The 62,204-nt window shown below is 43.4% G+C and overlaps 4 protein-coding genes across 4 annotated transcripts; all 4 read left to right on the top strand.

Annotated features, from left to right (window-relative positions):
- Positions 1 to 1,054: 1,054 nt before the first annotated feature.
- Positions 1,055 to 8,203, top strand: LOC118475007 (uncharacterized). Its single transcript, XM_035963804.1, has 2 exons — positions 1,055 to 5,496; positions 6,290 to 8,203. Exons 1-2 carry the CDS (start codon positions 4,032 to 4,034, stop codon positions 6,682 to 6,684), a joined length of 1,860 nt encoding a protein of 619 aa, XP_035819697.1. The 5' UTR covers positions 1,055 to 4,031; the 3' UTR covers positions 6,685 to 8,203.
- A 5,190-nt stretch (positions 8,204 to 13,393) lies between these two features.
- On the top strand, positions 13,394 to 55,477 carry LOC118475009 (ATP synthase subunit a-like). The gene has a single exon (XM_035963806.1). It carries the CDS (start codon positions 25,874 to 25,876, stop codon positions 27,104 to 27,106), a length of 1,233 nt encoding a protein of 410 aa, XP_035819699.1. The 5' UTR covers positions 13,394 to 25,873; the 3' UTR covers positions 27,107 to 55,477.
- LOC118475010 (NADH-ubiquinone oxidoreductase chain 6) lies at positions 28,123 to 55,477 on the top strand. Its single transcript, XM_035963807.1, has one exon. The coding sequence runs from the start codon at positions 28,151 to 28,153 to the stop codon at positions 28,811 to 28,813; it is 663 nt and encodes a 220-aa protein (XP_035819700.1). The 5' UTR covers positions 28,123 to 28,150; the 3' UTR covers positions 28,814 to 55,477.
- Positions 39,711 to 41,072, top strand: LOC118475008 (uncharacterized). Its single transcript, XM_035963805.1, has one exon. The coding sequence runs from the start codon at positions 39,729 to 39,731 to the stop codon at positions 41,061 to 41,063; it is 1,335 nt and encodes a 444-aa protein (XP_035819698.1). The 5' UTR covers positions 39,711 to 39,728; the 3' UTR covers positions 41,064 to 41,072.
- Positions 55,478 to 62,204: the final 6,727 nt, after the last annotated feature.

The raw sequence follows: 62,204 nt of genomic DNA, 5'->3' as shown, positions 1-62,204 counted from the left end.
CCTTCCCTGAACGATCCATTACAGGCTACCACTACTGGCTACCTTTACTTTAAAGCACTGTACTAGACTAGAGTAGACTTCCAAAACAGTTCCTACTGATCCGTATACCAATACCTTACTTTTAAGAAACGAAAGTGCAACGGCTTTCGAGTAATAAAGAACCTACTTTGCCAGCCTTGAGAAGGGAATGACCCTAGAGCCCAAGCAAACCATCTACGCAAGGCCGAAAACCCGCCAATCAAACCGCTAAAGCAAATGGGCAAGAAGGTTGAGCTGATGTAAATAGTAAAGGTCGGAAGCTCTAGCTTATGAAGACTCATGTTTTGTCTTGCCTGTGTCAGCTTCCATCTCCCGATGTTGCTACTCGTATCCATTCCTCCGTCTATAAACGACGTAAAAAAGAAGTACCATTCTTTCTCAATACTAGATTCCCTTATCCAGTGCAAGATGAAGGGATTTAGTGCTCGGAGGGCAGAACCTGTCTGTCAATTGGGCCCGATCTAGCTAATAAGAAGCATCAATAGAATGGAGTGGAGAACGCATAGACTCACATCCCCAGCCTTACAGTAGACAAGGTTGTCGGATCCACGGCTCTGCTATTGGAAGCACTACAACGGATATCATACTTCATGGGCGAGGGGAGGATGAGTATGACAGGCCGATACCAACTAGAATTCAAATCTGTATGCCAAGAGTTTGATCAACTTATTCAGGTGGCCAGATAGAAGTTTTTAGAGAAAATGGAGCCGGGTTTCCCTTTTTCCCAAGGGGAGACTGTGCCTATGGCCTCTCTTTCTTAACGCTTACCAGGGTCTTGACTATCTCATCGAAGAGTGGTCTAGTCATGCCTCGGATTCTTGCTTCAGCAGGAAAGAGTGGCAGAACTGACTCACAAGCAGGCGGACAAGCGTCGTTCTGAAAACACCATTCTCGAATCCATCCTTGCAATACTCAAGCCAAGCTAACAACCCTGCCGCAAGAAATTCCTAAAGAGGATCTTTGTTACTTATGGATGCAAGAGAAATGGAACCAATTTCCTCCTAGAAACCAAACTACTTACTAACCGCCAATACGGACAGCTAAGAACTATGGTGATACGTCCACAACATCTCGATAAGTGCCAGGTCATCTTCTGTGGGGAACTGCCCACAATGAAGTTCCCGCAGCAAGTGCCGGATTTGTTTAAAGGATTTTGGAACCCTCTTTTTCCTAACATAAGAAACCCAGCATAGTCCCACTAGAAAGGATTATTATTGATTCCACTTACGGGTCTTTACCAGGGCAGCACATAAGAAGCAAGATCCGTCTGTATCTTTTTCCTTGGTTGGATCGATTTCTGGAACATGGTCAACTGACATGCGCAGCCAAGAATCTCTTTTCTATCCACCCACGAGCCAATCAAAGCGAGAAACGAGGGAAAACACCTTTCCTCTGCTCATTCGAAATTGGATTCTCGATTTATCTGCCACTCCTTTCGCCCGGATGTGGCGGGAGTTTGAAATTGACCAATTTAGATCTCCTTTTTCTCTGTACTTTACAATGATTTGTGTAACAAGTCGCTGAATCCGCTCTTTAATACTGGGTTATCACCGACCTCACCACTGGGTGTGCAATAGATTTATTGGAGTGGAATCAATAGGAAGACAAGGCTTTCAAATATGGAAGAAGTGGGCTGGGCGGTAGAACACCATCTGAACTAATTGGCATACCTTGCTTCTGAAGAGCTAACCAAGGTTTATGGCATCGTGAACGATAAGCGAGGATCTAGGAAGCTTATCCAGGGGTTCCTTAGACGGAGGCAACTTAAGTCTCTGATCATTTAGGCGTAGATATTTCACAATTCGCTTTTGACAATGGATTGTGGATTACCGGGAAAACTAAGACATTTACATCATCTCCCTTAACAGAAGAAATAGAAGCTCGAGGTATCGACAGAGCTGAGCAAAAGCACCAGTGCGTATGGTCCACGTGACTGATGGATGTGCAAAGCTCCGGAATCTCCTACGGGGATGATGATCTCGTACTAGGATGATGCGCTTTGTTTGCATTCCCTTCGACAGAAAGAGATAGCAACAATTCGGGCTAACAAAGGGACTAGAACCGACTTCTTCTTCTTTGATCTTACCTATGATAAATGAGAATCCGCTGTCTTGTTTGGTTGAGGATGAAGCAGATCGGAAATAATAGTATTTCAATGGAAATCCTGTTACTACTTTACTTTCACTTCACTTTTCATGGCGAGATAGACTTGACTCTCCATCTTCAAGTGGTCTTGGCCGATAGGCGTTGTTGTGGCGAAACGGCATATATCTCCTTCGGTTAGCTAGCTACCTGACGTGATAAGGCTACTAGTTCCCTTCACTCGTGCCTACGGCGCACTTACCCATAGCTATTGCATGCAAGCTCAATCTTCTATCTCGCATTGCTACACGCTCGAAACCGCCAATTCGCTCGTATTGCTAACGCAACCTATAGAGTTTGGGGAGTGCGGCGCGGGGAGTATGATGGACGAAGGAGTGAGAACGACTGACGATAGAGCAGGGGGGCTAGCCTGAATTCCTTCTCCTTTCAGGAGAGCATACCTTTATTTTATTCTATTCCTTCGACGAACAATGTACTGAAATGCCTTTTTTCCCCATCCCGCAAAACCGCTTCTTCTGGCAAAAGCCACTTTGGGCACGTCCCACCGGAATTGCATTGCCTGGACTTAGGCTGCTTTCAGCCAGACTGGCTAAAAAGTGCCATAGCTCCAGTGATCCCTCTCCTGTGCTAAGTCTTTGTCTCAATGACTGCGAGATTGCTAAACAATGACTCAATAGAATGCTAATTGATGAGGCCTATCCTTCCCCTATTTCTATTCTGGTAACCCTTCTTTAGAGCGGAGCAAACTCCACGGAAATCCGCTTACCGAGGAAAGAGAAGTAGCGGGAAGGGTGCCCAGCAGTCACTCATATCATGGGATGCACTGGCCACTCCACCTCATTGGCAAGGATGGTTCAACCAGCCATCAAGCAATCGTTTCTATTCTCGATCCAATAAACGGCAGTAAGATGAATGAAACCTTTGTCACTCACAAACCAGAGACCTTTCCAGCTTTCCTAACAGAGGGGAGCACCGGCCCGGTGGAAAAGCAAGAGAAAAATCGACTTCTTCAAAAGGAGACCACTATCTTCGGCAAATCAAATATAGATCGAGTCATGAAGCAGGCTCACTACCTGGAAAGCGTAGATCGGCACCGGCAACTCAAATGAATATCCCCTCCCCTGTGGGATCGAGTTTCTAGGGCTTGCTTGACTTGAGGAAACCACTATCTATGACGACTCAACCGACAAGCTCACTTGCTTTCGATCGAGATGGATTTCCAGGGCAGGGCCTATTCCCTTAACTTACAAGAAAATGCGTATTACAATGATGTGATGATTTAGGTTCTCTGGCGTATTGTGCATGCCATGATTGAGGAATCAACGATCCATCGAGGCGAGGCTATCTATATAGTACTGGAATAGGGGCAAGCCCGGCACACTTAAAGCCATTCCAACAATCTTATTCGTCGTAAGCCCTTCTAGCAGGAGCTGAGTAAAGGTCCGCTCAAGGCCATGGAAAGGCAGATAGTACTTGATACAGGACGAGCCCAGTCTCTATCTAGTACGATATTCTGGTATGTTTCACTGAATTGGCATTTCTAGATACCAAACAAGTAAAAAACAGCAAGTTAGTTAGCTCAGTTGGCATAGGCGAAAAAAAGAAAAGGAATCAACGATAAATCGGGGAAAGAGCCGCAAGCGCGATATCATCTCTATATAGGAAAAATGGATTTTTCTTATTTTATAAAGTTATGGGACCCTGGCTTTAAAATCTTTCTTTTTTCTCGGCTCGAAAGAGAAAAATCAAAGTCAGGTAGCCGACGAAAACCGAAATAGCACAGATACAAAGTAAAGAAAGTATACACGCGATAATAGATAGATATATATTATATATAATGTTAGAAGGAGCTAAATCAATAGGTGCCGGAGCTGAACTCGTATTCAGAGATGGAGGAAATCAAGTCTCATGTTGCTCCTCAGAAAATGCGTATAGTATATAGTAATAGTAATAGTAATAGTAATAGTAATAGTAATCTCATTGGCCCACTAGATAAGGATGGGACAAACGCTCTAGTGTATGCGAAACGAGCATTGCGTTTTGTCCGAGAAGTTCGTGAAAGAGTGCTCGTTACATCAAAAGAGATGGCGATGATCTGTCAAATCGACATTGTGTCGGTGTTCAGTCTCCCGCTCCTGTTCTCAACTATACTATGGCTTTCGTTACTATACTATGGCTTTCGTTGGGTAGAGCACGGGAGAATAAAGTCTATAGTGTATGCGTTACTGTACTGGGAAGCTAGCATTTTTGCTTGTCATGGAATCAAGTCTATTTGTTCGAATGTTCTTTTTTTCGTTTCGTTGGAAAAACCAACGCCGACGTCAAGAATGGATCAGTCTAGTCTCCTTTCTCTTTTGGGAGCAGAGCTGAAAAAGATGGAATTGTCAAGTACGATGATATTTTTATTAACGGATAGAAAAATGCTATTATCAAGTAGTAAACCCATTATGATTGCAACTCGTGGGATGCCTGGAATCCCACTAAATCGAGAATCGGAATCGGTGGAGGATGTGCATAGGGTACTCCGAGCCCTCCCCTTATTTAGAGAAATGGAAGGTATCTTGCGTGAGAGGAACCTGAATCTCCCGTCAGTACAGGAAATAAGCGCTTTCCGTGTGAATCTATTCTCTGGTATCCGGCGTGAGAGTGCGATTGCGGACTACGACGCTTTTTGGCGCTCCTTACTCGAGGAGATTCACACACCTCAGGGACGTAGTTGTTTTGGTCAGAGAATACAAGATCTGCACGCCCGAATGTCTGCCGAGGGCAACTGGGACTACTTGATTGCCCAACAAGGCAGAGGGTATTTTGGTAACCTACCTAATCTCAACAGCCCGTTGGATCAATATCAATTTGGAATTCACCCAATTCTGGATCTGAATATTGGTGAGTACTATGTCTCATTCACAAATCTATCCTTGTCTATGCTACTCACTCTCGGTTTGGTCCTACTTCTGGTGCTGCCAATGATTCTTCGTTCATTAGAATGTCGATTCCTCACAATCGCTCTTTGTGATGCTGCGGAACCATGGCAATTAGGATCTCAAGACGCAGCAACACCTATGATGCAAGGAATCATTGACTTACATCACGATATCTTTTTCTTCCTCATTCTGATTTTGGTTTTCGTATCACGGATGTTGGTTCGCGCTTTATGGCATTTCAACGAGCAAACTAATCCAATCCCGCAAAGGATTGTTCATGGAACTACTATCGAAATTATTCGGACCATTTTTCCTAGTGTCATTCCATTGTTCATTGCTATACCATCGTTTGCTCTGTTATACTCAATGGACGGGGTATTAGTAGATCCAGCCATTACTATCAAAGCTATTGGACATCAATGGTATCGGAGTGCGCCTCTTAACGAGGGTGATTTAAGTGCAACGAAATGTACCGGTGGTTCGCGAAGCATCTGGCTTACCGGTCATCTCCCATTCCCGTCGTCGAGAGACTAAAAGAACTATAGCATGCCAGAAACGGGGAGTTGAGGTGGTTAGACCTATACCCCGAAATGCTCCCAGCATAGGAGCCTATGGTTCCATTCTTGTTATTGCTGGAGGTACACATACCTCTTCTCGGTGTGGTGGAGCGATATACGAAAAATAGATGCTAAGCCCGCAATGTCCGATAACGGGGCTTCAGTAGTGAATCTATCGGCACCACAGCAGTGGCATACAACTTTGGACCTAAGGGCCGGCCCCGTTACCTTTCGGAATGGGGGATCCCCGTTGGCAACAACCACGGTAGTAGTTGCGGAACTACTGGGCCAAGAGAGGACAACCTGTTGTTCCTGCTCCTCCTTCTTCGCTTCGGGGACGGAGGTCCTACGGTAGGTAAGAGCACGCACAAGCACTTGGCCGAAGGGGACCAGCGCTTCTACTCCTCCACCGAGGAGCCGTTCTTGCGAGAAGCAAGGGATGTCGTGAACGGTGGGAGGTCAAAGAAAGAGAATTGACCTCTGAATACAGTGATCCTATGATCTAGATAGACTCCGTCCTTTTTTTTTAGATAAGGGTGACTCAAGGGGGGGAGAACTACCTAACTAAAGAAGAATAGCGCTCTTTAAAAATAAGAGTAGGCGTGGAGAGCTTTTTGCGGGGAAACTTGCAAGTCAAGTTTGGGGGGAGGCGGGCGTCGACCCAACCTTATGAGTATTCGGACTATAACAGTTCCGATGAACAGTCACTCACTTTTGACAGTTATACGATTCCAGAAGATGATCCAGAATTGGGTCAATCACGTTTATTAGAAGTTGACAATAGAGTGGTTGTACCAGCCAAAACTCATCTACGTATGATTGTAACACCCGCTGATGTACCTCATAGTTGGGCTGTACCTTCCTCAGGTGTCAAATGTGATGCTGTACCTGGTCGTTCAAATCTTACCTCCATCTCGGTACAACGAGAAGGAGTTTACTATGGTCAGTGCAGTGAGATTTGTGGAACTAATCATGCCTTTACGCCTATCGTCGTAGAAGCAGTGACTTTGAAAGATTATGCGGATTGGGTATCCAATCAATTAATCCTCCAAACCAACTAAACCGGGGAAGCTGAAGCGGAAATGCAATTCTCGGGTGAGGGAAGGCTTCGCTCGCTCGCTCAAAAAGCTCTAACGCTCGTTTACGAGTGGAGTGCATAAGCCCTTATTGAAGTAGGGCGAGGCCTTACTACACGAGCTCGTAAGTAAAGCACGGAACGAGCCTTGTCTACGAAGCTTCGCTTCATCATCTTGCTTGCTTCTGCCGAAGCTTAACGCACTATAACATAGGCATGCATGATGGTATGGTAGGAAGACTCCTTTTAAGGCCGACCACTACATAGGAGCGATAGGAAGCCAAGCCGTCAAAAGGAAAGGCGAGCAGCCCTTATTGCAATAGCAAACGGCCTACTTATAGCCCTATTTATACCCTTTATCGGGGACGGGCCTTACAAGCTCAATAAATTGCAATTCTTCACCTTTTCCTCAGACAGTGGGAATGAATTTTCTTACTTGATTGACATTGACAGATATGTGTACCACACCGAACAAGCAATATGTCATATGCTTGATGTACCAGCCAAGCCAGCTCTTTTTTTCTCCGTTCCCTTATCCTTAGCGCTAAAGTCAAAATAAAATGCAAGAGAGTTTGTATTTGCAAATGAAAATGAATATGGATCTAAAAAAAATTATATAATCAATCAATAAATAATAATTGGAATAATATAAAAAATATCCTTCGCGTATTCGTTTAGAATCTTGTTGACCCTACTCGCTTACTCCTATTTTCCTGCTTTCTTTTTCGACAGAATTCATTCTATTCTAACTTTCTTGAAAGAATGGGGTTCTGGGCTCACCCTCTCTTCCTTTTTGAGAAAGATGGGCTGCCCTGGGAGTCTCGCCTTGGTGATTCTTTCTCTCTTGGGGGTCTTCTTCGGTAGCGAATCCGCTCTCATAAATTGGATGAATTCTTCTGGGTCGGCTTCGGGATCCGCCTCTGAGAGTTGGCAAAAGTACCTCAACTTATCGGAGTCGGAGGAAAATGCCGCGTCCGAACCATCCACAAGCCACACCCCGCCGAACCCTGAACCTGAAGCACCATCCATTTCGTTCTTGCGAGAACGAATCAAAAATGTTATTCGCTCATGCCAGCGTATACGAAAATAAAAAATCCTAAAAAGGATTAACGAAGATCTTCACCTTGAAACGGCGAGCGCCGAGAAGCGGGTAAAAATCGCCCAGGTCCTCGATAACATGAACTGGAAAAGGGTTTTCTTTTATACCTATACGGGGGAACCTAAGATAAAGCCCATATCGACTTAACGGTCCACGATTGGGATCGCGCACGAAAAGGCTAAACACAGCCTTTTTCTTGTCCTCGGGACAGCGGGCTAGTCCCGTGCCTGTTTTTTTGAGTTGGGGTACACAATCTTCCTTGTGACTGCCAAACCAGATTTCCGTTTTTAGGGAGAAGGTGTAGTCTTTTTGAACGGTGGTATCGTCAAGAAGAACGAGGCCCGCCCCATTTCTGGGGCGGGGGGAAGGAGAAGTGGGACTGTGGGTCTCCTTTCATTTCATACAACCTGATGGATTCGATGCTTCTTTTTGGCTACCTTTTATATGACTCTGACTATTGCTGTTAATAGATACCTGCTTGCTTCTTGCTTACTGGCAACCTTTATAAGATCTCCACCTTCAAGCTTGAGTACAAGCAGCTCTTTAAAAAAGGGGAATTCCGGTCCCTCCCTATCCTTCATGTGCTCTTTCAAGATCACCCTCGACAGCGCAGTTAGGTCTTAGAGAAGGAACTGATTTACCTAAGTCTAAGTAAGTAGCCAACTTCCGATAATCATTCCTAGCTTTGCGCTAGATTCAGTATGGTGATACACATTTTAGAAATAACAAGGGATAATAGCTCTTCTTAAGAGAATGGCTGCTTTGGGGGAGTTCTCTTTCCCTCTAACCTCTAACTCGAAATTGAATAAGAGAAGACAAAGCTACGCATTCACTCGTAGCACTCGTTAGGCCCCCCATGAATATGCATGGAGCCATGCGCATGATTCCAAGAGCGAGGCGAAACTAAATAAGAATAACCAGTAATGTCACGAATGAATGAAGCAAGCACTTTTAGATGGTATCGATCAGAGCCAATCCACCCTGTTCTTTCCTGATTATCGTCACTTAAATGAAATCCCACTAGCTGAAATAGAATCCGTCAAGTAAGAGATAAGCCAGAGATCCAGATCATTAGAATACGTTACCGGTCCAAGATGGGCCTCATCGCGAAAAAGAGTATGTTATTCCTATCACTAGGAGTAGTAGCGCTAGCGGCGCAGAAGGAGAAAGTAGCTAAGCGCTAAGAAGCTATCTAGAGAGTTTCCAGCTGAGGTTTCCTATTGGTATCGGCGGAGAACGGATCTGAGAACAGCTTCTGATTTTGTTTTGCAATCAAGTGCAGGATGAAATGGAAGATAATCAATGGAATCCAAGTATCTTTGCCTTCCTTCTTCGCTTATTATCTTTGGCCAATGTCCCAAGAATAGGTTGAGAGAGAATATCCCCTAGCTTGACTTCCAACTCTTCACAGAGCAGTCGATTCGGTCATCACATGTTACTGGTTGGATGACGATCGGAAAACTCTTAGTAGGTTGGGATCAAGAAGAAGGATTGGTGCCGGACAAGAGATAAGAATAGAGAGAGAGTGTAATCAAAGCAAGGGATAACGGTCAAGTGCACATTTCATTCATGTCAAGGCTATCTGAAAAGCAAGGGAAATCATGATTCATTGGATTGGCAAATCAGACAGATTTAAGAGCTATACTTGGCTAAAGCATAAGACAATACTGCGGTGAAAGCCTTAAGCCAGGAAAATAAAAAAATGTTAATGAATTATTGACCCTAGTCTAAAGGTACCAGTATCTTTCCCAAGCACCAACTCGCTTTCGATTTTTTATGTGGGCTCCCTTTTCCTTGTGTTAAAAGTGCCAACTTCTTAGTTTTCGTACTTGAATTCGGAATTGGCAAAACTTGATCCTATTTGACCTACTGTATAGATAGCCCTATTTAATAAGTTGCTCCTATTTTGGTATTTCGTGCATCCGTTTCCACCATCCATTTCTGCCTCCTGGCAGAAATGCAGGGAATGTGTATCGTTCTAGTCTCTTCGAATCAATCAATATGACTATCGGAAGAAGAATAACTACCTTCTCGAATCGAAATCAAGACTCTTCTCTTGCGGGAAGCGTAAGTAGTGGAATGAGGCTGGAACCCATCAATATCGCTAAACCTGGAGAGTTGCTTGTGTTGGGTTCAAAGTTTCGCTCTACCAAGGCAAGGCAAGATATAATATAATACGCATCCAGCTTTAGCTGAATATAGTGAGTGTTAAGCAAAGTACAGTACGCCTTTAGTTAAGATTTATCCCAGTTTAGTTCCTTTTTAGTTTAGTTAAGCCATTTAGTTTAGTTACGTGAAGTCGGCCCTCGAGTCTTAGTAGAGTAGCCTAAAGCAGTGGAAACTTGCCATGCATTCTACTCAATAGGGAAGTTAAGTTATAGAAGTCTTTCTTCCTCTTCTGGTGAAGCTAGCTACTGTCGTTTCTATTGGTTTCTCAAGAGGCTCAAGGTCTTGCTCTACCTAATCCGATCTAGTTCCGGTCTGTAATGATGGATAGGAAGGGTTGAGAGAACTACGTATCTCGCCTAGCATTTGTGTGTGCGCACCTGCTTTTGGGCGGTTAGCGAAACGAAAGTAAAGACAGCTATGTGTGATGAAGTAAGCCCTACGATGCTCGGTTAAGTAAAGACTGCTGTTATCTCATACAAAACAAGGACTCGGGAGAAGAACTAGTTATCCCCAGAGGGGGAACTATGATTCTCTCAGATGTGTCTATCGATATAGATCAAGTTGAGTGTTCAGCGAAGTATGCTAGCCATTGGCCTTACGTTCAGGATACTCCTTCCTGTCCTTGCGATGTTTGGTTAAGTGTTATCAATCAGCTTTCCTCTTCTTCCAGCATTCTTCTAATCATTGGTTTGCCTCTAACGATGGTTGAATAGCTCCTGTTGTTTGTCTCCACCTTCCTTCTCCCTGTAAGTTGTCCTCATACTCCCAGTTCTTTCTCTTCTTTCTTTTCTTCCTCTACGACTTTACTATACTATATTATTCTTGAATAAGCTAGTGATTATCTGAGGCTTACAGTATGGTATACCGAGGGCTAACTCCACTACTTCAGATTGTTGAATCGAATATACCTTCTATATACCTAGCTTAGAGTATTTGAACCTGTTACGTCGATTGCTGAACCACTTTGACGCGTTGGCTTTGGCTCTGGCTTTTCCTATATCTGAATGTTTCGGAAGAGTCCGTGGCTATCCTGCGCGAAAGAGGAAGAACTCAACTCTTTGCAAAAAAAGGAGCATCGCTCTAATCACTTATGGTTGTTCCTTTCCAGGATGGATGGCTACTGCATATTATCATATAGAAATCAAATGAAAACCCTACTGAATTAGGCAAGCGATTATTCGCATCGTTGCTTAGGTGCTCTAACAAGCCGCAATTGGTTAGAGATTGGATCAAGTTCCAGGCTTTTTAAAAAGTGCCTTCCAGCTTACTTAATTGACTCGCATGGGCTTTCTCGCTATAAACGAACTAAACGAAGCGCCTAAAGAGAGAGATCCGCGGGACACCAGTCAATAAAGTAAAAAGAGAGTATTCTCTTATGTAGTCTTATTCCTTCCCACCCCCTTGTGGGTGCTGCTCAAGCAGCTCAGGAGGCGCCAACCCCACAACCACAGGTAGAAGGAGTTCCAGGTGCGGCGTCCAGATCAGGGACTAGTGGCCCGTCCTGTTCGGATGTAAAGGAAAGATGAAAAACTTTTCTCAAACAGTGGGGAAAGGGCCCCATACGTCAAAGCCAGATAAAGAATCTCCAACAAGATTCGAAATTGGATCGTTCAAGTCCAAAGGATAGAGAAGAAATCCTCATGGTCACCAGAAGATTTTTCATCGAGACAAAACGCTGCTAACGCTGTAGTATTGGAATATTGGGACTACTATACTACTGCGAGCGGGAAAAAAAGAAAAACCTTCTGTCGACTAGAGTTTGATGTCGATTTATCCACACTTCCATGACTTCTAGAGGAAAGCTAACTGCTTGCTGGCTGGGAGCTGTATGAGCGGTAACGTCCACGTACGGCTCCGTGAGAAGGTGGACGGAAATTTGTTGTACCTCACTCCCGTCTTCAATGGGGTCTGCTCTTTTTTTTTTGGGAGAGTATGCCAATATGATCTTAATGAGGTGCGGGGCTTTGCATCTGACATTCGTTGGGCTTTCCTCTGCGTCCCGGCCTTTTTGTGCAATAAACCCCTCCGGCCGAAGACTAGTGATAGGTGGTCCCGCGGAGCTTTCGGAGAAGGGTAGCCTAGTGTGTAAGCACAGCAATGAACCGCGGCGAACCCTCAGACGACCCTTCTAAGATAAGGGGGGAGACCCTCAGTAGTGGTGACCCTTTGACTCTTCCACTGACTTATATATGTACCGAATGCTCATACGGGAAAGTGAACTCCTGGGTCTGGGGGTTGCTCCGAGAAAAAATCCTTTCTTTCTCGTCCACTCCAGGGGGTGCGGACACACCTGCGCGGATTACAGGTGACGGTTACAAGAATGGCGGGGAAGTGAAGAGTACCCGACGACATTCAGGGATGAATGTAGACCCATCGGGCAGGGATAATCATTCCGGTCCTGGGAGAGGTGGCGACACCAGTCTGAGCTGAGGGAAGCCAGCCAATTGAGTCACTGAAACGACCGCAGGAGGCGCACCCTAAGCCCAGCTTCTCGGAGCTGCTATTGCGAAATACGGCTTCCTTAATATACAAATTTCCACAAGGGGGCTGGGCTGCTCGCCTTCATAGAAAGGCGACCGGGCCTAGATTAGATGTTCGCCTTTTTATAGAATAGAAAGAGAAGGTAAAGGGGGGCTTTATTGGTAATGGCTGAGGTCCATGAAAGAATCGCTGGAGCACATCAAGCGGGCAGAAGAATGAGATGGCTGATACACAGATATGGGTTTTATTGGCCAAACATGGAAAAAGATTGCAATAAATACGCCCGAGGATGTCCAAAGATACAGACCGATTAAAAACCTGTAAGCGGAAGAATTACATGAAATCATTAAACCTTGGCCATTCCGAGGTTGGGCAATTGAAACAATTGGAAAAATATATCCTCCTTCCAGCACCTTTTAACAATCTTCTTCTGTGTTGAAGCGTAATAGGAAGAAGCCAAAACATTCTTTCAAGAATCTCCAAATCCCCCATCCACATAACCCCTTATTTTCTCTCCAATGGTAGATTCGAAGAAATTCGCATGCTCATATCGTGCTCTCATCCCAACCCCAAGAAAATAGAACTCAAAGAGGAGCCATATGCTTCATATATTGATGGTTTCTTGGAGGGATGGATCCTAATGCAAGCAAGCCGGAACTCTTCCACATAATTTTCAAGGCGACGCTTGGGGCCTTCCATGTTATAGTCAGCCAACTCTATTTTCTCAGGTACCTGAGAAAGAGTAAGAACACCTGCGTTCCAGTATACCATCCTTCCATGCAGTAGTAATCCCCCCCTCTAAAAAAGTAAGTTGAGATTCAAAGCATTCCCGTAAGCTAGTAAGTCAATCAAAGCTATAACTCTATTTGTTAGTTTCAGGAAACTGGTACATATTTATAATAATAATAATATATATTATATCTTTATATTATTATTATTTGGTATTTACCAATTTTAGACTAAGCATAAATTCATTTTGAAAGAAAAGGCAAATCCCCAGAAATAAAGGATTTTTACTACGTTACCCTCAACTCAAAAAGTACTCCGGCAGCGTGAGTGAGTACAGGCTCATATTCCTATTTATTTTCTGACAAGGGAGGGATGCGTAGGATTTCTTACAAGAGAGATCGAAGATAGGGAGGTACTCAATATAATGTGTACTCTTTCAACTGAAGATGACGATTGAACTTTGGTACCGCAGCAAATGATCAAATGGACCGTGGGTACTAAACTAAACTAAGAGTAGTAACAACTATTCCTTCGCAACTTCGCCCTTCGCACTTACCTTTCGTCCGGTACGTTGTTCAAATGTTTTTCTGGGATTATGTTGGTGATCTTGAAGGGTTGTGGGAGTATGCATGGGGGCAGTCTGTTGGTGACAACCTGTTGAACTCAGTTTATGCTATGGGTAAGTGTGTGCAAGACTTTATGGCGGATGAGAAGATTCACAAGCCTACGCTGCTTGGGCCGCATTTTGCTTTGCTGGTAAGAAAATGCAGTAAGTTTGTTTTTTTCCGTCCTGTATTGTTGGTGGGTGATTACAGTATGGCTTTAACTACTAATGTTTGCAATCAAAAGGTTTGGCTGTATGAGCATACTCAAGTGGTAAGTCTACGACTTGGTTGGTATCTGTTTCCTCGATTTAGAAACAGGAAGCTTGAGAACCAGGAGTGAGTTCGTCCCAAGGGTGGGTTCGTGAGATGGATAATGATAGGTTTATCATGCAGCCTTTGTATACGCTGCTGACAGACAGACGAAGAAGCTTTTTTGATGTATAGCAACGTGCGTGAGCCGTGCTAAGCAATCATATTAATATCCTTCGCTACTTATTTTGGATGCTGGTGGCTTGGCTTATTAACTGCTCTAAACCTTGCAATGATCATGGAGGGCGCGTTTGCACTCGTATATTTTATCGGGTCTGGCACTCGTATATTTGCATATTCCCGTTCTCGTCCTATAGCCTATAGCGGATCACCTTACCTCAAATAAGAAAGAACTAACTGGCTAACCCTCGCACTCCAATAGCCTGCCTCCAAAGCAAGAAACCCATCTATAAGTCTATAAGAGAGCCCTGGCACTATAGACCCGCAAAAGGGTTGATCGATCAACATGCCAAGAAACTAGATCTGCTGTTCCACACTTTGTCTTTTATTTGACGTATTCGACCTGGCGCCCCAAACAGAAGGCAGATACTGGCAGATCTACTCCTTTCCTATACTATACTATACCGCCCCGATACCCAGTTTCCTTGGGTAAGAACAGAGATGAAGTCCGTCCCTTAGCCTAGTCTATATCCACTAATGTTGTTGTTTTATAGAGGAAGACTGTCTTCTCGGGGAAGACAGGCTTTCGAGGACAAAAGGAAAGATACATGAAAAAATCCCAACTTAAAGTAGTGGAATTGCCAAGCCTATCGGGTAAGCGAACTGTCTAAGACTGGCGAAGGGAAAGGACTGGTAGGAAACCCAAACTCGGATAGTTGGGGAAAGGAATGCAAGTATGCCAATGATAAAGAGTAACCATCACGCACTTTTCCAGTAGGAATACAGGCATTTCGACCTATCTTTTTTTACTTTGTTAGGGACTCATTCTTTCTAGCGTACAGTGGCACTTGTCACCAGCTCTGCAACTCGTACAGCTATTTCTTCCTCCTTTTAACCTACAACAGCGCTATACCTACTATTCTCTGGCCTTATCTTTCAAGAATGTGCTTGCGCCAGTTGATCTTTCGGGTATGAAGCCTAGACAAGTAGAAGGGGAGAGAGTAGCGAGTTGACGAGCGAGTGCTCTGCTCTATCATTTATTACAAGAAAAGTCAAGCTTGAAAACTGCTTCTTCTCAACCAGGATACGAGCCAATCCCTAGCCTAGAAGCGAGGAGAGAGGGTATTTCAAATTCACAAAGCCAAACTGACAAGCGAGAGCCGGTGAGTAAGGTGGAGGCAGAAAGGAAGTTGTATGAATCTCTTTTTCCCGGAAAAGTATACTTGTGAGGAAATCAAAACCAAGAGGGCGGCATCGCTTCGCGCCTTGTTTTTCTGGTAAGGAAAGTCCTATCCTAGCAATAAGTGATGAAAGTAGTACCCAAGCCATTCGTTGGTCTTTGACCCCTGTAATAATGGTTGTCCCGAGCTGTATGAAAAAAATCGCTATCCTTCCGCCAACCTAAATGAATGGAAAACTTACTATCTCTATCTATATCTCTTTATTCAAGTACCGATCTTATTTCCCGGCTCCAAAGAGCATATTTTAATATTCAAAATAGAAGAGAGAGAAAACAAAAAAAAACAGGAATTGCGCTATCGAGTTCACTGCTTTAGAGAGGGTGCGCAGGGTATCGTCCCTATCTCCTCGTGCCCTAGGCTTATGTATGTGAAAAAGCAAACAATGCAATTTTGTGGAAATTGGATTCTCATCCGTGAGGCCCCAAGTGCTACTTCTCAGGGTAAAGGCAAGACAGCTTGAAAGGTGGAAGCTCTCTATAGTGTCAGTGCGAGTGGAATAGGTTCGATCGATATTACTTCGGCGTCGGCGGGTACGGTAGTATTGTTTGATCCGTTGAGGAGGATTTTCTTTTCGCTAACTCAAAAGTCTTTTTCTTCTATCAAGCAATGTCTCAGTTCCTTTGATTGAACACGTGGATGGAGTAGTTCACTCTGGTTTGAGAAATAGTGTTAGGGCATTTAATTTAGTACCAGAACTTCAGAACTGGGGGAAGACCTTATATTAATATTAGTAGTAAGGACTATCAACGCGAGTACATGCACATTAATAACATAGGTTAACATTCAATTCAAGAAAGTGAGATGAGTTACTTTATGTTGGAAAGGAGTAAAAGTAAGAGAAACATGCATACATTAGTAAGAAAAAAAGGACATCGATATATGGGTAACATAGGCCTCCTCCCGTTCATTAGTCTTGGGTGGGATGCTAGTGGGGGCTGAGCATAAAGCCAGGCTCTTTGTCTTCACTTCCTATCCGTTTTATACTGTACGAGCCGAGCTTTACGTCCTACTAATTTAGTCTTTTCCGATCAGATGCTATTCCGACTTCCCATTTTTCTACTTTTCTGTTGCTATATGCGTAATTCAGGCTCTCTTTATGCCCATGCATGCATACACAAAGCAAAGATGACTTGAAGATGCCTTACCAAGAAACTGGAATCTCTAATCCCTCTTTGGAATACTCATACTTCCTTCTACAAGGAAGAAACTGAGCAGCAGAGATTTTGGCAATAGCAAATCAAATGTCATTTATCCTGCTAAGGTACTTTACTTTCCCTTGACTTTGATTGACTTTCCTTTCCAAAGCTATGATCAAGGAAGCAGGCCAGGAATGCTCTTATGAGAAATGGAGAAGCAGGAATGGTATTCCCAAGCAAAGATAGAAAGAAGCCTTGCCTTCCCTTAGACCTGGAGACATATCCACCAAGAAACCAGAGAAAGCTATGAATGAAACTTCACTTAACTTATAGTGCTTCGTACGCGTTCATTACATGAGATCTGTTTGCCTGTAGTGTAGTACATCCCTCCAGTATTCGAATGAGCTTGATTTCTCGAATTGGTACAATGCTCTTCTTGTCTCTTCTTCTAAAGAGTGAGAGTGCTGGAGTGGCGTGTCTCTCTAGTAAGGTACAACTATACCGGAGCTGATATCTCTTCCGCGGGTGATTCTCCGGTAGAGAAGGCAGTGCTTAATACCGGTAGTTCGACCTTTCCCAACGGATGCGATCCAGACCCTTTCTTGGAAAACCACGGCCTGTTGCTAAGAAGGAAAACGAGTCCTCTCCTGTTGCTCAAGCCCAAGAAGTATCTGACCCTTGGGAGGCAAAGCACTAGAGAACAGAGATCATAGGGGAGGAGCTATCCCCGAGCTCCGGACCAGAACCAGTTTCTCCAACCTGGCCTGCTTCCTTTCCTTTAGCCTTGCTTTTCTTCTGATTCAGTCCAAAGATAGAGACAAAAGAAAGGTAATTATTGAATCGGACTTGGCTTCTTTTTCGGCATGGGCAAAGGTTTGGCAATTCCACCATTAGCAAAGGTTTAATCGGTTGACGGTATCCTTGGGGAAAGGCACCTGCTTTTAGCAATGGTTGTTATTGGCAAAAGGAACACTTTACTCGGCTTGTAGAAAACTCTGGACTAGGCTGAAGCAATTAGTCTCCCGTGTCAACTACTCATTTCTGTTTATCGATTTTCTATGCTTTCGTTCCTCTCTTCCCCGAAGAAAGTATTCCTCGCCTCGCATAGAAGTCAGTGAATTGATGCTCCAATACGGATAGAAGTTAGTTCTTCCTCAGGTAAGAGATCTGAATCATGCCAAAATGATGGTGCAGTTCATTCCAATCCCAATGCGTCTGTTCGCCTAGCCTACTACCCCTAGCCTTTATCCTACTATCCTCGTAACTAACTGTAGTTCATCCATCGATATCCATTCCTCGGCATCCGTTAAAGGGTACCTTTATCCCGTTAAAAGGTTTCGGCTCGGCTTTAGGGTGGGTTTCTCTTTTAAACCAGCCTAATCGAATCCAGGAGTAAGGAATATACAATTGGATGCTTTCCCCCTCCATACCGGGTAATGATTGGTATGGCAAGGCTATCCCCATGATCAGTTATCCCAACCGAATCATCCCCTAGCGCGATTCCTATCCTAAGCATTCGTTCCTACGAGCCAGAGCAGCATCCTTTCCTTGAATTGACGTATATGAGCGTTGTTATCAGGTACGCCAATATGAGATTTTCCGGACTGACTCTTTCCTTTGTTCATAGATCGATCTAATTACGTATATACAGGCTCCGCACCTAGAGGCTCACCTTCTTTCGCCAATAATAACGCTAGAGAACGTAGTGAGCGCTAGAGTAGAGATATTCCTTTTCATCTGAGGTTTATTCCTTCCTATTCCTTTTACGAGCGCAATACTAATCGAATCCAGTCCCATGTCTCCGGTTCTGCTCCTATCCCTCTAACAAAGGCAAAGGGGCACGGTACCAATGCTAGGCTCTCCTTTTAACAAAGTTAGGATCATTCTCATATATGGGCAAAAGTAGTAAACCCGATTTCCCTTCGGAAAGTAGATGATGGATTTTAAAAAGTTGATCTCATATAGCGGGGAAATCAATGAATAGCATTTTCACTAAGCTTTGGAAAAGGAAGTGGGTCACCCATTGCAAAAAAGTTAGGAACACATATAGGCGAAAGTACTACTTTTTAATTCAACTATAACTGAGCGGAACCTTCCTTTTGGGGCAAGGCACGGCAACAACGGAAAGGTTAACCAGGATAAAACAAACCTAGTACTACGCCCTCCAAACAGATCGTATCCTCGGCTATTTCATTAGAAATATAAAAAGCATATTTCCCTGGCGTCAACCCCGGAGGGTGTAGAAACCATTTCTTTTCCTTTGCTACTAGATACGATGCTTTTCGTGTAGGCTACGCTTTTCGCAAGTATTGTTTATTTGTTCCGAATAGAGTATGCCTTGGTTTAAGAGAGGAGGCATCTGGATAGCTAGGGATATTGACACGGATAAGCTCTTAGGCAAAGCAAGGCATCTGCCAACTTGTATGCATCACCCTGTGCTTTTGCACATCAATGGAAAAGATAGGAACAGCGAATCCTTGTAGGAGACGGGTTGGTTTACCGGTGCAGTTCATATGCTTCCTTGCGCTAGAAACCAATACGCACGTACGAGGCCTACGATTCTCTAGTTGTATTGGCAAGGGAAAGAAGATGCTATGGGAATGTTTGGAATGAAATAGCTTAGGAAAGGCAGGATCTGCTGATGAAAGTGGGCCGGAGCCAGAACTAGGATAGGGATCAGATTGGGAGCAGGTTAGATGCAACCGCCGGGAGGACAATCCGACTTCGAAGTACGAGCAGGGATATTCGATAAAAGGAATTCCAATCGGAATAAAGGGTGAATTCGATTAGTTGAACAGGCAGCAGATGAAGTGATGGGAGCTAGCTCACTTCCTTCAATGAACGGATTTGCCTTGATTTGAGATTTCTAATTGAATCAAACTCTCGCCCTTTTGAGATTGAGTTACTTCCTTGCCTGGGCTAGTCGTAATCCCTTCTTCTGTACAAGATGGTTAGAGCTAACCCCAGTACTACTCCTTTGGCTGCAGAGTACCACCTCTTCCTCAACTGGATCTGGTATTCTTCCTCGAACCAGTGCTTCCTCGGAGGATGGTTCTACTTACTGTCCCCTCTACTTTAGGTTTGGAGTTCAGCTACACCTTTTGGCTTTGCATGAATGCCATTTTCCTCTGTGTCTCTTTCCTGCGGGTGCTTGGTCTTTTGCTAAACTTGTTATTTGGCTCTCTTCTTTGTCCCTAGTTCCTGTTTCATGCCGAGTTTCTATAACAGTACCTGCATCCTGCCTTTTAGCTTATCCGTGGACCAGTGCTCTTTCTTTCCGCTTTGAACGGACGCCTACAACTAGATAATTTGTCGGATGACAATACAATACTACAAGCAGGAGGGGACACAAATCCTTTAGATTTCGCTAGTGCAACGCTCGTATTGACCTTTAGCTCGTGGGAATCAATCGTAGTTTTGATTTCATATCCTACGTAGTATTTGCGTGGGCCTCGCTCGTATGCAAGGAATAGGTTTAGGAACAGGGCTAGCGAAGGAAGGGACCAAGGAAGGAATTCGTAGCCCAGAACCTTAAGCAGGAGCTCATAACTACTACGAATGGAAAGATTCCAGCTATTGAAGCTTAAAATAAAAGAACAGAAGAAAAAGATAGAGAGGTTCAAGTTGATGGAATCCAAATCTTATGCTGATTCCAGTGATGATGACATATTTGCACATATATCATATTCCACTTGATCGATATACCAATTCCTGAAAAAAGAAGAAGATAGTGTTGTGTTAACCAGTTGGAATGTCATGAAAGCACTTACTTCCGAGACAGCCTGTCCTCGGCTATTTCATTATCAAAAGGAAGTATTGGCAAGGCTGTAACATTACATGCAGGTCCTAGCCTACGTTCGTTGGTTCAGATCTACTCCTAGCAGTGAGAGCCGGATATGAATACTAATTTGTAGGCTACTTCGCAATGAACACCAGAGCTATATGTTTGTTTATTCACCTAGTTCCTATGTCCGCCTTTTCCGCGCCCGCTCTATCTCTAGATATATCTCTTTATAATCCATCTCAGATAAGTAATGGTAGTCTTGATCATCCCTATCATCTTCCTCTTCCCAGCCGTCTACGCGAAAACCAAAGAGAATCAGAGAGCCGAAGGACCTCAAACAAATAGCTGGTTGCGTTAAAGAGGCGTGGATACTTGCAGGAGATTGGAACACGTATGCCGATCCGACCGAGGCAGTCCAGGCAAATGCATGAAGTTGAAAAACAGGATCGACGAATGTAAGCTTCTCGACACACCACCCAGCCTATGAAATCCCTACCTACCATTCCAAGACCCAAGTCTGTAATTCCTACTGCCGTGCTCCATTCGGAAAACAGGCCTTAGAACGCTAGTTACTCGACTGTGCCTTCAAGGAAGGTCTGGAACCTGAGAGGTGAGTTCTGAGAAGCCAACCGCATTCATTGGTTTTGAAAAAGAAGAAAGAAAGTAAAAAAGGCTTAATTACTAAATATGGCTATCTTTAACTACACCACTTTTTCCAACGTTGCTTTCCCTAGGACTTCGTTATTCGCAATTAGGAAGGGTGTAGATGTACGCAGCTTCTCCTCATGTTGTTGGCCGGAGTAAGGAAGAAAGCGTAGTAGTACAATGCTGAACATTCCGGAGCAATGGAAGTTTATCTTGCCGCTGTGTAAAGTGTCGCATTCCCCTATTCTTCGTCCGATGCCGAAGCATCTCCCTCTTATTAGGGTAGGACCCCTGAAGAAATTTCCAGAGATATACGAGAAGGCGCGAAGCGTGGATGGAGTTTGCTTAGGGGAAAAGCAGTCCAACTATGGGCTCATACTAGTTTGGCATTAACATGCTTGGTATTGGCATCCCCCTGAAAGAAGGCTAGGCTTATTCACCTACCTCTTCTTGCTGGAACGTGAGCTATTGCTTTGGTCAACAACCAACGCTTGGAAAGTAATAGTTCTAAGAAAGAGCAAACTGCTAAGCCTGAGAAGAAGAATCATAAAAAATCATAGAATGCTAACAACCAGCTTCTTCCAGCTTTGTACATCATTTATTGTATCGTTTATGGGTGCTTGTACATCATAATATCCTCTTCATATCTTTCCTTTCTCGAGTGAGTGGTGGGATGGATGTCCTACCACGAACGGAAGCTGACAGAGCAATATCTATTCATATGCTTCGTAATCCTTGATTTCCCAAAGATAAGATTCCTTGCCAAGCCAAGACTCTTGAGTGGGATATTTCAACTACTTTAAAGCGAGGAGGTGAATGAGCAAGCAAAAGGTAGGCTAGGCGGTCTCGCCCATCCCATGATTGGTGGACTTCCTGCTATTTCAGAGTAAGCATCAGCATCTCTTCCATCTTGTTCTGGGCCAAGCAAACCAACTATTTAGTCCAGGCACTCGTATTGAAATGGAAAACATGCTTCTTTCTGCTATCGACCAATCCGGATCCGAGAATGATCTGCCCCATCGTTATTAGTAAATGTGGGGTGTAGTGCTGGAACCTTTAGTTCTGTGGGCGTACAAAGCATGTGGCTTGTTTGACTTGACCTATGGGATGGGGGTACCAATCTTCGTTGCATTCAGGATTGACCTGAGGAATGGGCCGGAGTATCAGAATAGATGTGCTTCGTGCGACTCGTTTCGACTAGCATGAAATCCGGAATAACAAGAAACCCTTGTGCAAGTCGATGATTGATTGCTTGAGAAACAGAAGTATGACATCTCTTTTTTCTCGTATTACAACAACTAGGCTATTCGGATTGCTTTGCATGCTATTCTTCGAGTCGAAGCTTGTCCCACCTAAGTGCCGTGCTTCATTCTCTGCGGCAAACCTCAAATCACTCAAATAAAAATCATAATAACCGAGGCCCGAGGCTAGTCTTCATTCTCGTATCCCGAGGCGGCTTTCTCTATCTTTAACCCGAGGCTAGTCTTCCTGGGGAGGAGTTTCTTGCCCGGTTCCTAGCTTTGGCTGGCAGGTTGAAAGTTGCGTATTCATTCAATAGAAGCAGATCCCTAATCTCGATTAGTAACCTTTGTAGGTCATTGTTCTGTCAGGGTTTCGAGGGATAGGGGCTGGCCGACCACCGGATCAAGAGAAGCATTAAGGAGAAGCAACTTAGATTGAAGCTTTTCAGGTCGATGACTTTATATCAAAATTTAATATAACTTTTTATGTTCGTCACATTAGTAGTGACTCACTCCCTTACCCAAGTAAAGTCATGAAATACTTCTCTTTACTAGATCCTGGATCCTGGCTACTCTACTTACTAGAGCTAGAGCTCTACTCACTTCAGTAAGAACCTTCCTTCCGGTTGTCACATTTCTAGCTAGTGATAAAGATCTCTTTCGAGTTCGGAGCAGGGAGGATAGCGAAGCGATTCATACATAGCCTTTCAAGGTAGTGGAACTGGCAAGTGTCTGGATTGGATGGACTTCCATGCTTTGGCGGAACACTTCACTTAATGAGTGATGCCCATTATACTACAAACCTTTTTGAGAGAGGACTTTGCCAACTAGGAAGTCTGCTATCCCAACCAATCGACCAGGATCGAGTGCACGAATCGCTTGACCTAGTATGATATAAAGTGCCTCCTTCGAGTGCATCTATAGAGCATCCTTTCTGCATCCTGCATCTGCTTCAGGAATGGATCAAACTAGGTTGTCGGCGGAAGTAGTGGTAGTGGCAAGGTATCCATGGTTTTCGGTGGAAGTAGAGTATCCACTTAATCGTCTCCTGTATCATTCCTTTAGCTTGCGGAGGCCAGGTTGTAAAAACCAATTAATTGCTTTAGCAAAGAGTCTGGCTCGACTTCTTACCTTGAAATCTGGAAACTTCCATCTAGATCGTCGTGGCAACTCCACTTCCCCACTCTTTCCGCTTTGAAGCGTTTCTCTTAAAGACAAATGGGTTCTCTTTCTGTCTTCGTATCCAGAAGCTAGAGATAGGTTCGGTAGTAGGGCATGGTTAAGTCCGTGTCAGAATGAAGTCAGGGTTTCCGGGTGCCTTGTTGGAATCTTACTCGTAAAAACGAGTGCCTTGTTGGAATCTTGCTCGTCAAACTAGTAATATATCGTATTTAAACGTATGCGAGGATTGCTTTCTTCTTTCGTTCTCAAACTGATCGAATCAATGGCCAGGATAGGAATGTTCCCTGAGAAGAGGGCAGGGCAGAGAAGAAGGCCGAGTAGAAATACCTCCGATCTCGATTCCTTTCATGTTTTGGTGCCGCTAGCCATCATTCCTCGTTTCTCGAGAATCTCCGTTGATGTCGTTTCCAGAGAATGGCTTAAGTGTTGAACTTCTAAAAACCATGGCCTTATCCAAATAAACTGGTGAAAGCACCATCCTTATCTAGAGAAAATAAGTGACTTGATTGACCCGTTTCCTTTCTGGGTCTGGTGATGGTTTAGCTTCCGGTGTCCCAGGATGTGGTAGTATTTATTGGTCCCCAACCAACCATGCCTTGCGCCTAACTTGACTCTGCAGCCCTTGCTTCAAAGTAGCCAGCCGACGAAACCAATGTTAGAGCCTGTAACTTAGGACAGAACAGCCTTGCCTTTCTTAAACAAAAGAGGGAACTGCCTTTCCTTTCTCAAACAAACCTGTACTGGGTGAATGAAAAAAAGGAAATAGCTGGTTACTTTTGAGAGTACAGCTGCCGAAACAGCTTCTTCCTGTAGGCGTTAGCCGATTTAGTATCAGAGGAGTACCTGTGAAGTAAAACTTTTGTCTGTAGCTCAACAAGTTCCGTTTTCTTGTAATAATAGAAGTTCAGTGCGGAACAAGATAAGTTTTTCCTTTACAATGTTTTTTATTACCATACTACAGTACAACAGTAAGTTCTTTCTTCTGACCAGAGCCAGCGCTTTAACTAGTTCTACTCTCCCAGCCAGCTATCCTTCTTCAAACTAGAGAGAGAGCTATCCATATTCCTATTCCTGTGACCTATCCTTATATCTCGAGCACTACTTCTATCACCGATTTCTTACTTCTCTCCCAACTTTGCCTAACAACCCGAATCTCTTTCCTGTAGCTAGTCGCTGATAGTCAGTCTATCTCCTTTCCTTGCAAACTCTCTAAGCTTTAGGTAGTTCGCCGTGCGATGGGCCTGAGGATCTATTCCAAAGGGTGATGGGTCGTGGGTACGACTCTTCAGAAGGCGCTTTTGCCAACCACCGAGCACCAACAAATGAAGAGAGTTACCACAAGTATGAGACCACTGAAACTACTTCGCCTGCTTTGAATCAGAGCAAACTGCTTTTAAGTATAAGACCACCAATCTAGTACGCAACCATTGCCTATTATGCCATCCATATTGTTGACTTTCACAGACCCACTATGACTGCCTACGCCCATATAGATAGAGAAAAGTTCACCTAAGGATAATAAAACGTTTGAGGAAGGTTACCGCTTACGATATACCTATATATAGATAGTGTAGTGTTGTAGTGTGTTAAGTAGATCGGTCCCATATAAAGTTGCAATGTATCTGCAATGAGTTCATCTACTCCGGGGTGTTCTCCGCACTTCTCAAGAAAGAAATAGTTGGAAATTCCCCGGATCGTCTGCGCTTGGCTTGGTATTCTTATACTGAATCGCTGTTGGATAAAAGAAAGCATAAAGTTTTTAAGCCTGCGTTCTCGTTGGCGAAACCACTAGGAGGCAACCATGAAAGCGGTTTCTATGTTTCGATCGAACCAACACAGCTTTACGCTTCTTTCCAACTCTACCCACGCTTCGGGTTCGCACTTACTTTACGCCTTACCGAACTTGGGCTTAGTTCAGCCAGCTTCGTAACATGCCTGCTCAAAGTGAGTAGTTGGAAGTTCCTGTAAGCATCTTCCCATGAATTGACGTATATAAGCGTAGTTATCAGGTACGCCGTGAGCTGGATTCTATCCCCGAGGATAGAGATTGATGGGTAATAGTTTTGATAGAAAACTCGTATGTTAAGTTCTCTAGTTGATGTGATGCGGCTCGATTCATCATTGCTCTCACATCAATGTTTTCGGTTCCCTTTTTACTCTCCCATTTTCATAGAGAAAGATGTTCTGATTCAGTTCTCTCTGAAAAGGAGGGGCCCTTAGGGACACAGTAGTACCATTTCCATTGTGCGAAAGGTCGTGTCCTGGTAGCCTCTCTGCTGTAGACGGTCTCATTGGTAAATTCTTCCATTTCTGAAATTGTCAAATCGAGATTGTGTGGGTGTTCAGTCTACTCTACCGCTCATGAAAAGATTTCGTTGGGTAGAACCAAGTCTCTTTTGGGAGCAGATTGTATTTGATTTTATATAGTTACTCCATGATGATGATGACTAGATGGAGTTCCACTGATATGAAGAGAAGAAATAGAATATTGGCTAATATGGTGCCAATTCGTAATTTAAGTTTACCTGATTATTATGAATATGAAGAAGAATACCCTCCAGTTTCAAGAGAGGCAACCAGAGGGGTCTGTATACTCCTACGAATAGACAGATATTTATCTTCAATTGGAAGGAGCATTCAAGACCGTGAGGTTCTACGCGATTTCCGCCAACGGTTACTCTTTCCCCAACGCGAGGCTGGGCACAGCTTTTCCGAAATATATGATGATATACGAGCGCATGGGGTAGAAGCAAGTCGATTGGGTCAGCCTCTAAGAGATCTGTACGATGAGATGGAAAGGAACGGCGAGATAGTAAATAACGGCTCAATCATTATCCCTGGAGGCGGCGGACCAGTAACAGAAAGCCCATTGGATCAATTTGGAATTCACCCAATTCTGGATCTGAATATTGGCAAGTACTATGTCTCATTCACAAATCTATCCTTGTCTATGCTACTCACTCTCGGTTTGGTCCTACTTCTGGTTTTTGTTGTTACGAAAAAAGGAGGGGGAAAGTCAGTGCCAAATGCATTTCAATCCTTGGTGGAGCTTATTTATGATTTCGTGCCGAACCTGGTAAACGAACAAATAGGTGGTCTTTCCGGAAATGTGAAACACAAGTTTTTCCCTTGCATCTCGGTCACTTTTACTTTTTCGTTATTTCGTAATCCCCAGGGTATGATACCCTTTAGCTTCACAGTGACAAGTCATTTTCTCATTACTTTGGCTCTTTCATTTTCCATTTTTATAGGCATTACGATCGTTGGATTTCAAAGACATGGGCTTCATTTTTTTAGCTTCTTATTACCAGCGGGAGTCCCACTGCCATTAGCACCTTTTTTAGTACTCCTTGAGCTAATCTCTCATTGTTTTCGTGCATTAAGCTCAGGAATACGTTTATTTGCTAATATGATGGCCGGTCATAGTTCAGTAAAGATTTTAAGTGGGTTTGCTTGGACTATGCTATTTCTGAATAATATTTTCTATTTCTTAGGAGATCTTGGTCCCTTATTTATAGTTCTAGCATTAACCGGTCTGGAATTAGGTGTAGCTATATCACAAGCTCATGTTTCTACGATCTCAATTTGTATTTACTTGAATGATGCTACAAATCTCCATCAAAATGAGTCATTTCATAATTGCATAAAAACGAGGAGCCAATCATAGAACTACATATGGTCTGATACTACTAACTTCCTTGAAAAGTGGAAGAGTAGTTATGTAGGCAGTTGCCGTTCCAGAAATGTAGCGGTTGCTCGACCAAAGCCGGTCATCAAAGAGTCAGTAAGTAGTAATTCTATCAATTACCAATTCGTGGAATTCTCATGTTCCAATCAATAAGTGTGTCTACTTAAAAGTAAGTTCAACTTGCTTGTGTTAAGCTTTGCTCGAACTTGATTACTTCCTCGCTCTCCTTCACTCGGTCAAGGGATTCACCTTTACCTCGTTCTGGTCTTCCAGCTTGAAAGACAAGGTCCTTATTCAAAACTGGCTCCTTCGAGTTAGTCTTTATTGTTTCATAGAAAGGCTTCCTTCTACGACTGGAGTGAAATCCTCTATGCTGACATAAGCGGAGAGGCAAGCAACAACCATTATATTGAACCTGCCCTGAAGGCTTTGTTTGCCTAAGTGCATAAGTCAAAGAAGGGTTTTCTTGCCGAAAGCAGTGTTCAGACCTCAATCTGTAGCGGCGCACTTCCCTCTTATGATTGCTTTTCAAGGACATCCGGATAAGGGGACTGAGAGAGTAGATATGGGACTTTTCCTCATAAAAGCCTATATAGGTGGGTGGTATGATAGTAAGTCTTTTCCTACTGATGTGTTCAGTCGATGGCTTGATTCTCCTCCGGGCGTGAATTGGAAGGGCCAAGGGTTTACAATGAAACAAATTGCGTATAATTTGCACGGCGATACGAACAGTATAGAATTTCTGCACTCCTTATATGCAGACTTAGTTAGTCAAGGGAAGGGGTGCATAGCCAATACTTCCTTCTCAGAAGTGGCTACGAACCACGGTGTCGGGGGTTCGAATCCACTTCTGAGCGGGCTGGCGGCTCCACCGGGAGCGAGCCTACTGAAGGAAAGTTTTATTGTTGAACTTCTATTTTTATCCAATATTTATCTTTTGTTTGGAAAAACCAAACCCACATATTGATCTTTAAGTCTCCCTTTCTCTTTTGGGAGCAGATCTTTCAAAGATGGGAAATTCCAATGATTCTTTCCGTTTTGTCGAGCCCTGCTTTGGTCTCTGGTTTGATGGTTGTACGTGCTAAAAATCCGGTACATTCCGTTTTGTTTCCCATCCTAGTCTTTTGCGACACTTCTGGTTTACTTATTTTGTTAGGTCTCGACTTCTCCGCTATGATCTTCCCAGTAGTTCATATAGGAGCTATTGCCGTTTCATTCCTATTCGTGGTTATGATGTTCAATATTCAAATAGCGGAGATTCACGAAGAAGTATTGCGCTATTTACCAGTGAGTGGTATTATTGGACTGATCTTTTGGTGGGAAATGTTCTTCATTTTAGATAATGAAACCATTCCATTACTACCAACCCACAGAAATACGACCTCTCTGAAATATACGGTTTATGCCGGAAAGGTACGAAGTTGGACTAATTTGGAAACATTGGGCAATTTACTTTATACCTACTATTCCGTCTGGTTTTTGGTTTCTAGTCTGATTTTATTAGTAGCTATGATTGGGGCTATAGTACTTACTATGCATAGGACTACAAAGGTGAAAAGACAGGATGTATTCCGACGAAATGCCTTGGATTCTAGGAGGACTACTATTCATATTCAGAACAGAAGGTTCTTCTCCCACAAAGGGGATGACGCACCTGTCCCCCCCGCTGATCCGGAATCCATTTAATCTGATTTGGCAGAGAGAATAGAAAGGATTTATAGGCGGGCCGGGGAGGAGCAATCTTTAGTAGAAGCCGGGACTACGCCAAGGGAACTTGTAGATAACGTCCTGCCAGAGGGGGCGGAGCTACCGCTTCTACAAGAAACCTGGGTTCAGTTTGTACGGGACGAGTCACACAGCGAGTTTTGGGTAGAGATCGATTCGATAATCTGCTAAGGAAATATGGGCACGCGGCGCGCGGTGAGCCCGACACCCCCGATCCCGATGCTCGAGCCTGATGCCCCTCAATCAGGAGGAGGCGACTCAGCGGGGAGCACGGGGGAAGAAAATTGTCCGGGGGCGGGGAAGGAAAGTAGGAACCTCCGAAGGCCCGCCCGAGTCAAGGAAGCGCAAAAGTTATTCTGATTCTGATTCCGGGGGGGATGATGGGAGTGACCCTGCTCCGGATCCTTCTCCTTTCTTTTGATTTTGACTAAAATGAGAGGTGGAGAAATTGAGTTCTTTTGAGCAGCGTTGTCTGTAGTAGAGTAGCTTTTTTTTTTTTCTTTTACAGAAAGAAGGCGAGGCCCACCTGCCTTCTCTAGGTACTTTACTTGGAAAGGTGTCACCGCCTTCCTTCTTCTCTAGGTACTTTACTTGGAAAGGTAGGTGCGGGAAAGAAGAGCGGGTATGTGGGCTTCTTTCAATCGAAACTTTTTTGAAGCCGTCAAACTTTATCGTTTCATTATAGATGGATCTAAAACATTGCGTTGCAGAGTGGAGGCGTGAAGAAGGTTAAGAGAAGCAAGCCAAAGGAAAGAAAAAGCAACTTGATACAATATTGAAGATAAACACTCAGGAAAGCACTGGGTCAACTGACTCCACTAGCCAGCTTCTGCTTCAGAACTTACTTCAAAGAGGCTGACTTAGCACTTAGCATAATGCTTTTGTTCCGGTGCATAAAAGTAAGTGAGCAGGTGGGTGAGTCCAAAGGTTTTTCCGAAGCGCGAAGGACTTGCAGTTCTAAAATAGGAAGGGCTCTGTACTCAAATCAAAGCAAAGTAGTAGTTTCATAGGTCGTTGTGCTAGAGCTAAGATTTATATGAAAGTGTGAGGGGAAGCCATTTCCAGCTTCTACTTTCTGCGAACCGGGCTCATTACCGGCCTACAGTAGCATTCTACTGTGAGCTTTCTCACTGCGGATCGCCTTGATTCACTGATCGTTGACAGCTACTCAGGAGAGGTTATCCTTTGCCAGACTTTGTGTTGAGATGAGTTCTCCGCTTCCCGAAAAGATGATTTTTGTCAATCAGCGTAGAGTGGTGGATTATAAAGTGGTACAGTCCGAATGGGTTGGTTCAAGCTAGCTGTTCTTACTGAACAGGTGTTTTAGCATTCTTTTCGAATTCGAAGTTGCGGGGTGCTTTGGCTTTTCAAAGTTCTCAAAGAGAATAAAGTAAAGGCGCTACGCGTGGATCGAATTAAAGTAACGTAAGGTTTCGTAAGAAACAATTGAATAAGCGTATCAAAGAGAATGAGGTCTAGCACTCCGAAATACCATTGAGAAAGAGCAATAGAACAAGGTTAGAATAAGATCTCCAAAATGGTTGATGACTCCCACAACTTGTCAGGCTGCATTCCCGTGAAATTGTTTTGGGACAATTCCAGTTTTACTATCTATGCGGTAGCTCAGCCAAGTAATCTGGTATCTCACCATTAAGACGGTTACCTAGCAAGTTCAGCTCTGTGAGGTTCTTGCATCCTTTAAATGAATGTCTCTAGAATACTCCCAGTCAGATTGTTATTGTGCAATATGAGTGACTGCAGAGAGTTGGCTTGACATATCTCGGCTGGGATAGAATAGAACCTGAGAGCTGGTTGGTTTCTGCAGAGAAACTAACAAGATGCTGCAATGGCAGCGCTGGCAGAGGCCCACGGAACATGTTTTCTGCAAGAGATATGGATCGAACACTCGCCCTGTTCCGTATCCAATCTGGAATATGACCCGTAAGTTTGTTCCCTTCAACGAAAATTGTGGCAATAGCTTCTAAATCTGCAAGTTCTTCAGGGATAGAGCCTGTGAAGGCATTGAAGGGACGGACAGATTTTTGAGCGTAAGCTTCTTGCAGTTACTAAGCTCTTTTGGTATGCTCCCACTGAGCCCAGCACCTTTGCAAACAGCCGAGTTAGATTGCCCAGCTCACCGACAGATGTTGGCAGTTCAGCATTGAAGTAGTTCTCTGATATATAAAGTTCCTTCTTTTGAGACCACCAATTGACCAAGGGATGGTGCCTGTGAACTTGCATCCGGGGAGTTGAAGAACTTTTAGCAGCTTCAGGTTACCAATCTCTTCTGGAATGCTTCCACTAAGACCATTCTGTCTCTAAATTAGCAATTCCTTATTTTCCAGTTGACCAATCTCCCTAGGTATTGGCCCCACCAAACTGTTTGATGAGAGATCAAGTGTCAACTGGTTCACCAACGCAGTTATTCCCGGGAATATTTATCCCGTGAGGTTATTCTGGCTTGCATCAAGGTGCTAGAGCCGAGACTGGTTACCAAAAGCAGCTGGTATCGACCCGTTGAATGTGTTCATGTGAAGGTCCAGGATATCCTCGAGGATGAAGGCCAGATCACGCCCAATTCGATCCTTGAAAGACCCATTGCACTACAGCGGCAGCTCGGGCTCGAGCAACGGCGGGAGATAAGTCTTCTCTTCATTCAGCATTCAGTCTATCTTCGGAAAGCAGCAATAATTGATGCACGCAGACGATGGTTAAATGCTTTCTTGATTTACTACTAATAGGTGGTGTCTAGACGCTAGGAAAAAGTGAGGATTATAGCTTCTGCCCCATAGACCATTCGGAAAGGAGTCTGTCCCTTCGGTCTTATATGTTAGTATAGGTTGGTTCTTCCGAATGCACATAAGACCACTGGTCACCCTCAATCCTTAGCATTGAACTTGACTGATTTGGCTAAGATCTGGGGAACTAGAGCAGTCCCCAGAGGGCACTACACAAGGCAGGAGAGGCAATAGCGAAGCGAAGCCCTAGTTCAATCGAGGATGGATTCATTGAGTGGGCGAGGAAGATGATTGGTATGGGAAGATCGGTCTTTCACTAATGGAGCATCTCCACCCTAGCCTTGAAGTTGAACATCCGGGGATATCTAAATATTGAACCAGTGATTAAAAAGAATGGCAAGACTGCGGTTGAAGTCCCAGCTGGAAATCCAAATTGCTCGAACACAAAAAATCTAGACAAAGGAAAGAAACCTGGTTTGCATATTTTCGTATATGCCCAACTAATCTATCGCATAGGAAGATCGCCCCTGTAAGTTTATTTCACACATTATGTTACTTTGTTTATGGTGTGGAAATAAATATCAATATTCTAACTTGCCGCTTTCTATGGATGCATCCTCTACTCTAGTGCTTACCTGTCCTACTTTCTTTAATTCATTCCTATTTCCTCTCCTGTACTTATATTTATCTTGCCTGCGGCAGTTTTGTAATCAATTTCTACTAGGGATAGGGAGCGTGAACTTTCTCTCATCCAGTGAATGAGTTACCTGAAGATCGATGGCATATAAAACGCCCTAATTCAATATAAAATCTGTTATTTCACTTTCAAAATGCCCCGTTCGCACTTGCTTGAGTGAGGCGCAAGCCGTTTTCTTGCTAGGCAAGATAGGTCAACGGATAGCTTGTTGGTTGATACGGGACCCCTTCTCAACTTCATGTGTTTTGTAACTGCCATAAAGCAAGGCCATAGTCCAACATTCCATCCTTTTCCACCGCTGTATTGGCTTCTGCTTCTCTTCCTTTTGCCGAGGAAGATCTGCTTCTCTTGCATCCTCCAGTCTTAAATTCCTATCCGTACTAGACTAGACCTTCCCTTAGCCATCAACCTACCGAACCCAGGAATGAGATCCACAAGGAAAGAGATTGGCAGAAATCCAGAAAGAATGATGCACAAGAAATGGTTAGAACCTCGAGAATAGATGCGAATAGCAGCTCAGATCAGATCCGAGATGGAGCAGCAATAAAGCAAAGAGGAGCAGAAAGGTTCGAATCGAATCGCAAGCAGCTGACTAGAGAGAGATGAGTTGAGAAATAAAGACTATCCAAATATTGGATAAGTTGTTTCGTAATTCATCTTTGTCATTGACTTCGGCCTCTCATTTATCCTTATTTGGTAGCTGAGAAGTGAAGCACAACAAAGTTTTAATAGATCTCTTCCTGTCATTCAATAACCATCCTTTATTTTTGCAGTATAGAGAAGTGATTAGCCGGTGCCCAGGATAAGGTAGTGGAACTGGTGCGTATCAGGTTTGGCATTAGCTCTTTTGAATAATAGAGCTGAGCAGCTAAGAACAGATAGCAATCTGGAACAGCTCTGAAATGCAAATAAAATGATGATTGGTCCTAGCTTATGGGTTGCGATAAGACAGTTTCGAAGGTTCTAGCCATCTCAAGGAAGTATATAAGTAGCTATCGGCACCTTTTGAAGAAGGAGGCTCGGTAGCAGAGATGTTGAGTAAAGTCTAGATGACACGAACCCTAGCAGATCTGCTATAGCAAAGTGGTAAGTTACCAGCGGTGTCGATAGAATAGAAGAGAAGCATCAGAGCGAGCGTTATAGATCAGTCAGCATTAGCGACATCAATTCTGCTACAGTTTTGTTAAAGAAAGGTGAATACATTCTAAAAAGTCTAAAACTCATCTTATTTCTTAAAGAGCATATAACAACAAACGATTTCACTTACAAGGGGGTGCAGCTGCAGGAACTGGGTGCTGTGCCGCCCGCTGCCTACTTAATGTTTCGCTTGCCTTCTACACTTCTGCAATGGGAGTCACCACATGAGATGCTATTTTTCACCTTTCGCTATTATTCGCTCTTGCGTGTCTTTGGAGCCCGATCTTTCCCTTGCTTACGCCCCTAGAAACTCCGTGAAAAAACCACCTCGTTTTTCCATAAATAAAGGATTCCTAATAAAGTTTTTACATATCATATCCCAGCGGTATTTTTTTAATAATTTTTGCATAAATAAAGTATAATTTCCACAAAATAACACTTTTAGGCGCCCACTTGAAATTCAACTTAACGTTGGACGTTGACCAGGCCCTCTCTATTGCCAGAATTGGGGACTGGCTCTTCTCCACAACTAGAAAACACAGAACTGCCAGAGGTTTGGTCATAACCAGCACGCACCCTCGCCAATTTCGTTCTAAGCTCAATCCAAGATTGTGATCGGGTTGCCTTTCGATATAACTTGGTTCAAGCTTGGATCCAGTGGATAGATACTTTAAACGATGGTAGGAACGGGAGCTACCCTGGATCACTTGAGGAAGTAAGAACGCAAGTCTCTCAGTTGAAATTAGATCGTTCCAGGATAATAGCTGAAGCGGCTGAGAACTCCCAAAGAGAAGAGAACCAGCTTAAGGAGCAGGTATCCGGAGTATCAGCAAGCTATAAATAGCTTTAGGATTGTATGAATAGAGTTGAGGATCAAGTATCCCTCATATTTAGATCCCCCGTTGGGAAAAGCCCCTTTTTTAAATCCTTTCACGCTTTCCCTTTGCCGAAGGCCGGCCTCTTTAGTTCCTACGTTTTCGGAAAAGAAGGTGAGACGCTAGCTAGCAACGGGAAAAAACGAGTAGTTAAAGATGTGAATGTAAGACTACTCGAAAGTACTTCCATTTTTATTATATTATATAGTTTCTAATAGAGAGTACAGTTGTATCTATGTGCGAAACGACGAAAGAAAGATGGAAGGCCCAAAGAGCTCTACAGTAGTGCCCCGGAATGGGGTCGTAGAGCCGGTAACCCACTCTGTTTAGTATTTTGATTTCGTTCAAGGTGTTGCTCTGTCAAATAGAGATTGTGTGGGTGTTCAGTCTACCACTCATGTTCACGTTCTACAAATCTAAGGGAGTGCTCCTAGACTGGACGACTTCCCGTAAATAACCTAGTTCATGTTCCTTTGAAAGAAATAAAATGAAAGCTTTTGAAGCGAAGATGTCAACGCGGTGCTAGGTTTGCGCCGGCCACGATTATTTATAAGTATATTGGAAAGAAGAGTGACTAGGCTACGGTCTAACTTTTTCTTCCTAGCGGAGTTCAATACGAAAATAAAGGCGCTCCGCGTTGGGAATGGCGTACGTAGTACGGGTGGTATTTCCGGTATAACTGATCAGGGTTGTTCTGAAAGCAAGTCAATTGGTGCTTTGGAAAGTGAGTGCCAGAGGCTAGTCACTGCTTGGTTTACAGAAGGGAAGGAAGAAAGAGATACCGAAGCAGATTCAGTATAGAAAAGAAGAAATTGATACCATTCATTCCAGCTTATTTGATACCCACTTAAAGTTTCTATCAAACCATGTCTTTTTCTTCGAACGTCAATCTCGTAGGAATTTAGATTGGAAGTGTGGTATTGAAGGGCGAAGCCTTTACTCTTTTACTTGTTTCTTTGAATATAATATAACATAGTATTGACTACGCACTTCGAAAGATAATGGTGTATTCCGAGGATCAGTCCGTTTTTTATTGAATTCGCAAATTGATAGATCTGGATGATTAAAAGAATGATTCTTCCCTGGGTATTTCCCCGCTACCATTATGGAAATTGGAGCTTTTCAATTCCATTTTGGAGATGCTCGTAACGATTTTTTTCTTTTGGGTGGGCAAGAAAAGGATTTGACTCTTGAAGATATCAACTCATACGCCTGCTCCATACATTAAAAAACATTTTGGGTACTTTCTATTAGAATGGATAAATAGAAATGGGTACATTCCTCTTTCTCTTTCCTGGCCAAACTACCAAAAAAAAAGAAGAGAGAGAGCTGTAAGAGCGGTAAAAGCAAGCTCGGTGGCCCGGTTCACTACAGGTTGATGTATCCTTTTGAAAGAAAAGTCAATCTCTCTAAAAAATAAGCACTTCAACAAGTCAGGGCCCTTTTTTATACAACTCCTATGCGTAATTGATAGCTTTTTGGTATTCTCCATATATACTACTAGGTACGAAATAACAGGAAAGATAGAAATAGTGACTTTGGCTTCAAATAGAGAGCAGCTTAAAGGGAAGGAGGACAGCTCTGAAAAAATAACTGAACACTGGCTAGGAACTGGGCTGCACTAAGCCCGGCACTTTTTGGGCTTCTTCATGAATCTCGTTTTCAGGTAAGGTCAGACTTATTGAATATATATCTGAAAGAAAGCAAAGGAATGAATCGTTTTTCCAATTACCTTCTCTCGAAAACCATAGATCTTCTGGTTACCATTGACTATCCGGCACTTTCGTCTGTAGAGCGAAGCAAGAAATTGCATGGAAGGGCTTGCCCTGCTAATATCAGCCTTGTTTGGAACAATAGATGCAATCCATTTCAGTGTATGTCACTGAGTTCACCATTGCAGTTGAGACGTCAGGCAATTGAGCGTTCCCTAGAGTTTGGTTCAAAGGCTAAGGACTCCCCGCCGCCTTCATAAGGGCACTAAGGCGGAGCACGGAAAAGAAAATGGGGCACCCATGTTTTACCAGTCCCGGATCTCAGGGCCGTTTTGCACATGAACGAAATCGAATTTCATTGCGGGAAATTTGGATTTCATGAGGGAGGAAAAGGCAAGGCGGAGGGTGGAGAGTCGTACAATGCATTGGTGGGATGAAGGTGCTAGCTTGGCTGAGATAGGAAGTTTCGATGTGTATGTAGATTTGGTTCTAGTGCCCCCACCCTTTTCGAGATCTGTCAGGATTTAAAAGATGTTATAGTGTAAACTATAGAGAAATGGAATGAATGAAATGTATCTAAGAAGAAAGGAAGCCATGCTCCATCCTGTTTATAAAAAGAACATCACCTCCCTTCCCTTTTTGGTTAGATACCGCTCCGTTAGGTACTAATGCTTCTACCTATCACCCTCCGGGTGAGTTTGAGAGCTGTGTTTTTTCCAACGTTAATAGCATTCCGCGAGAAAAGAGAAAAGTCATCTACTGATGTTGTCAGCGGAGTCCCTCGTCCATCCATGTATGAATAGCGGTATCCCCCATTTTGGACAGTGATGAGGTAGTCGACGCAATTTGCATGTGTATTTGCGTTCGGCTTTGCTACTTTCCTTCTAGACTATAAAAGAATGTCCGCGGAAGGGAATAGTCTACGTGGCCCGGGCCCGGGGTAGTCTTTCAATTCCTTTATCGGGTGGGAGAGTTTAGAACCTGTTAAGCCAATAGCTGCAGCTTTAGTCACACTAGCTACATCAGTGGATCATGGATTTAGCATACCACCTCAGAATAGTCTACGTGGCCCCTACTTTTATTTTACTACTTTTTTTTCCAGTAATGCAGACAGCCCTTTTTAAAGCGCTAGGCCGGGCAGTTGGTACGAAAACAGAACCATTAGTGGAGTAAGATCCCGATCAAAGCAGAGCGGTCTAATCGAAATAATCATATCTAAGAGCAGGCAGGCACACGACTGGATATCAAAGGTGGGGCTCCCCTCCTCTACTCTACTCTACTCTACTAAATGAAATGAAATAGTATTTGTATTTGGGTCGTCTTTGTGTTCGATTCGAATAGAAGCGCCATTGTCATCCGCTGCAGTTCTTCATAGTCCGTCCTAGTAAGCTGGTAGGTTGGTGGATGTGAACATAAACTCCTCATATTTCCTACTGTTGCTTCCTGTATAAAGGAAGAGTTGTCAGACAATGATACTCTTTCCAAATCTGCAATCTTCGTCGTTGTAATGCCTCAGTCATCAATAGTAGATAGTTGCTCAACTATGCAATAAGGATTTTCCTCTCCTCACAGATTGGAGGACTTTCACTTGACTCACTAGTGGGTTTTGCCTCGGGAAACAAGAATATGGATTTGAGCAAGTCTGTTTTCCCATGGGCCTACTACCTGCTATTTTCAAAGCGTAGAGGACCCGCCTTTCTGATCAAAGTATGCTTCCCTTATGGGCGAAACCACTGAATCGGACGGATCCTTTTTTCTTGGATTGACCAGGCCAGCTTCTCCACCCAATTCTTTTCTTACGAGACGAGATAGGCACAGTGTCAGGGTCATGTGATGTGAATGGTTTGTTTGATCTGTTTCTTGTCCCTATGGGTTCGATTGGCAATCAGGATATCGGTCGCTTGGCACTAGTCGAATAGGCGATTCAGTCGTGATAGTGCCATCCCTTGCCCCTTGGAGTGAGTTGAAAGCACTCTTCCAGCTCTTGATTCGCGGAATTCATTACGAAGCAAGATTTCATTTCATTTCCATTTACGTCATTAGCAAAACAAGCAAGATTCACCTCAGGATACGACGAATTCTGGAACACTTCCTTGATTGATATATGCATTTTCTAGAGCAGGCACCATTGACTGCTTCTTCAACGTCTATACTATACGAGACGAGACGAGTTATTGTACGAGTCAAGCTTGCTCCAGACCAAGCTCACTTTACACGGGCTTAGAACTCAACCTGACCCAACAAGAAAACGGATAGACGCAGCGCAACGGCTTGATAGCCTGACTCAGCAAGAGGCGAGGATGCACGTGACTAACTAAAACAGCTTTCGCGCTATCAACTTCTTTGATCGAACCTGGCCTGGCGATTGAAGCATTCGAGATATAGAAGAAACTGCCCAAGTCAACCGGATATTCCAAAGCAAGGGTTATGAATCAAAAGAGAAGTGCCAGCTGGATCTCTGGTTCAAAGTTCAGGGCATGGAATTGATTCGTATGCTCGTTCTCTCGCTGAGCAGAACCATCTCTGTCTGAGAAGACCCAGTCTCCCAGTGTTTCTAGAAAAGGAAATCCCATTCGTCAACCTAAATGGAAGGGCAGGTAAGGGAAGGCCAGCAGGAAATTCAGTAAGTAAGGTATCTCAGTGCCAGTGCTCTCCGGTTTCAAGTTGATGCGGGCAGTCGTGGGGACAGGCAAAGCTGGGATGCCTTACTAGCAGGAATGAAAAGGTATGTATGAACCAACAAAGGTCAAGTAGACGAACACATATCCACTCCACTAGAGAAAGCGTCGAACCAGGGAAGAATGAATGGTTAGAACCAGTCAAGGGTGCCGTACTCATGCCTACGGGGAAAGAGACTGATCCGTATCTGATACGCCTTCACTTCTTTCGAGCTTCTTATTCGATTTCTTAAATGACTTCTTCGGGCCTTACCCTAGACTACCTTCACTTAACTTAATGCAGAAGCCAGAGTTCGAGGAAAGCGGTAGTTGGTTATTTCGGGATGAATTTCTATTTCTAAAATGTGGATGAACATAAATGGACGGAAACGAGAAAAATGCATAATTCATATAAGTTCATTCGAAAGAATGAGGATTCATGATGTCTCTTCCCAACCATTCTTCCTGAGGAAGGCACCTCCGATCGAGTCCTTAGCGCCATGGATATTCTTCGCAGTGCCTTTGGATGCTTCTCAGAAACCGCCTCTTTCCACTGGCTATATGAAATTCCAAATGAGACTTCCCTGCGTCGCCAAAGGAATGGGAAACTTCTTGGTTCGAAACCTTTGATCCTATGCCGCCTGTCTGAAAATAAATATAAGCAAGGCACCTATGACTACGAATCCGAAGGCCAAGCATGCGGATTTGACATGGTTTCCCACTTTTCTCAGAGTCACTGGGCAATAGAAAAGTATACAAGCACATTTCCAATCTACATAAAGATACCAACCAGGTATCTACTTCAAAGACAGGGCGTCGGCGATCCTCTACTATTAAGAGACAGATAACAATGGTGCCGACAGAGATGGACAGAACTGCAGAGAATACCTCTCCGGAGAAGTCCTTACATGTCTCAAACTAAATAAATCCAACCAATAGTGAAACTGAAACAAAAAACACGTCTCTTACACACGAGAGACACTGTTGAGTCTCTCTATACTATTTTCAGTATAGAGTCGGGGTACACTCAACAAAGAAAAATCCCGAACAAGAACAAAGAATGGAAGATATTATGAGCACGATTCGCATATTGTTGCCCTTGCGTAAGCAGATTACCGGATATTTTGACAAACCGAGCCTTTCTCTTAATCGAGATTCTACTAATGAGTTCTTAAGCACCTTTCTAAAAACTTACATCGAGGATATTCATGATTTCCATTTCATCGATGAAGATCCTATAGATCGGGGAGAATCCTCTTTATCATTAGACAATAAGAATACAACTTATTACGAGGCTGATGCAAGTGATGAAGAAATGGATATAACAGATGGGATAGAGGGAATCATAGGGGGTACTAATCGAGGCCACAACGGTGGTGGCGACGGTGAAGCTCTATTCATTCAAATAAGCAGGTTACTTATGAAATATATAAAGTATTATATACTCAACATAACACATACCTATGATGCCATGCCTTGGTGGGTAAGCGGGATACCATGGTGGATGGCTGAGAGTATCCTCACACTCTTATCGTTAGTATGTATACATTCTATACTTCAATTTAATCCTCTTATCTATAAGGGCAATCGATGTGATATTATTTATAAGGTGCCGGATATTACATTAATAGGAATAACCAACCATATAACAAAGGAACCAATTAAACAGCTACAATGGCTCTATTCTCTGACACCTGATAACTATCCTACTAAATGGATCTATAGACTAAGAAATCTCTTTAGTTATGATGAGAATATTCCATATAGGATAGGATTTCTAAGAATAAAGTGTTCTTTAGGCTTACGGAGTATAAAAGGCTTAGTATTAAGTGATTCTGTATTATATCAATATGCCCATTTGGGAGCTGGCCTCAAATCTCTCATTCCGCAATCTAGAGTAGCCATTTTCATGCAAGTTGCAACTCGTCATTTTGATGAAAGGCATCGTAAGTATCTCTACGGTTTCTTTAATATACTTGTGTATTCTGGCGTAGGATTAGTTGTTTGGTACTATATCACACCACACCTTATACCTGATTTAGGATTCTTCCGCGGGGTAAACCTAGATTCTTTTAAGGACCCAGCTTCGGTTGTTGATGGGTACAAGAGGGTTTCGTACATATTTACAAAAGACGTCGTTAAGACTGTGTTAAGAACTTGTCGAAATGATACTTTTTTTCACAATTTACTAAATGAGGAATCAATCCAATTTTTTGATAACGAAATTATCAGCATAACCGATTTGAATTCAAACAGACACCTTAATCTAGATCACTTCGAGGAGGTTGAAGCTAACAAGCTAGATCTAGTAGCGTGTATTGCAGTAGGTATTATGAGTGCTACCTTTATAGCTACCAATCTTCTTCCTCCTGGTACTACTACGATAGTCCAATGAATAAGGAGAAGGTCGTTATTTGTCAGTATTGAGCCTGATAGCATAATTCAGTACCCGTGATGATGGGCTCTAGCAAGGAGGAAGGGAAGCATCCTCTTCAATAGCTTGAAATCAACTACAGAGTGTTGAGTATCAAATTACGTATTCTATTTATTCAGAAATCGCACAGGGGAAGCTCCTGAATTCATTAGTTGAGTATGTGATCTCATAGTAAGAAGTGATCACAAACGGTGATGGATGCCGAGAGTATGTTGATGGGGTGAATCTGTAGAACAATACTACAGTAGAGATTGGGTAGCCCCCTCAACTATAAAATAAGCAAATCCTGAAAGGCGAGTAAAAGCACCTACAGTTGTATCTGTCTAAGCTATTATAAGCTTAGAGAAGGGGGGGAAACCCCCATCGGGTAGATGCAACTATACAAAATACCCAACACACACAAAAACAAGGGACACACTATTATATCATGAAAAACACTGTCGAGTCATTAGAACAGTTGAATACCACACTTTCTAATACAGTCAACGATATACCAGAATCATCTGCAATGGGTGCCTTAAGCCATTCGGCTAATTCGAGTATTAATGCAGCTCTTAACAGTACGGAAGAGGTAAAAAGGGGTGAAGATGTCGCGGGGGATTCAATTCATGCAAATATTAGTGATATGTTTCATATAGGTAACCCATTCAACCCATTTCAGTGTTTCATTGATAACCACATGCGTAAAACCATCTTTGCAAAAAATCCATATGTGCAATACGCTGTCGAAAGTTCTTATTACACACCTGCGGTTAATCGTCTGGTTAAAGGGTTGAGTTTGAAAGATATGGATCCTATCATGCGTATGCACTATCTTTATATGCGCTCGTTGCTCCGTTTAAAATTGAAAAGAAAGATTTATCGTGCAGATTTCAGTGAATATAAGGGGTTGCGGTCTCTCTATAACAGGGCTACAGATAATTTATATAGCCACCTACAAAGGGCATTAGAAAAGTATGAAAACTTCGGTGTTTCTGCAAAACATAAAGTATTGCAATGTTTAGTACACGTGGTGACATCACAATCAGACAACAGTGTTAGGTATGTCTATGGGAACATCTTTGCACTAGTTAGATTAGGTACTTATGTAACAGTGTGGTACTGTTATACTGAGAGCGCACCAGATTTCATATCTGTGGACCCGCACTATCTTGATATAGAATTGATTATTGATTTATTCAAAGTTCGTAAATTATTCGTATGGATTCCATACGAGGAAGTGATTAGTACATCAATCTTAGAAGCTTATGATGCGGTTGTGGAAAGGACGGCTTTAACGGATTGCTTGGATAGAAAGTTGAGAGAAGAGGAATTGTCGGATAAATTCGAATTCTGGGGGAAATGCTCTGATGGTGATCATACCATAGATTCTGTAGAGGAGAATGCCACTATAGAATATGCTAGCAGTAAAGAAGGTAGTGCCTGTAAAGAGGGGGTGGATAGTAGCTGTAAAGAAGAAGGTGGTGGCTGTGAAGAAGAAGGTAGTGGGAGTGAAGAAGATAGTGACGATAGTGACAATCCTAGATACCTGGCATTCGGTGTGGTTGTCCTTGTAGGTGTGTTATTATACGTCTGGTATTGTTCTAGGTAATTCTATATTTATTGTGAAAACCAGAAATAAGAGTTTCAGTTCATACTTGGCGGTAAAGGGATAACCTTTTTGTCTTGAGTGGAAATAGAATTCCTTTTTGCAAAGCTAGCTCTTATGGCGCATTGGTGCACAATCGTGCACTGCTTCTTCCTCATAAAAGAACCCGGCTTTCCTTCCTATATGTTTAGGATAAAAACCTTATCCATTAAGAGATGGAACTTCAAGAGCTGCTAGGTCTAGAGGGAAGTTGTGAGCATTACGTTCGTGCATTACCTCCATACCAAGATTAGCACGGTTGATGATATCAGCCCAAGTATTAATAACGCGACCTTGGCTATCAACTACAGATTGGTTGAAATTGAAACCATTTAGGTTGAATGCCATAGTACTAATACCTAAAGCAGTGATCCAGATCCGGCCAAGCAGCCAATCAGTCGTGTAAAGAACGAGAGTTGTGGAAAGAAACTAGCCTAGCGTATTGGATGGAAGATTCGATTCATCGACCTAAAGAACCGTGCCGGGGGTGCCGTGAGCAGCCACACCTACTACTTGACTCTTCCTCTTGACCGAATGGCGAACCCAGATTCTTCATTTATCACCGCAAACGAACAATTTATTTGCGTAGTAAATAGAGTAAGGATCAAAGAGTATACCACTAAACAAGACCCTTATAGAGCAGAGAGAGAGACAAAGGACATAACAAGACCCTTATAGAAAGTCAAAAAGATAATCAAAGGCATTCCCTGGTTTACTAACCCTTATAGAGTACATGAGCCAAAGCACAATCCATCCCTTCCAATCAGACAAGAAGGAATCCGATGTATTGATCTTCGTCTGTACTGTGCTGTACAAGACAATTACCAAAGATCACAACTAATGATCTGTTTGACACAAGACATGACATGACCTGGCGGATCATATACAGAAATGGGTTTAGCCTTCTCCTTGGCTTGACTCTTGTAAGTGAAAGGTTGGATCATATCTGGTTTCCGGGAAGGTGCCTCGCTATTCCTCTGTTTTGTAGCTGACTAGTAAAGGTGGCCTAGCCTGCACAGGTTCGTTGGTTTCAGCTTGTGCTTTACTTGAGTGGTTTCGGGCTCTGTTTGGTATTAGCTTGAGAAGCGGTTGTAATTGTTCATTCATATCTTGTTTCAGCAATGGTCTATACTATAGAGCTCGGGAATGCATTCCATGCCTATTCTTCAATATGAGAAGGGGTGTCTCCCCCTCTTAGAGGCTTTCCTCTTAGCTTAGAGGCTTTCCTCTTTTTAGCAGCATCAGCTTGAATCTCCCGATTAGCAATCATGATTTCCGAATTAGAAAATTCATTTCGGAGATCTTCATTCTCCTCTAACAAATTCATAATTATCCGATAGGAGGTCGGATTGATACTTTTCACATCAAAGTCACCTATATGGCAGGGCTTAGTATCAACCCATACTCCATTTTTGTCGAACACATACTCCCTCTTTTTACTTTCTAACCCCATGGTATACTTACACATTTTCTCTTGAACCAACAGTTCACGGAAGTTTCTACTGAACTTTCGGACATATGAAATCACTTTTTTAGCCCTAGGGTCAGCTAGCTGGTTGATGAACCATTCTTCATCAGCCTCATCTTTACCCGCTCCTTTAAACTTTATTATGGGTTGGTCCACACTAGATGCCTTAAGCATATAGGACTTAGGTGCTAAAAAGATGCCATATTCGACAAAGTGCTCATGCTTAAACTTACCCAAAGCGGTAGGTGATACCTCTTCTTCAGGAAGTTCCCTCTCAACAACGACTGAGTCCGTATCCGTGTAATAGCAGTCATCCCTCGAAATGAATGGGTGCATTCTTATGCGGGCATAACCCGTGACAGCGGCCGATATTTGAACAGCAGCATAAGTAGGGCGGTCTGAACTAAGCTTCAGTAAATCCAAACTTCTGACATTTTTGCATGTTACTAGGCACTTGTCTGAACTAAGCTCATAACTTTGAACAAACCCATCATTATAGAGAGCTAATTTTCTACTTTCTTCTGTAGAAACAATTTGAGTCGTTGTGCTTTCGGGGCTGATCCCGAACCTCCCGTAGAGACTGTTCATGGTGATTTTATAGATGAAATCCAGAGCTTTCTCCCCTTTAGCCTTAGCATCAAGCCTTTTGCTGTAGATGTCGTACACAAAACGCTTGAATGGTGATTCCTTTCTATCAAAGATATATCCACAGATCGGGTATACTTTGTAGCCCAAACTTACTGCATACTTAAGCTCCTCAGAAAAATAAACACCGAGAAATCTCCCCGTGGGGAAGATTATCGTACCATCATCCTTTTTATAAGGTAGAAGAGGCTTTTTAATATGCTTAGGACAAATTATAAAAGCTCTAATGAACCCAAACATATCATTCAACACAATCTTTGATTTCTTTGATCCTAGATCACTAACCCAGCGGGTCTTGCCTATAGGCATATCATCTAGCATAGATGAGGGGTATAGAGAATTTACATCATAATAATACAAATTCTCCCCGTATGGCTTATACACGTCCGTGTGACCACCGTAGTAGCCTTCCCTAATAAATTGAGCCTCATTATCGTCAGGAATGTAGATGCGATTATCATCATCATCCTTATAGTAAACACGTCTAAATATTTTTAGGGCCAATGCTGATATTGTTAATACTTTCAGGATATCAATCCCATACTCTTCCCAAATAATGGCTTTAGCGCGTTGCATAACAGCAGCTGTTATTAGAATATCTTGTTTAAGATAAGTTAAAGAGTCTTCCCTAATACTAGGTAGTTTATCAACGGTGACATTCTGGTGATCGAAAGATCCCTTCCCCCCCAATTCTGGGCAAAAACTATTGGCTAGATCAGCGAGCTTTACTTTCAACAGGAGGTACGAATCCATGAACGTTAAAACAAGCCTTTTATCCCCATTTTTGGATACCTTATACAGTTTTATGGAATAAATACAGTCGTTTCTCATGATGGGCTCTATATGACAGTTTTTATAACTTTTAGTTAAAAAAGAGAGTATCATAATACCGTCGAACTGAGATAAATTGTGAAAGTATACAACCATTGAACTTCCTCTTCTTTGAACATCCTTTACTATTCTATTAATCATCTCTGTGAGCATCTTTTCACTCATATCGTGAAAATCCTGGCACACTTTTGAGTAGTCATGTGCATAGAACGTCGTAATATGCTCCGCGTTAACCCGCTTTTCCATATCAACCATCATATACCCCCCTGCGTAGGGCACGTGAGTTTTGTCGACATCCGTGTCTCGTCTTTTTAATAAAAGAGTTTCTAGATCAGCAACAAAAAATAGAGTTTTGTTTTTCATTTCTGTTTTATCGACAGGGATATATGACTGATAGCGTCTTTTTGAACGTCGACCCATCTTGGGTATTTCTAAATTATTTATGTCGCTGTATTTAATAAGTGCTCCCTTCAGATAGTTCAAAGATTCATCTTTAGTTGGAATTGAAGCTTGATTCAAATCTATACTACCCTCCCTTTCTGATTATTCTATTTAATGCAAGAGTAAGGATAGACGTCTTATTCTTCAGTGTTGAGATAGAATGACTGTAGACCCTCTTCTCTCTTTTAGTTAGCCTTACTTATTTATTCCAATTCCTCAGCTGGAAACAGAACTACCAAAGGGAAGAAGACAGAAGGCAACAAAGGCGCGTATCAGCTTCAAGCATATAGAGAACTTGACTTACTCACCTACTTTAATGCCTGCTTTTTACTACTTGAAATTGAAAGCTGGCTTGGCTCTCAGACCAATTAACTTGACACCTGCTTAGCGCCCTCACTGCTACTTCTCTCATTAAGCTGCTCTCTCCTTTTATCAACTTATGAAAAAACAGCCTATTGATCTTCCGTCGCTCGCTATGGATGGTTGCAGTTGCCAAAAGGCTACCTTTTCGCACAACACTTAAATGAGTCACTGACTGGTTTTGACGTACGTAATACTTAACCTTACAATCGGCATTGCCCTTCTTCTTGCAACAGAGGATTCGTTCTCTACGCCGAAAGGACTAAGAGCTCTTATTCCGCAGCCTTTAGCACATAATGGAATTGCTCCTTCTATGCCTCCTCATCTGTCTCGCCTGCAAATCCTGCTAACAGCCTAGTCTATTAGGAAACAGCTGATTCAATTGCTAAAACTGCTGTTCGAGAAGGGACTAACGGCACTGATTTCTAGTGCTATAACAGAAACTGCCCTTAACGCGCAAATGAAAGCCCTCACAACACTCTTTACCTGCAACTGCTCCCGCTTATGGTAGTAGATAAACAGGTGGTGGACATGTATCTGCAGCCTCTGCTGCTGGTAGATTGACTGTTTTATATGGACTGAGGCTGCAACTGAGGGTAGTGCCTGAGAATGCTACTCTATTCCTGGAATTAGCCATCCCCTTCTTTGACTATTCGACCTGCTCCTCGAAGCAAGGAAGGGAATTCAGATGGCATTGAATGCCCTTTCCGCAAGAAGGATAGGAGTTGGCTTACCGCATCTACCTTCTGGATAAGGGCTGGGGCGTTAACTTAAGTACTAAAGCAGCTGGACCCTTCGTTGATTCCCCACGAAGGAATCGGAATATCGCTACTTCCCCTTACTGTCCTAAGCAGGGGAGATGGATTAAAAACCTTGTGTGAAGGAAAGGCTGTAAATGTCGTTGACCATTAATCCGGTTGAAGGACAAATGGAATGGAGAGTAAAGGAAAATAAGGTCATTCTTCTGTCTAGCTTCTGGTCGGTGCCCCTTCTCCAACTCCGCCAGCCAAGACTCTGTTACTCGAGCAGGAAAGTTTTCCGTGCGTCCTGTGTTCTCCCGGTTCTTACGTCTCTCAAGCCGGTTCACTTGCCTGGTCATTACTGGACTACCATACAAGATTCTATACTGAGCTGACCTATCAACCAGACGGACTTGAACAACTGACCTGTCTGCTATTGTTATTGCCGGGCTCAGGCGCCAGGGAAGGGATGATCAGAGAAGTCAAGTCTTGCCTTGGGTCAGAGTTCCAGTTCTCTCAGAAGAATCTCCGCTTTCCAATCCAGGTTTACGGCTTCCATAGCGTATGTCATTGGCCATTCTTGCTTCATAGACTGCGGCACCATTGATTTATGGCCCAGATCACGAAAAAGAGAAGGCCTCAAAAACGGGATGGAGCCAATGAGTAGAGTAACTAGCGGTTAGATTCGTCTTTATGCTCGTTATACGTGAACTAATCTCATTTGTTACGAATCAAACTGATTGACTCCGGTAGAATGATCCAGCGAACTCTTCCACACTGGCATCAATACTACTACTCCTCGGTGGCAGGCAGCATGCATATTGCAATTCATTCACATCTGCCATCCATCTGTCTCTCTCCTCAGCTCTACGCCGCCCTGTCCCTTAAGGAAAGGAAACTAGACTAGAAATCAGAAGAACCAAAAGAGTGCCGCAGTATTCTCATAAGATCAGATCAACGCTCATATCTCTTGCTCGAGGTTCTATCTCATTCCTTGCTGCTAGTGCTAGATAGATTCTTTTATTTGAGGATCGCATTCCTTTCCTCTTGCTCGGTCTAGTTGCAGGGTCTAGATCGCATTCATTCACTAAAGTTTGCTTTTTCTACTCACTTCTATGTGTTCATCTATTGACCTGGCCCGAGGCAATATTGAGTAGGGCTTTCATAGGTGAACTTTCCGAACTAGCTTTCCAAGTTGTTTCGTTATCTTGTGATGTGCCGGATCTCTCTTGAATAGCTCGGTTTCTTGCCTTCCGGTTTCGGTTCTAAGTTGCTGCCCATTCATTTCCTACGAATAAGGAGATATGTAAAGCCAGTCATTCTATGAAAGAGAACTTGAACTTCCATGAGGCAAGTAGTTTATCGAAGGTATGGAGAAGGGCTTCACTCGCGCCTTGGGGACTGAACTAGAGTACAGAACTAGCACTAGCTTCACTAGAGTAGAGAACTCGCTTCCTCCTTCCTTCTTTTCCATTCCTAACCTGACTATTCCAGCTTACTAGTTACCAGCGTGTATAATTTCCAGCCCTACGAACACTGAAAGAGAAGGCATAGAATCGATTCTTTGTTGGATCCACTCGGAGGTTCCTTCTGACCTTGTGTGAACACACAAAAGCTAGCGGCGCACTTTCTTGTCAACCTACCGAACCTCTCCTCTGCTCTGAACCGCACCACCAAAAGTACGGATATCCGGATCTGGTTCCATACTGGACTGGCTATATGAACTCCTCTTAGACAAACAAGGAACTAAACTATGATACGTAAGAACCTTAGCCGCCTTACCAACACGCAAGTAATATAACTATAGGTTTATTATCTTTGAAACCGGGGAGCCCATCATCATATTCAAAGAAGGATGCTTCCCACCTGGCACTACGGAACTATTGTATTGAGGAACGGGCCAATGTCATAAAATGCAATTCCTGCCTAGAAATGGACTAGACTACGTACGAACTTGGAACCCAGTGGCAGGACAGCTAGAAAAGTCCAATGGTTCAAATCCCTGTTCTCGGGGCAAGGCATCTATTCTTGAGCTCTTATGTGAGAAGGGTTTTTCTTGTTGATACCCACAAGACGACTCCACTTGTTATGAAAGTCCTCTTTTCAAAGCGAGATCACTATAAGGATAAGGATAAGGCCGGCGGGCCCTCCCAAGGGTGGGTGGGACCGACGCAAGCGATAACACTCCGCCCTTGGATTCGTTTCGCAAAGGGAGACATCTTGGCTAAACACTGACACAATCTACAAATACCACTTCCAATACAATTTGTAGAAACTCCGACTCCCGTTCAGAAAGAAATGGGACTTCCCCGAGAGGGGATTCACTACTTGATGATGGCCGAGCCAACTCATTAATGAGAGAACTCGGACAATTAAAGAAATCAGACAAAGAATATAGTTATTAGTTCTGAAAGTCCAATTTTCTCCTTTCTACTTTTCTAAAACCTAAACAAAGAGGCGTTAGCCCTGTGCTCCTATTGTTGAAGCAGCAATTCCCAATCTACAGAAAGCCCGTGCCCCAATCCAGAACAGGAACAGACAAGACAGCGCTAGCGAGGAATAGCTTTTCAGGCACTATCCAACAGATCAGATCGATTGGCTTTCAGGAAGGATATGTCTCCAGCTCTACGGCACTCTTCACTCGTTGTGGAGCGGGCAGTCTACCTCCTATATCGCTCGTTTTCTGGTTGGTAGTGACTCGAGGTGCTGGATGCGTGTTCAATGCAGCTCTATTGTCCCCTTGTCGGTAGTGGCCATTGATTGAGCTTCTGCAGTTGGTGGGCGTGGAAATTCTTCTTTTTCAGTGGAAGTTTCATAGCTAGCGAGACTAGAAGCAAAGAGCACAGTGCTAGAGCCAACAGGCATTAAGGAAAAGAGTGCTATAAGAGCGAAAGTCAAGCACAGTGCGAAGGAATGCATTTTCTTTTTAGAAGGGCAGAGAGTGGGGGAGGAATGATTCTCTGAAAAAGGGTAGGGTCCAGTTAGCTCGGAAGGTTTGACCCGGTATATTTCCCGGAAATATTTAGAGAGAAGACTCCATTCAAAAAATGCATCCTTGGTCCTAGGTCTTATTCAATTAAACCGAGAAGGGCAGGCAGGTGACGCAAGTGTAAGGTGTGACCCTCGATCTGTCTGTGAACCGGAAAGGAGGTATGGTACTCGAAATCAACTTGTTACTCTGCCTTCCTATCAACAGGAAATGGCTTGCATGGATCCAAAAATAAAACGAAAACCAACAACGTTGCAATGGGGAAGGGCGTAGCTGGTGTAAAACTAAAGCTATATCTTTTCTTCTTTGCTTGTAACAAACAGAGCTATCTAAAGCTTGAAAGTAAGCAACAGAGCTATCTATTCCAACGTATTGGTCCAACTCCACGGTTCCTCTCATCTTTCTTGTCGGAGAAAGCCTGTCTTCTGAGACATCCATTAATCAAATTTGATCAGTAACAAAAATCGTATGTAATGAAAGAAGAGTCAGCCCTTGGGGTGGGGCACGAGGGGGTCCCCTGTATGCAGGTCGCTACTTAACTTGACAAGCAGTGTTGCTGTGTAAGAGATTGTGTGGGCGCGGTTCGCGATCTCTTCTTTCCTTTCCCAACCAAATAAAGAAATGCAAAAAACGACTAATTCTAGACCAGAAGATCTTCTCATGTTGGATATCAGAAATAAAATGGGTGATCTTTCGGGAGGGAGTGCCAGTAGCACCAGTTCATCGTCTTTTTTGTCTTGCAATTCTAGTCTACACTCTCATAGTCCTTCTTCTTCAGAAGGATTCATTTCTTTTGGGACTCCCTCGTCCTCTTCCTCTGTCAATCAACCATCGCCATTAGCATCCTCTTCCTCTGTCAATCAACCCTCGCCATTAGCATCCTTTTCTGTGAACCAGCCATCCCCTTCTTCCGTGAAAGGAGTATTCTTAACGGACAGTGGTACTCCCTCTTCCTCTTCGTCCGTAAATCGGCCATCCCCAAACCCGACCGATGAAAGGGTCGTAGAATATCAAGGGGCTATACGCGAGGAAATGGCCAAATTAATGCCCGGCAGGGATCACCAAGAGATTCTAGTTGCAGCCGAACGAATACATGGGGGGAGTGCTAATATAGGATTTCTTCGATCACAGCTCCGGGATTTAGTAGCAAATGGCACTGAAAGTGAAGCCTTCAAGTACGGAATAGCTGAGCTAGCGAATGAGAATTTAGCGGCAAATTTCGCTGCGATGCATTTAGCGGAGAGTCCTTTGGATCAATTTGGCATTCACCCTCTCGCTCTCGCTCTCGGTCTCGGTTTGTTCCTATTTCTAGTTTTTTTTTTCTTGCGCTGCGGGAAGTATGGAAAAACAGGACGAGAGCAGCATAATCGTTAGTTAGGGGTAAGAGGGGAATCTTATGTCCATATTATCTAAAAAAATATATGAGTGTTAAGCTTGTGCGCGTTGTTATTTGTTGTTTATGTGAGGCTGCATGCGCTTGTTATTTGTTGTTTATGTGAGGCTGCATGCGAATGATTAACTCGTGTCTTTATGTCCATGTGAGAAGGCTAATAAATTATCTCTTTTCTTTGGTCCGGGAAAAAGGAAGTAAGACCCTCGAGACGAGAACTACATATGGTCTGATACTGACTTCCTTGAAAAGAGGAAGACAAGTTATGTAGGCAGTAGCCGTTCCAGAAATGCAGCGGTACCACAAGTGCTCATTCATTGGTCCAACCTAGAAGCTACTTGGGAAGACTATGAATTGATTGCAAGTAAGTATCATGGACAAGGAGGATTTTTAGGAGAAAGGAGATCCTCTCTCAACCCAATAGATGCAATGTAGGAAGACTAGTATCTTTAGTCCATGGGTGTAACACCATAAGATGGGATTGATGGTAATCTATCATAAATCGTTTCCCTTTTTGTCTAGATGACGTCCCCACGGTGTCTATAATTTATGTCAACCAATAAGAAATACCCGAAAGAAGATGCGTAGGCCTTCAATCATGGTGCAATGAATATCGTAGATAGAGTGATGGAAGAAGTTCGATCTCATATAGCTAGCTGGAGTCTTTCTTTTCAAATCAAAGTGAAACGATTTTCCTTTTACGTTGAGATATTTGAATTGGATTTTCTTTCACCACTACTATCGTAACGCACAGAAAACACTGACGTTTCCGCTCGCTTTCAACCACTGCCACTTTACCTGAGCACTGTGACGCAGTCGGTCAAGTATTGAGGCTAGTATATCAAGGACTTATGAGAACTGAAAAGAAAAAAACTAGGCAAAGGAATTCTCAAAGTTCATTGAGTTAAGGGAGGACCATTCGTGGGGGGTTCGTGGAAGAGTTGGGTTCGATTCCCTTTATACGCGATGTGGCGAAAAAGACTGATTCAACGAAATATGCCTGCATTAAGATTTAAAACGTGCCGTCTACTTCCAGGAAATGTTCGGAACAGAGAACTTTCTCTAATCCAACGCCGCATTCTCCGAAGATTGAGGAACAAGAGGAGATCCATTAAAAGAAATCTTTCTCAGAGAGAAAATCTAAACAGTAACATCAAATCACAAACTACACGAAAGTTGTCCCTTTATTATGGGGATTTACCCATAAGGGAGATGCACAGAGGAAGAGAACGAACTTCATATATCCCTTTTTTACTCAATCAAGAAACAAGATCGGACGTGATTCCGGTTCGTCTCCGTTTTAGTGACACTCTTCCTCAAGCAAGGCAGCCGATAAGTCATCGAAGGGTTTGTTTGAATAATGGACTGGTAACCATTACTCATTTTAAAGTTTCCCATGGTGATCTAATATCTTTTAAAGAAAATGACGCGAGAACCCGCGGTGAAGAAATAAGGAGATCTTTCTATATCGACATATCAGTTGGAAAAATCATAGGCAAATTCCTACCGGTCAGAATCTGGAGAAGAACAAAAACAGAATGGTTCCGCTTACTCACAACTCAGAGGGGATGCCGCTTACTACTAAAATCCGGGTTTTTGCAAGAGTTGCGTTCTTATATGCAAGAAGAAGACTTAGAAAGAACAAAGAAGTTTGGATCCGCAAAAGTATGCTTAGGCAGTTCCTTCGCTGAGCACAACAGAATGAAGAGGAATTTGTTTCATTTCAAATACTTCTTCTTATGGAAAAGAAGGAAGGAGGAAGAGGAAGGGGTAGAGGAGATCCTCAAAGTTATCGAGGAAAACGAAAACCGAAAAAGAGCAATAAGCCCTTTTGTTTACACAAACAAATTATATAGAAATTCGACCTATTGCTCCGGATCCCCGTTTACTATTACTAGGAAGATAAGAATCAAAAGGATCGAACTACCTACTCATTATTCGGAGGTGAATCATAGAACACTAAAAGCTGTGGTATCTTATGGACCTAACATAGGTCACATCCCTCACGACATAAGATTGAAAGATCCAAACCTTCCTCTTCGGAGCGGAAACGGACGTGGCCAAAACATATAAAAAAAGATCGGCCTAGTCGCTCATAGGGACATATCTATCCGGATAGAGGAGAGGATAGTCTAGATCAATTTTTAGAAAAATCTCTCTCTATATAGAATAGAATAGATAGGTATCTCTGTGGATAGAGATAAAGATAGGGATCCCTCGAAATATATGGAAAAAGTGCACTTTTTTACTACTACTACTATTTCTTATTCTTAGACGAAACATCGTTTTTTCGATTTTGACTGAATTGGTCGGAGCGTAGACGAGCGAGCAGAGCCCAGGAAAGAGGTCAGATCGTCATAGAGCAGTCGACTATAAGTATAAGACTGCTGGCCTGAGAGAAGGCAGTCTCTCTCGGGAAACATGGCCCAGGGTTCTATAGTATAGTATAGTAGCCAGACTATAGGAAAATCAAGTCTCATGTTGCTCCTCAGAAAACGCGTATAGTATATAGTATATAGTATATAGTATATAGTATATAGTATATAGTATATAGTAGTAGTAGTATCATTGGCCAAAGTAAAGTCGATGGGACAAACGCTGTTCGTTAGAACTAGCATTTTGTTTTGTCATGGAATCAAGTCTATTTGTTCGAATGTTCTTTTTTTCGTTTCGTTGGAAAAACCAACGCCGACGTCAAGAATGGATCAGTCTAGTCTCCTTTCTCTTTTGGGAGCAGAGCTGAAAAAGATGGAATTGTCAAGTACGATGATATTTTTATTAACGGATAGAAAAATGCTATTATCAAGTAGTAAACCCATTATGATTGCAACTCGTGGGATGCCTGGAATCCCACTAAATCGAGAATCGGAATCGGTGGAGGATGTGCATAGGGTACTCCGAGCCCTCCCCTTATTTAGAGAAATGGAAGGTATCTTGCGTGAGAGGAACCTGAATCTCCCGTCAGTACAGGAAATAAGCGCTTTCCGTGTGAATCTATTCTCTGGTATCCGGCGTGAGAGTGCGATTGCGGACTACGACGCTTTTTGGCGCTCCTTACTCGAGGAGATTCACACACCTCAGGGACGTAGTTGTTTTGGTCAGAGAATACAAGATCTGCACGCCCGAATGTCTGCCGAGGGCAACTGGGACTACTTGATTGCCCAACAAGGCAGAGGGTATTTTGGTAACCTACCTAATCTCAACAGCCCGTTGGATCAATATCAATTTGGAATTCACCCAATTCTGGATCTGAATATTGGTGAGTACTATGTCTCATTCACAAATCTATCCTTGTCTATGTCTATGCTACTCACTCTCGGTTTGGTCTTACTTCTGACCAAAGTATTTATGGAATCGTCCGGCCAGAAACGGGGAAGAGCCCATGCTGTCGTAGAGGCCTCGTCGAGTGCTTCCGCTACGCCTAATTCTGAGGATGATGATAAGCGGAAAAAAGTGTCCCGCCAAGACGCCAATGGCAAAGAGTCAGAGCCGCCCATAAATGGGGCGCAACCTGAAGTACCATCCATTGCGTTCTTAAAGAAAAGAATTAAAACAGTTCTAAGGTCCTGTCGAGATAGGAACCCTAGGGAGAGCACATTACGCTCTACTTACGAGGATCTTCACCTTGAAACGGCGAGCGCCGAGAAGCGGGTAAAAATCGCCCAGGCCCTAGAAAATCTGTACAGGCGAAGCCAATATTTCCGGAGTAACAAAAGGCAGCAGCCCCATACCGACTTGATTATTCAAATCTGCGATTGGGAGCGTACGAAGAGGTAAAGAAATTCACTGGTGTAGGCATAGGAAACCGAGGCCCCCCAAACCCATCTACTATACGGTTGAGGTGAGGGGGGGAAAGAAGAGTGGGCATGTGGGCTTCTTTCACTGTGTCTTTTGTGAAGCAAAGGCATCGCGGCGTATCAACACCAGACTAGTTGCTGATTCAATAGCTGACTTCCTTTCAAATATGATATGATAACACATCAGCTCGGCACCCTTGTTTCCCAAACTAACTACTCATCTAGCTAGATCCGGATCAGAAATGGTAGGAACTAGATCAAGAAATACGAGACTTTTCCTTCACTGGAAACTCCCGAGCCCGAGTCATCACCCTAGCCCGACTCATCCATTGAAGCGAGCCAGGTGGCAAATCCATTAATATAACTTCTGGAATCCCAGCAATAGAGCTGGCAAGGTTGAAGTGAAGCTGGAATGGATCCGATCTTCAGTGTGGAAAGAGCTTCAATCCTCTGTAGCAAGGAAAAGCCGATCCGCTCTTGTCTTGCCTTAAATAGCTGGAAGCGAAAGCAGTTCTCGAGGAAGGAGTGCCGTAGTCTTGTTCGAAAGTCAAGTCATTCTACGAGTTTGAATCGGTTGGCTTGAAAGGAATAGGTTCAGTATATCGGTCAAAAAGAAAGTCTAGATGCACCGAACTTGTCTAGTTGTTGGAAAGGGATAGCTGGAATTCCCACTAGTCAACATGCAAATAGTATCCAACCAAGGGATCACCGAGAGAGAAAGAAGTCACTGCTAAACTAGAGAGAGAAAGAAGTCACTGCTACACTCTAGAGGTATGCGTTGCGTATGGAATCAGAAGTAGTATAGGCTTTTTCTTGCTACTAGAAAGATGGAGCCCGGTGGTCAGCGAATAGGGGTCTAGACCTAAGTAAGTATGTATGAGGGGACAGGCAAGTCACCAGCTAGCGGAGCAGCACGAATAGCTAGTCAAGAAGGCAGAGCTCTTATTTGATTCGATTCAGGCAACCTTGGCACCTTTGCAAGCTCTTCGCAACAGGTTCCAGGGAGGAATGGATACGAGTAGCAACATCGGGAGATGGAAGCTGACAGACCTCGTAATTGAAGCGGCACCAAGCTGATGAAGAACGAGGCGTGGGAATGCTATGCAAATTTCCAACCAACGGCGCCAATCGATAGAAGTTTCCTTGGCATGGGAGGAACTACTAGACTCTATCCCCTAATGGTGAGAAGCAAGGTCAAGAAGTAGGAGAGATACCAAGCCGGGCAACTTCCCCTAGTCACTACGGAACACAAAAGCCAAGGTGACCCAGAACAATGATTTCACGGATTTCTAGGAACGGATTTCGAGTTTCAGAATTGTGTGTGGTATCTTTTTTCCCCTCCTCGGAGCGCACCATGGGATGCTTTGTGAACAGCCCCCTCTGTTCAATACCGATACCTGTCAGATTCCATAGCTGATGAATCTATTTCTTTTTCCACTCTTTCCCCGTCACGCAAGACGCTTTTCTGGCACAAACCTAGTAGTTATTTGTCCTGTGCTGATCTTGGGTGAACTGATGACACTGATGCTCCAAGACCAAGAGTTTTCACAGCCAAAGCTATTGAAGCTGCTCCCTCCCATGAATCACAGCTTTCTGGACGCACTGCTTGAACACCATGGAGCAAGATAGAGAAAAAACTCCTATCCCAGTTGATCGAGCTGAACCCACCCACCGCCGGGCAGGTGCATCAGCCTCTTCTTTCTAGTTTCCGACAGGGCTACCCGCACTAGCCTCTGACCTCTACTCCAAAAAGGGAAGGTGAGGGGCTTACTTAGAGACGGGTAGATAGACTAGACCAAGAAGAAGAAAAGAAAGCGCAGCTATACTAGGTTCCACCCATACCGACCGATTGTCGCTTTGCTATCTTTTTCGAGTGCAGTGAGTCAAGTTGCTAGTTAACCTTACCGAGGCTGGCTGCTATGATGAACTCAGTTCTGTAGTAGAACGATGTTTAGATAGATGGATCGAAGGTTGCGGGGGCATGCCAGCTGTGTCGGTCGTTCCTCTACTTGTGGTTGTCTCGACTGCATTCTATTTGGTATTCCCAAGCGAATGTGAACTATTGTTCCAATCTGTAGCAGAATCCGAGATAGGCGAAGGAAGGTCAACTCCTTACACTTCAAAAGTAGAAGTCAACTCTTTGCCTTCTTGACTGCCAGCATCAAGACGAGCGGTTACCTCAGAGCAACCCTAGGAGAAGGAATCCCTGTCAGGTTTTGAATGCCCCTTTCTTTCTGCGAGTGGTTGGGTGGCCGAATACACTAAATAGGCCTTGTCAAGCTTTCAGCTAGGCTCCATAGCTCTCTTTGTAGCCAAGGAGATCCCTGAAAAAAAAGAAGAAGGCGCTCCCATTTCTCATAGCTCAAAGGAAGTCGAGCCCCTCCTAGAGCGAATGGACAGACCAAATCAACCAACTCGGTCTTCAAACGTATGCTTACTAAGTGCTGTGAAACCAATGGTGAGGATTGGTCACATAGGTGACCTACAGTTGGGTATATACACAAACAACCTAAAAACGAGAGGAAAGACTCCATGAATCATGGTGTATGGAGCTCTCATTCCCCGGTCACCAGTCTACGATTGGCAGTACCGCATCGATTGGGAGACATAGAAAGAAAGCGATCGTTTACACAAATTGATCCACCCACCGCCTGTGCAAGAGCAAGAGCGTCAAGCTTGGCATGAAAGGCAGTGACGTCAGAAACCTATTTTCAAAGGTTACCAGACTTGGGGTTAGCTACACGGAGCATCTCTTTCTTACCCTTCGGGCGGTCACAGGGAAGCTCTCTAATAGATCACTTAAGACAAAGGGAATTAACTACAGCACAGGACTTAAACTTCATAATACTTCCCATTTTCAGGAAGAAGAGCATAATGAACCCGGCAACTCTTTGATCAGACTCGCAAGCGGATACCTTCGTTCGGTCATTTAGCACGAACTTCACTGCCGGTACAGGAATGCTTTCTATTTGGGTAATGAAGACAATGCACGCAGGGATCTTTTTAGCCAAACCAAATGATAGACCTCTATAAGGATCAAGTGGCTTCAGGAGCTCTAGTGAATTCCCAGCAAGTTATCCCAGATAAAAGAATCATTAACATTGGCTGGGCCATCTTTCCAAGTTGTCAAACTTCAGTTAGATGCTTACTCTTCGCCCTGTGCCTCTAGAGTGCCGGTGGTATAGTCAGTGCCGTGGAGATCAAAGGATCTATGTATAACCTTGGTTCAAGGTCTGCCTTATGTGCTGAATTATGGGCAGGGACTGAAACAGCTTTGGTAGCCTAGCTCCCATCCCAAGAAAAGAAGTGTTTCAACAGCCTTTAATACTTGATTTTGGTTTGATTGCTGCAATGCAAGACAAACAATTGCTTTGGCCCTTTCTTCCATTCTTTGTATTTCCTTATTTAGTCTTACATAGAGAAGGAAAGGGGTAGTGAGCGGTCTATAACAATAAAAGCGTCGGAAAAGGGGATGTGACCATGAAGAGGTTGGGCTGGTCTGAGCTTAAATGCCTAACTAATGGTAGTGGGCAGGACGGAAATGAAAAGCATGGTCTTAGGGCTAGCCTGACCTGAATAGCTATGTGCCAGAGCATCCCGCAACCGAAAAAAGGCAGTGGGCACTTTACTTTGGCCATCCATCAACTGAGGCAAGTAGGCGCGAAGCGTCGCTAGGAGAAGGAGAGCATTCGTATGAGTCTACTAGTCATAGTTTTCTATTTTGTTAGTTCTACCGGAGATAAGTATGGAAGGTACTATGAGTATATATCCTGGTATGCTTCTAACTTACCTTTCTTCCTCGGGGGTTGGCTTTGTAATGGAACATGAAAACACCTTTTTTGCTTCGCCCATCTCTATATGCCACGGCGAATCGATCGGTTGAATCCGCTGCAAGCCCATCTTCAAAATCCCCACATAGTAGGAAACTAAAGGAGCTACTAAGCGAGGAAGCCCGATTTCTAGAGGACTAGAGAGGAAGGACTAATTCGGAGATAAATCATTCAATAGCGGATAAGAATCGGGTTCATAGAATCTATTTTGGGTAATGCATAGGACTACTATTCATATCATATCATATCATATCATATCATATGGTGAAAAGACAGGATGTATTCCGACGAAATTGGATGTGATCGGCAAGAGAAAGATGGAATTTTATATAAGGAAGGAAATCAAACGCGTTGTTTGAGAGGGTAACTAGAGAAAAAAGAAAAATAGGCTCTCCCTGGACTCTACGCAGGACTTCTTTCTAAGCCTTACATAATTTGAATTTCTCTGACATTCCATGTTTCCGAAACGGATCCTATAAAATATTTCACTTTTTCTATGATCATCTCTATTTTAGGTATTCGGGGAATCCTCCTTAATAGACGAAATATTCTTATTATGTCAATGCCAATTGAATCAATGTTATTAGCTGTCAATTTGAACTTTTTGGTATTTTCCGTTTCTTTGGATGATATGATGGGTCAATCATTTGCTTCATTAGTTCCAACAGTGGCAGCTGCGGAATCTGCTATTGGATTAGCCATTTTCGTTATTACTTTTAGAGTCCGAGGGACTATTGCTGTCGAATTTATAAATTGCATTCAAGGTTAAACATAACTACAGGAGAGTTACCAAATACAAAGTTCTGTTCTCCTTTCGTTCTCTTCTTTCTTTTCTTTTTATTTTATCAATATTTGAGAACTCTTTCTCACCATAACTGTACTCCTGTTGTTTTGTTTCATTAAGGCGGGGGCGTATGTGTCTTTCCTCTGCCTGATCTGCAGTTTTCCTTCTTCGCGATCCTTCTCTTACCTCTACCGGAAGGTGGCTGGAAGAAGCCGTGGGTGGAGTTGGCCCATGCCCATCTTGCCTCCCTTCATCATCCTCTGGTAAGTGAGGAGATGGGATCTCTTGGATGGGCGAGAGGGTGTTCCAGTCGTCGTCGTCCATATGGACGCTGGTCTCTTCCTCCTGAAGACAGAGTTTCGGGTGAGCTAGCAAAGAAAGCAGCAGTGCCACCTAATACTCGTAGACTAAAGTACTTCTTTTTATATCTAGGAACAAGCGTCGGAGTAAATATCAAAGTAGCAGCGGAAGCTGTCCAGCCGAAAGACAGATCTGACAAAGCCGGTGAGGGGGGCAAGTGTTCTTCGGACTCATTCCAATTGAGTGCCAAGATGCGCCTGGAGCATAGCGCTGGGGTGCGAGAACGAGTAGGAAGTTCTGGTCCCACCCAGAAGAGTGCACTGATAGCCTATCTATCAATCTTCTCCAGCCAATGACATAAGATAGGGAATCTTTCTGATTGGTCTAATTGAGAGGAAAGATAGGATGATATTAGTTGCAATCGGAGAGAGAGGAAAGTCTCTCGATGTCCCACAAGAAGAAATGGACTTACTTATAGACAAGTCTCCGAAAGTCACTGTCAAGGGAGGATGCTGGAAGCTACTCCTTTCGCAGGGCTCTCTCTCTCTATCAATTCCTTGCTGATTGATTAGAAAAGATATCTGGCAGTGAACTATTGTTCTGTTCGGCAAACTCCTCTTTTTTGGTCCAGAGGATGGATGCGTCAACTTGATGTCACATATGCCGTCCCAGGGCTTTCCGGCTGGGAAAATGGAAAGAACTATTTTATTTCGTTTCAGATCAGCTAGCGCTTACGCCTTTCTTGGTTGAATGGATTCTGGCGCAATGCTGATTCGGATAATGCTGGAACTGCTACTCGGTAGACTATGAAACAGAAGCTTTGAAAGGGTTCCCTACGCAATTCAATTACTACTAACATTTTTGAATCAATCAGATGATTCGGAGTTTTTAGTCATTTGAAAGTGCTTTTTCCCCTGTCTCCTATGATACCCGGCTGGCTTTATTTGGTATGCGCTAGATGAAGCATCCGCATCCAATCCATAGTAATAGGTATAGTATGAACCCTCTCAGCAGTGACCCCTCTCAGGCTCTAGGTAATGAAATGTGAAATGAATTGGAACGGTTTTAGAATGACTAGTAAATGATACTAATTCATCGCACCACTTTCTTTCTGTCATATACCATCTTGGAAGAATGTAGATTGCATTCATCGCAGGGTCATTTCCTGAAGGAGGCTTGTACCAGCTCTTCGTCATCATAAATAGCAAACCAATCCTTGTTTATTACTCAGCTTTTTCATTCTCTCATTCTTAGTTAACCATTTCATTCTATTTCTTCTGTGGTACTTTGAGTTTTGAACAATAGATAGTTAGAATTTCTTATTAAGTGTAAGTGATTCCCCGGTTCGGTTTTTGATCTTCTTTTAGCACATACATGCGGCCATGAATTCCTATTTGTGACATCTAACTTACTACCATCAAACTCAGGGAACTTTGAATATCCTCTTCTTTTGTCCTTGACTTGCTTGCCAAAGCCAATACTCCTACATGGAAATTCAATCCCTCACTCTTATGGTTTTCCTTAGCTATATCAACCGCTTGAGTTCTATCAAAACACTGAAGCTGCCTATAATATAATGTACCGCTACTCGCATCCTATGGAATGTTTCGTGAGCGAGAGGTATAGCAAGAGTGATCTTCCCTGAAAAACTAACAGTACCAAGACCGGAAAATCAAACAGATAGGTTTGAATCTTCTCGAAAGCGCACAGCATAGTCACTCTAGGGCATAGTTCTACTAAATTAAATGGTCCAAGTAAATCTGGCAGGAGAATGATCGGCTAGAGACTATTTTCCTCTTGATCACCCTCCCCCAACTTGCCTCTGCGCATGTAGACGAGAAGCGCTCTCAGTAAATTAGCAAGTCTTGTGGGTACTCCGATCTTGTATGGATTCCCAGAC

The sequence above is a fragment of the Zea mays genome, unplaced genomic scaffold, assembly GCF_902167145.1.
Source record: "Zea mays cultivar B73 unplaced genomic scaffold, Zm-B73-REFERENCE-NAM-5.0 scaffold_372, whole genome shotgun sequence".
NCBI lineage: Eukaryota > Viridiplantae > Streptophyta > Magnoliopsida > Poales > Poaceae > Zea > Zea mays.
Note: the sequence above shows the minus strand (reverse complement) of the source record. Positions and strands in the feature narration are given on the sequence as shown.

What these genes read in the sequence shown, in the direction of transcription:
- LOC118475009 (XM_035963806.1), top strand. Translation starts at nt 25,874, where the DNA reads ATGATGATGATGACTAGATGGAGTTCCACTGATATGAAGAGAAGAAAT.
- LOC118475010 (XM_035963807.1), top strand. Translation starts at nt 28,151, where the DNA reads ATGATTCTTTCCGTTTTGTCGAGCCCTGCTTTGGTCTCTGGTTTGATG.
- LOC118475007 (XM_035963804.1), top strand. Translation starts at nt 4,032, where the DNA reads ATGGAGGAAATCAAGTCTCATGTTGCTCCTCAGAAAATGCGTATAGTA. An exon ending in TGGACATCAATGGTATCGGA is followed by an intron (nt 5,497 to 6,289) that starts GTGCGCCTCTTA and finishes CGTCGACCCAAC; the next exon opens with CTTATGAGTATTCGGACTAT.
- LOC118475008 (XM_035963805.1), top strand. Translation starts at nt 39,729, where the DNA reads ATGGAAGATATTATGAGCACGATTCGCATATTGTTGCCCTTGCGTAAG.